The sequence below is a fragment of the Aegilops tauschii genome, chromosome 7 (genome assembly GCF_002575655.3).
Source record: "Aegilops tauschii subsp. strangulata cultivar AL8/78 chromosome 7, Aet v6.0, whole genome shotgun sequence".
Taxonomy (NCBI): Eukaryota; Viridiplantae; Streptophyta; class Magnoliopsida; order Poales; family Poaceae; genus Aegilops; species Aegilops tauschii.
Window position 1 is genome coordinate 447,914,821 of NC_053041.3, and position 72,089 is coordinate 447,986,909.

General features: G+C 46.0%; 2 protein-coding genes across 5 annotated transcripts; both read left to right on the top strand.

Annotated features, from left to right (window-relative positions):
- Positions 1–4,394: 4,394 nt before the first annotated feature.
- Positions 4,395–34,280, top strand: LOC109740400 (1,4-alpha-glucan-branching enzyme 3, chloroplastic/amyloplastic). 4 transcript variants are annotated; one of them, XM_073504359.1, is made up of 23 exons: positions 4,421–4,880; positions 5,121–5,192; positions 5,284–5,348; positions 6,448–7,125; positions 7,831–8,003; positions 8,460–8,549; positions 9,335–9,410; positions 10,159–10,266; positions 10,484–10,574; positions 10,662–10,763; positions 12,007–12,109; positions 12,669–12,806; positions 12,911–12,973; positions 16,103–16,210; positions 18,991–19,130; positions 23,606–23,683; positions 23,796–23,903; positions 24,880–24,960; positions 25,100–25,204; positions 32,497–32,582; positions 32,684–32,738; positions 32,812–32,947; positions 33,509–33,921. In XM_073504359.1, exons 1-15 carry the CDS (start codon positions 4,549–4,551, stop codon positions 19,000–19,002), a joined length of 2,211 nt encoding a protein of 736 aa, XP_073360460.1. In that variant the 5' UTR covers positions 4,421–4,548; the 3' UTR covers positions 19,003–19,130; positions 23,606–23,683; positions 23,796–23,903; positions 24,880–24,960; positions 25,100–25,204; positions 32,497–32,582; positions 32,684–32,738; positions 32,812–32,947; positions 33,509–33,921. The 4 variants fall into 4 exon arrangements, with proteins under 4 accessions (XP_020155042.1, XP_073360460.1, XP_073360458.1 ...); XM_073504357.1 differs by having other exon boundaries at positions 18,984–19,130; positions 33,509–33,785; XM_020299453.4 differs by lacking the exon at positions 18,991–19,130 and having other exon boundaries at positions 4,395–4,880; positions 33,509–34,280.
- Positions 34,281–38,551: 4,271 nt separating this feature from the next.
- Positions 38,552–41,115, top strand: LOC109740402 (ribonuclease 3-like protein 3). Its single transcript, XM_020299457.4, has 3 exons — positions 38,552–39,248; positions 40,388–40,534; positions 40,621–41,115. The coding sequence occupies exons 1-3, from the start codon at positions 38,805–38,807 to the stop codon at positions 40,957–40,959; spliced, it is 930 nt and encodes a 309-aa protein (XP_020155046.1). The 5' UTR covers positions 38,552–38,804; the 3' UTR covers positions 40,960–41,115.
- Positions 41,116–72,089: the final 30,974 nt, after the last annotated feature.

The window sequence follows — 72,089 nt, forward strand, 5'->3', positions numbered from 1 at the left end:
ACACCCAGATACCGGAGGAATACCTTGTGTGCTATCAAACTTCACAACATAATTGGGTGATCATAAAGATGCTCTACAGGTATCTCCGAAGGTGTTTGTTGAGTTGGCATAGATCGAGATTAGGATTTGTCACTCAGTGTATCAGAGAGGTATCTCTGGGCCCTCTCAGTAATAGACATCACAAGAAGCTTGCAAGCAAAGTAACTAAGGAGTTAGTTACGAGATGATGTATTACGGAACGAGTAAAGAGACTTGCCGGTAACGAGATTGAACTAGGTATGAAGATACCGACGATTGAATCTCGGGCAAGTAACATACCGATAGACAGAGTGAATTATGGATGTTTTCATAAGGTTCGACCGATAAAGATCTTCGTAGAAAATGTTGGAACCAATATGGGCATCCAGGTTCCGCTATTGGTTATTGACCGGAGAGGTGTCTCGGTCATGTCTACATAGTTCTCGAACCCGTAGGGTCCGCACGCTTAACGTTTGTTGATGATATAGTGTTATATGAGTTATGTGATTTGGTGACAGAATGTTGTTCGGAGTCCCGAATGAGATCATGGACATGATGAGGAGCTCCGGAATGGTCCAGAGGTAAAGATTGATATATAGGACGATGCTATTTGGACATCGGAAGAGTTTCGGGAGGTACCGGGTAGTCATCGAATCACTGGAAGGGGTTCCGGGAACCCCCGGGAGGTTAATGGGCCATATGGGCCAAAGTGGGGAACACACTAGCCCACAAGGGGCTGGCGCGCCCCTCCTAGGGCCGCAACCCTTGGGGAGAGAAGGAAAGAGGGGAGTCGGCCTCCTCCTTCCTTCCCTCTCCTCCCCTTTCCTTCCCCCCTTGTACAAACAAGGTAAGGGGGGCCACAGGGCAGGAGCCCAAAGGGGTGATGACCACCCTTGGGGCGCCTCCTGGCTACCTTCCCTTCCCCCACCTATATATATGAGGGAGGGGGCGCCACACATAGGTCACGACAATCTCTTAGCCGTGTGCGGCGCGCCTCTCCACGGTTTCGTCCCTCGGTCATATTTTCGGAGTGCTTAGGCGAAGCCGTGCGGAGATAGCTTCACCACCACCATCGCCACGCCGTCACGCTACCGGAACTAATCTACTACTTTGCCTGTCTTGCTGGATCAAGAAGGCGAGGACATCATCAAGCTGAACGTGTGCTGAACGCGGAGGTGCCGTACGTTCGGTACTTGATCGGTTGGATCGCGAAGAAGTTCGACTACATCAACCGCGTTAATAAATGCTTCCGCTTACGGTCTACGAGGGTACGTAGACACACTCTCCTCTCTCGTTGCTATGCATCTCCATGGATAGATCTTGCGTGTGCGTAGTATTTTTTGTTTCATGCAACATTCCCCAACACATAGATCGTCAATCAACAACATATATAGCTAATACTCTACCCTAATACCGTTATCCATCCCAAGACTGATATCCAACATGCATCTCAAAGTATTAATTAAAACAGAGTATTGCATTAAGTATGATGATATGATGTGGATAGTATATTGTCTTTACCGTACGTTTAAAGGAACTATGCGATTATATTTTTATTCTTAGTGGCAACAACACAATGCAAACCTTTTTCACTTTCTGTAACCACGGTAGATTACTTGCAAAATTGAACCAACTAACATACACAAGCCCCTCTTAAAGATCATTCGTCTAAACATGTCTGGTGTAAGACTAATATATTAGAGACCATATATGTCTATAAATTATGCAACAAAGAACTCATATGGATCCATAAATAGAGCATATATAGATCTGATCATAAAAATACAATTATCACACCGCAACAAACACACCATAAGATTACATCAGATGGATCATAATCATGTAAGGCAGCTCATGTAATCATTGTATTGAAGAACAAGGGAGAGGTTGCCATCCAACCACTAATATGGACTCATAGTCCAAATAAAACTACTCACGGATGATCATGGTGTGGCAGTAAGGTTGATGGCCAGTTAATTCCACCTCCGTCAGGGTACCGAAAAAGACCTCAAGATTGAATCACGACGGAACAAAGAGGAGCAATGGCCGAAAAAAATCCTCGATAATTATTTTTAGGGTTTTCAAATCAATATAAAAGGCAGCGATAGAAAAAGGATGTGAGACATAGTCCCATGGGGCCCATGCAACCACCCTCTGCCCGCATGGGGACCACATGGCTCTCCCGCCGTGGGGTCAGGTGTCCACAGAAGCTTCTAAACTAAAAAGAACTCTGAAATTTTCTAGGATTTTTCTAAGCTCCATAAAATTTATTTTCGTGGAAAGTCGAAAAACTGAAAACAACTACTAGTACTGGTCACTAAATGAATAGGTTACTCCTGAAAAATAATAAAAATTGACGCCAATATGACAAAGTGATATAATTGTGGCATGAAACAAGCAAAAATCATAGATACATTCTAGATGATTTGACACTCATCCGTTGGGAGTGATTTAAAGAGATAATAAGGTGAGCCACCTGGTGGCACCCTGGAGCTTTGGCTTTGCCACATCTCCAATGAAGATTAGCACCCCCCCAAAGAGCGTGAACTTCAGGATAAATTTCGTGTCGTGCACTCACTTGTGGTTAATCTTTTCCCTCACCTTACTTACTTTGTATGCTTGTTGCATTGTTATTTAGTTCGATGCCTAGCATACCTTGTTGTTTGCTTGCTTTCCACATAGGTTGTTCTCACCTAGTTGCATATCTAGATAACCTACTTTATGCGTAATACCCTAAATTTGACAATAAGTTAAAAAACTATAGTCGCTTAATCACCCCATCTATTCGACCGATTTGATCCTTTGAACTGTATATTCCCAAGAAACACACCTCAAATTTATATCGTATTTTTTCACCGCCACCACTTCACGCTTAGATACTATCCAGTCTGAAATCATGTGTTCGGTACTCTAGCAGAGAGGGGATTGTTGCCTTTGTCATCAACATCGATACTTGCTGCTCCCATAATGATTGGTTACCTCGATAGTATCCTTGCAATATCATGCCTTTTTACCTAGAGACCATACGTTTATCGAACCACGTGGAGTATAAAGTTGGCAATGGACGTCTAGCAAGTCCTTAGTGTCTCATTTCTTCTTTGTTTCTAGATCATGTTGGGAGTCTTAGCAACACAAAGCTACTACAAAAATGGGAGAAAGTTGTATACAATATCTAGAAAATATGGCAATGCAAAAGAGTTTCACATGCAACATTGTACACATGCGTGGGATCATAAAATAGATAACTAATAGTGGTATGATACATAAAATAAGGCACCATGCATGTGAGCCGATAAGTGGGCGATGTGTCCAAGGGGTACCATGACTGATTGCCGCCGAATCGAGAATTAAACTGTCCTACCTTGATCATATCCCGCCTCGTGGGGTTACCCTGGTGGTTAAGGAGAACCAGACCAATGCCTTAATGTTCTTTGACTACATTATTTATCCCTAAGGATTTGGCTTAAACTGCCCTACTAATCCTTATTGTCATCGGTCTTCGTTGTAGTTCTCTAAGCCTCCCTGCAATCTACCTTTCCTTTGCTTGACCTTTGGCACGTTAGTACAAGTGAGTGCTAGGATTGAGAAGAGACGAAACGACTAAATGTTGCACAAAGAAAATATAGTCATAACATGGATCCGTCTGAAGCACGTCTGTGGGCTGTGACCTGTGAGGCTACGCCTCCGCCCTTAGCCTGTGAGGCCTACTCACATATCACGACCAGATCGCAAACAAAAGATATTGTAAAAGTTTTGTAAATGAATGATTAAACTGTCTTACAAACTCGCCGACCACGAGGAAATCACGAGTACAAGATGAAACTATGGCTATGGTGGAGATGATGGTTGCGGGCGATACGATGAATAGGCGAATTTGACAAAGAGTGAAAATATGTCAAAGTGAGCCCTGGCTTAGAGTCCTCCCTCTTTATATAGTTGCAGCCTTGGACTAGGGTCTCGAAGGCGCAATATTTCAAAATGGATTAGGGGCCCTTCACGAATATGGACCGGTTTGATACCCTGAGCCTGTTGCCACTTGGTATTAGGGGGGATACAAACGGCCACACTCATACCGGTGTTTGGCTATCCTGAGCTGAAGCTGCTACCAAGTTTTTTTAATGGCAACAATCTTCTTGATTTGTAGATCTTGTACCTTATGCCCTAATTTCATTGCTAGGCCCATTTCTACAACAACTTAACAAAACAATGAGATTTATGCAAATTTACAATTACAATTATTAGTGATTATTTGACAAGTTATAAGTAATAATCATAGAGAATATATCAGAATATCAAGTGAAAAGATGGATGCAAAATGAGAAAGAAAGAAACAAGACCTTTTTAAAACAAGAAAAAAAGATTTTTTTTTTGAGAAGCTTCCCGAAGTGCCAAGCTTATCCCTCTCCAAAACCCCCCATTCCGCCTCGCTTCCTCCCCCACGCTCCACCGGCCGGCGCGGCTCCCCCCTGTTCACCGTCGCCGGCGCACCATACCATACCACACACCTACACCAGCACCAAGCCCACCGGAATGGCGTCTTGCCCTCTGTTCCTCCTAGCCCCACAACCTCCTCCTCCGCTCGTCGCCGCCCGCCACTGCCGCTCGCCTCTCGCTGGCAGCGCACACCCCCTAACCAGCTGCCGTGCCCCCCGCCTCCGCCGCCGGCAGAGCTGCCGCTGCTCCTCCTCCCCCTCTTCCTCGTCTTCATCCTCCTCCGGGCCTCGCGAGCGCTCGCCGAGGCCTCGGCAGCGGAAGCAACGAACGGAGCAGCGGCCCGGCAGCGGCAGCGCCGTGGACCCCGTGGGCTTCCTCGTCAAGACTGGCGTCTCCGACCGCGCATTCGCCCAGTTCCTTCGCGACCGGTACGTTCGCCCACCGTCTGGTACTCTGGTATGGTAGGGGGAATGGGCACCCGAATCTTCTTCCTGCAAACCCCGGCTCAGCCTCGTTATCGAACTTTGTTCTCTCATTGTGGGACACCAGAGGCGGGAATTGATTGAGGTTTTTGATGGATATGATACGCAAATAGTATGGTTTTGGCTTAGTGTTCACTAGTAGGTAGGGAGCAATCGCTTGTTTGCTTATTGCATTGTTGTTGTCAGGCACAAGGCTTTGAAGGACCGCAGATGGGAGCTGTACTCTCGGTTTATTGATCTAAAAGAGGGGTCCTCTGGGTAAGTTTGCCACCATCTTCTCGATTTAGTGTTTTTGATTCTGCTCGGGATCTTTGGGGGTGATGCTGGTCTGTTTGTGTTTTCCTGGCAGGTATGAGTTATTGGGAATGCACCGCCATCGGCAGCATCGTGTGGATTTCATGGACTGGGCACCAGGTATTGTTCATTTTTGGGTGTGACTAAGATTGAATTAGTAGGTTCTGATATGTGGTCAATTAGGTCAAATATGATAATTTAAAGTAGAATATAGATTCATAGTTTCAGGAGATGGTAAGGATAAACGGTACGCATAGCAAAGTTTGCCGCCCTTATGTTTCCAGCAGTTAGACTTAGACCTGCTCGATTAGCTTCAACACTCAAGGGCCCTCATTTATCCCATAGTATTTCGGTAATGTTACCCAGCGAACGTCAGCTGGGAGGGGGGTGGCAAGCGAACGCCATTTGATGGCAGTTTTAGTTGTCAGGCGAGATCAAACGACCGCAGTTTTTAAATGAAAATTGCCTTCTCGGGAAGAAACTGCCATGCCGCCTGAAGAAAATGCCACCCCTCACCACTTCCTCGCAACTAAAACTGCCACGAAATCGTTCGCATGTGCCACCCTCCCTGGCGAACGTTCGCCAGTTAACGCGGTCCTATTATTTTGATTTTCTACAATTCTGCAAGAATACACATCCACCATTAAATCAATGGAATAACATTTTTTCTTGTTAATGAGCAGCTGGAAATATCCTTAAAATGCCACCTTTCTGGTTTTTATATTCTTATACAGTTTGAAGTGCTCATTAAAGTAATAATTTATATAGTTTGTAATTATAGTTCTTGGCTGTTGTAACCCTGCTGTTTCAATAAGTCAGTTTTCTTTTGGTCCCTACATTTTTCTCTATGTACCTTATTTCATTTTCAGCTGAACATGTTATGTCAGCCACTTTGAACTTGTCATTTTACTTGATTATTGAGATGCTACTTTGTGATTTCTGACTACTATATACTCCCTCCGTTCCTAAATATTTGTCTTTTTAGAGATTTTAAATGGACTACCACATACGGATGTATATAGACATATTTTAAAGTGTAGATTCACTCATTTTGCTCCGTATGTAGTCACTTGTTGAAATCTCTAGAATGACAAATATTTAGGAATGGAGGGAGTATTTGGGTATTATTACTACAGCCTCTTTGATATAAGTTTCTGTGCTTAAGCATTAGATTGAACATTTGTTACATTCAATTATTGAAAGGAGGATTGTCATGTAGGTGCTCGGTATTGTTCTCTGATTGGTGATTTTAATCAGTGGTCGGCAACTGAAAACTGTGCACGAGAAGGCCATTTGGGACATGATGATTTCGGGTATTGGTTTGTGATACTTGAAGATAAGCTCAGAGAAGGGCAAGAACCAGATGAATACTTTTTTCAGGAGTACAATTATGTGGATGATTATGATAAAGGCGACAATGGTGTTGATGCTAAAGATTTAATCCGTAGAATGAATGAAGAGTATTGGGAACCTGGAGAAGTTACGTCACGCAAGTCTCGGTGGGAGACAGTTGCAAAGCTATACGAGCAGATGTTTGGCCCAAATGGTCCGCAGACAGAAGAAGAGCTAGGTGAAATACCTGATGCTGAAACCAGATATAAAAACTGGAAAGCCACACAAAAGGATGAGTCATCCAGTTCATCGCCTTCCTACGATATCATTGATACTGGGCAAGAGTTTGACATTTTCAATGTTGTAACTGATCGAGCATCGTTTGAAAAGTTTCAAGCAAAGGCAACTCCTCTTGCTTACTGGGTTGAAATGAGGAAAGGAAGAAAAGCCTGGATAGAGAAATATGTTCCAGCGATTTCTCATAAAGACAAGTACAGGATTTATTTTAATACTCCTGATGGTGCTTTAGAACGCGTGCCTGCTTGGGCAACTTATGTTCTTCCAGGTTCATTCCTACTTATCTCTGTGATGATGATGCCTCCATTGTCACTGCTTCTCATCATATTGGAACTTATTAATCTATTGCAAAAATTATTTACAGTAACAGTGCACATCAAGCTAGGTTCTGGATTGGTTGCTAGGCCATAACCTTTTGCTTCATGGTTGGTCCTGAGAGGAAAAAAGACGATGCAGTACAAGGGTGCTAGCCAGAAAGAAATAGTCTGTTTTAGTATCTTTGAGAGTGAATCTAGGTTATTATGATTTAAGGTTCTATTTTCCCTCCTTCTGTTTTCTTCTTCCCTTTCGCACTGGTGTTGGAGGAGGTGGGATAGGAGTTCAGTAAAAACTTGGACATCTGTCCAAGGACTGGTAGCGGTTGAGAGGCGGTTGAGTCCTAGCGAACATAGAACATTAAGCTCATTATTGCTTATTTTCATGGGACTCCCAGGGATAATTATGACACACTGACATTATAATGGAGCCGACATCTTCCCTATCTCTTTGCATAGGTTTCTGTTTGAGTTGTAATGTTCATGAATTCACTTCAAATAGCTGTTGTACTTTGTGTGTGCATTACTGCTATTTCCGCAATGACAATTTTGGATTATCTTGTTAACATGGTCTTACTTATCTAACATGCTGCTTTGCTTCTTTTATGCATAACTTGTTGATGCTGATTAAATCTCTTCATTTTTTTTCTTTTTTGTAGACGCAGAGGGGATGCAATCCTATGCAGTACATTGGGAGCCTCCTCCAGAAGAAATTTACAAATGGAGATTTGGACGACCGAAAGTCAAAGGTTCACTTAGGATATATGAATGTCATGTTGGAATAAGTGGATCTGAGCAAAAGATATCATCGTTTCAAGAGTTCACATCCAACGTATTTCCCACCCCTTGTTTTGTATGTTTGTGGTAACTTCACTCGGAAATCCGTTGGTGCTCCTGGGAGCGCGCGCTCCTGCATGCGAGAAAAATATGAAAAAATTCCAAACAAAAATTTGACGCATACATCTTGACATTATATGTGTGCACGTCAAGTTTCGAAGGAAACCAACATTTTTTGTGGCTTGTGTAAAATAGACAAAAGGATATCTTGTGAAAAGCATTTTTTAATACCGGATTTTGTCTTTTTCACACGTGACAAATAAGTTGTCGGATTTTCGCGAAACAACTTTGTGAGCATGTACAATATCGAGATGTGCGCGCCGAATTTTTGTTTGGAATTTTTTGACATTTCAAAATATGTTTAAAATGCATTTAAGAAACTAGGAGCGCACGCTCCCATGTGCCAAAACGCCACTCTCTAACTTCACTTCTCTAACTTCATCTCCATTAGGTACTACCTCACATAAAAAATGCTGGATATAATGCTGTTCAAATAATTGGAGTCCTGGAGCACAAGGATTACTCCTCCGTTGGCTATAAGGTGACACTATGATGATATAGTTAGTATCGATCAATAAGAATTTTGTTTTTTTGAGTTAAACTGCTCATTATTAATGTTAGATTGCCATGCAGAATAAAAATGACAGTGATTTGTAGTTTTAACATCTGAAGCCTTTCTGATTCATCCAGAATTGACCATGATAGTGTCGTTTTAGAATTGTGAAGAAGTACTTGACGAACCTCCAATTTTGAACTTACAGTATGTTTAGACAGCCCATTGTCAACCGCAATGAATTTCAGTATTGGTTGATCATCGTCAAAACTCACAACCTCCAAAGTGAACCTTTTCTCCTTGCTTGCTTAATCTTTATGGCTGCATGCATCTATGATGCAGAGGCCGGGAGTAATAAAAGCTTCCATTTCTAAGAAAAAACTTATATTGTCCCACATTGTTTCAAGTCACAAGTGTGCACATATGGAATGTTTTATATTAGACTTAAGCTGAGATACCAGATGGTTTCATTGTAATTTTTAGCAGTTTAAAGAAGCTACTATAAAAACTAGAAGATTGCCTAATGTTCAAGTATGCAGCTAGCTTTCCTTTGAGTTTGATGATATATGAAGTAATGAATATTTTGTTGATGCTGGAGTAATTGATATTGTTAAACTAATTGCAAATGGCATTATTTTCTTCATTTGTAGAGTTATTACCAGATGTTCTAATTTTAATGATTGCTCCATTTGTTATAGATGATAGCAGTGGTCACTGCATTGTGTTAATTTTCTCTCTCTGTCTGTGTGTGATCAAGTGCATTGTAACTGCAGGTCACAAATTATTTTGCAGTCAGTAGCAGATTTGGCACCCCAGATGACTTCAAGAAACTAGTGGACGAGGCACACGGTCTGCTTCTCAAGATCATTATTATTCTCTTACTCCCGTAACCATCAAAATCTATTCTAATCGCACATGTGAAATACAGACACATAAGAAGCCGAGTTTAATATACCTAGACATTTATAGAGTGTTCATTTGTTCAATTATGAGGTATAAAATGATAAAATAGGTAGGTGCATGTTGATCACATAATTATAGAGGAGGCCAAAAAGTGAAAACACAATGTGCACATTAGCTCAACATGCAGTACCACTTGTGTTATTTGTGACAGGCACACTTTTTTCCTATAAAACATGGCAGAATTTATTCTGACAACAACACTAAGCATAGGAGAGGAGTATACACAGAACAGAGTACTCCTCTTATAACACATTCTCTTTTCTTTTTATTTGTCTCTGTAGATCATATTCTGGCCCAGATGGCGAATATGGGATACATTTAAGTCGAAGTCCTGTAATATTGCCTCTTAGTAGAACGTTTTTGTTGTCCATTTGCCATTCTCCATTTTCCTTGCTTTTAATATAAGATGTCATTTACGCGTGGTAGTTGAGAAGTGTTTTTACAATAGAAGTTTTTTTTATACTGCTGGTCGGCCATCTTCCTAGTGTTTTTCCTCCATCATGTTTCCTTGTGCATGTAAGTTTGGAACTTAAGTGATATCTCTAGCAAGTTTTGAGATTGCATACATTATTTTACCATTCAATGTTAAGAATGAGTGAAACACCGATTAACATATCATCTTTTCTTTGCTCAGGTCTTGGTTTACTGGTTCTTATTGATATTGTCCACTCCTATGCATCAGCGGACGAAATGGTTGGCTTATCCCTTTTTGATGGCTCTAACGATTGTTACTTCCACAGCGGTAATAGAACTTTTTTTTTACTTCTTAAAGTTTTGTTGGTGTTCACGTGGAATCATGCTAATAATAGATTTGGAAGACGTTAATAACAACATCTTTTTTTTTTCAGTTGTGCACTTTGAATATTTTACATACTCTATTTCATTTCTTTGTCCGAGGTACTTGTGTGCTTCTTTGGCTCTGCTACTTCAAAATGTTTGTTGTAATGTATCCTTGTCAGGGAAAAGAGGGCATCACAAATACTGGGGCACTAGAATGTTCAAATATGATGATGTTGATGTTCTGCACTTCCTGTTGTCTAATTTAAGTTGGTAAAATAGTGAAAGCTCTGTTCATACTCTATTCTTTGTCTTCGGTTTCCTATCTACCCAGGCACTTATGGATCTCTTACTTGTTAGGTGGGTCACTGAATACAAGATCGATGGATTCCAGTTTCACTCACTCTCTTCTATGTTATATACTCACAATGGTTTTTCTACATTTACTGGTGCCATAGAAGAGTAAGCGTTAACTACTGTTTACAGTCAACATTATTTGGCCGTCTTGTATTATATTTTACTGAATTGTTCTCAATTGGACGGAAATGGGACACACTCATTTATCCATCAAATATAGATCTGGCACTGGGAGGATCTACACTCCGTACTAGCATGTTTTGGGGACAGTTCAACTGCCAACTAACATTGCATTTTCTGTTCTCACTCTGCTACTATTTCTCTATTCTACTCGTTTGCTTGTATCAACATCTGTAATTGTATTTGTGTGGTAAGACAATGTTGTGAGAACATTGTTCTCTGGCCTACAATGACATGTGGTCGTTCTGACCCTGGTCGTACATAGCATCAAAGTTAAGCAGAACACTATAAAACAAGGTTCTAGATATTTAATTTATTCTGAGTCATGGATATCTACGAGGATCTAGCTATATGCTCTTCAAAGAAGAAGAATGGGGCTGTAATTCGAGGATCCAAACCTCATGATAAGGGGTGTACAGTCACACCTCCCACCAACGCCTCAGAACCGAGATTATGGTGATCTTAGCATTAATCCTATGATCTTGATCCTGTCAACATGAGGACAACCTTGTCAAGCCGTGGATCCTGATGCTGACAACTATTGGATAACATATAACTGTATCCAGAATTATGTCTAGGTTAAATATAATCTGATTTAGGTTAACTCTCAGCATGTCAAACCTGTAAAACTGAATTGGAGAACATTGATGATACCTTCTTTTTGGTGTGGTTCCCCTGTTCCCATCTACATTTCCTACTTCGCTGGAGTTATCTGCTTGCTTGAAACCAATGATAGCCACATAGCAAGATCACAAAACAGGAAAGTGCCCCGTTGTGTGTGGGAGAAGCTGGAGCATATTTATAGGCAGTTACTGTTTGCTAAGGATCAGCTGCATCCATTTGTCATTGACAAATCCCCATCCAGGAGCTGCTGGTACTACGGCTAAACATTCTAAACAAATCAAGCCACATATCAATGTTCTACTGACTTACAACATAGATGGAAGTCAAAGGGAAGGCCTTCTATTGGTCCTTGAATGCATATCCTTGTGATCAATTTGGTGTCATCCTGTGTGCAGTGAGGAACTGCCAGTGCTATTCAATGTTCCAATTTTCATGCTCTTTTGAACGTCTCCTCCATGTCTTCATTCAGTACTCATTGCTGTTTATGTAATATACTTGTCGCCTTTCCCCAGTCTCTTTATGCTCATTCCAATGTTGATTATAGGTATTGCAATCAATACGTTGACAAGGATGCGTTGATATACCTAATTCTAGCAAATGAGATGTTACATGAACTCCATCCAGATATTATAACAATAGCAGAGGATGTAAGTTGCTGCTGTACTAGCTGTCCCTTTCATGTAATTTTTTGTTCATGTGAAATAGTTAGTGGCTTTAGGCATGCAATTTGGTATGGACATATACCACATCCGTTGCAAAATGTAAGGCCTCACACATCCCATGAATTAAGTTTGATCAACAATCTGACTTATAAAGTGTGAGTTATGTGATACAAAAATGAAAAATCACATGATTGGGCTGGTATTAAAAAGCATTTTCTAATGATATGTCACTTTTGTGTCACATGACCCACATTTTAAATCTTGAAATGCATGGCCCCCTTATATTTTGCAATGCAGGGAGTAGTTTACCCATGTTGAACGTGGTGCTAACCTGTTAGATAGTAACTACTAAGTAGTAAGTGATTCTCATATCGAGTCTTGTCTAACAGAGCTAAACAGAATACAAGGCATATATAGTTTTGTTCAGTGTCTAGGGATAACTGTTCTCACCAACTATTCAGTGGATGATATTTGCAAATTCCAGCAACTGATATACGTTGAGACAACCAGCGGTTCTGTTTCATTTCTTAATTTTATTTTATAGGCAACATATTATCCTGGGTTGTGTGAACCAACCACCCAAGGCGGATTAGGATTTGACTACTGGGCCAATCTTTCTATTCCAGAAATGTGGTTGTGGCATCTTGAAAATGTTCCAGAGAGAGAGTGGAGCATGAACAAGGTTTGCATGCTATCTAGCCTTTCGCATGGCATCATCTTATTGGCACCATGTAGACTAGAAGTATCATATTTCATGTCTAATAACTATCTTGGATCATTTTGCAGATTATGAAAGTATTGATAAGCAGCAACCATCATATGCTATCTTACGTTGAAAATCACAACCAGGTTTGCGTATATCTTTTTCTGGGCGCCAATTGTATCATCGTGCTTAGAAAGAAAAGAGCATATTATATTTTATACAGACCAAATCTTGTTTTTAAGATCGAGTCACTTCCTCAGACACTTAGCCCATAAACAACTTCTAGTTTCTTTTGTTCTTTATATTGTGTTTCACCCTATTTCCGTCTCAGACTTGCTCAAATGCTCTCTTGTGCATCTTCACCAGAACCTATCATACATGATATCTGTAGGTGTTATGCCTTAGGATTTAGGCCTTAGACCTTGATTTGCACAGCTGCATACCACGTGCTTAGGAGGCCTGCAATCCTGGGGATAGAGAGACTATATTATAATCCTGGCTTGCTTTTTATTGATAATTTGATCCTCTTGCAATCAAACTTTGGCTATATGCGTCTATGATGAGGCTAATAAAATTTTCCATTATCTAAAAAAAATAGCCCAGTAACTCAGTCTACTCTTTCCTAACTTGCCTTGAACATTTAAATTCCTAACTTTATAGACAAAAAGGACAGACCCAGTGCATAGAAGCTCCCACACAAGGTGGGGTCTGGGGAGGGATTATAGGAACCTAGTCTTACCCCTGCAAAGTGCAATGCAGAGAGGCTGGTTCGAACCCAGGACCTCTTGGCACAAGTGGGGAGGACTTCACCACTGCGCCAGGCCCTTCTAATCCTGAGCAACTGGCTATGGATGATCGCCTATTGATCCTGTGGCCATGTGGAAGGTCTTCCAAGGCATTCCTCCCTCCTTCAAAAGCGGCTCATCTCGAGCTGGAACAAGGGATAATGATGCTTGAGCTCCGCAACATCCTCCCAAGTAGCTATGAGATCAGCCTGGTGAACGAGCACCTACCATACATCTTCAGCGTGACTGCCACAAAACATGCCCAAGGGAGTAGGTGAATCAAGCTGTTATGTGGCTACTAGAAGGAGGGCGCGAGAGGGCCGGCCGGGGGCCTTTTTGCCACGGCCGGGGAAGAGGGAAGGGATTTCCTTCTTAATTCTTGCTTGATTAGATTGATACATCTCCTCCCCTTATATAGAGAGGTATACTTGACTCCCCAGCAAGGCTTTCTTGACCCCTAAGCAAGCGATCCTTATCTCTAATTAACCCTAAGACTAACGGGCTATACCACCAGCCCAGGCCCATTAGGCCCATTACGTACTCAAACACTACACCCCACCTAGACATGCAGCTTGTCCTCGAGCTGCAACCTAACCAACTTATAACCATGACTCGACGCAACACAAACGAACACCTAAAAACAAGCCTTTTACATCTCAGCTTGTTTTATTACTCTCAACCTGAAATGGACTGGGACGCTTTATTTTAGACCCCTGAACATAAAGTGGACACCATCCGCACGTCGGACGTGCACGAGTACAGCCACCTGGATCCCATGGACACCATCTGGACAAAAGGAGTGCATGTGTATGGCCACCTGGAAGTGGTCGCAAGAGCGACCAGCAGAGGCGCCCTCGTGGCGGTTGGCGGCGGAATGCAGCAGTGGTGCTACACGGTGCGCTCCTGTCGGTGACACCATGCCTTCTCCCCGCCGGACGGCTGTTGGTCTGCACCACACAGAGAAGAGTGGAGGGCTTGCGATGGAGAATGGCGAGGAGGGGTGCGCTCCCCAACCGCCGATGTCGCAGACTTTGAGGTTGCCGTCCGTGGGGAAAACAGCATGCCCGCCGCCCGTGGGGAAAACTGCATGCCCAAGATCCCTGACGCAGCGGACGAGATCGAGGTCCTTTGCGCAGCGAAGCGCAACTGGGAGGAGCGGCAGCTGCAGACCACGCATCTCCCGCATACGCCGACGCGCTAGGAAGCCGCGCGCAGCAGTCTGCAGCCTCACCGCTGCTGACACGTGGTGGGTAGCGATCCAAGCCGGAAGCGGTGACGGTGACGGGGGAACTTGATCTGCTAGATGAGGACGCCCTGGGACGGCGGCGGTGCTGATGGGAACGAGGTTGTCGCAGTCCCGTCGTAGGGCATCCCATACTGGTACGAGATGACCGGCGCCGTGGTCGCGTCCGAGGGCGGGGGCGGCGGCGGCGGGGGTAGCTGCTGTTGGTGTGGCGGCGGCGGAGGTGGCTGCTGGGGATGCGGCTGGGGCACATAGGGCCTGCCGTAATTCCAGGATTGCGGCTGTCATCTGCTCGAGGGTGAGGACGAGGGCAGACGGTGCCGGGGCAGAGGGTGCAATCGCCCCTGAGGACGCCAGCACGCCCAATGCCGGCGCGCCTGCTGTGTGGGGCAGCACCGCCGATGAAGACGCTGGTGGCAGCGGGTAGGTGTGAGGCGGCGGCGGGTGGGAAGAACTCGGTGGAGGGCTGGACATGATCGAATCCGGGAAAGCTGATACCAGATGTTATGTGGCTACTAGAAGGAGGGTGCGAGAGGGCCGGCCGGGGGCCTTTTTGCCCACGGCCGGGCAAGAGGGAAGGGATTTCCTTCTTAATTCTTGCTTGATTAGATTGATACATCTCCTCCCCTTATATAGAGAGGTTTACTTGACTCCCCAGCAAGGCTTTCTTGACCCCTAAGCAAGCGACCCTTATCTCTAATTAACCCTAAGACTAACGGGCTATACGGCCAGCCCAGGCCCATTAGGCCCATTACGTACTCTAACACAAGCCCATGGTGCATCAACAGAAGTGTTGATGTTGCATCTAGAAGCATCGTGTTGAACTAAAGATGGCTGGCTGAGACTTGCAGCTTGTATGCCACCTCACCCAAACGAGTTAGCATTTTTGGAAGGGCGGTAAAAGCGTGGCGTCTACTTGTTTTGGTGGAGCTTATCAAAATGATAGCTACATCAAGAAGTATTTGGGACATGTTGGAGTTGTAGCTGTTTTTCTACCTTACCTGTACAACGAAAGGTAGCCTTGACAATGCATGGCCCAATAGGCCCTGATGTACCAATTGGTCTTTCCTGTTGGGAGTCGATGCCATTTAATGGAAATAAATTAACGTGGGGTTTTGGAAATGATATGTAGTATTGTGAAACGCAAGCTGCAGTGTGTAGTTTCCTTTTTGTAAAAAATAAAATTATAATTTTTATTCTTCTTGATTGACTTTGTGATAGAATTGTTACATCTGATATTTTGACAGTCAATATCAGGGCGGAAGTCTTTTGCCGAGATAATTCTTAATACAGGAATGTGCTCTAGTGGGTCAGTGGATGATGATTTGATTTTCAAGGCTTCCTCATTGCTCAAGGTATGAGTTTGTTCCTAGCTTGTGACTGTATATCCATTTACCCATCCATGATTGCATCACCCCTTTAATTAGACTTATTAGCTACCGATACAGTGAATTTCCATGGATCATGCTTGTCATTTCCTTCAATTTATTTGTTTTCAACAATGCTTACATTCATAAATTAGGGTAACCAGTGACAGATGATGAAAAATTAGGAAATGGGCCTACCTTGCTAGTATTCTTTAGTAGATCATACTACTGTGAGTCTGCACAGACAACGCAAAACTTGTAGTTTGGATCGTGCACTACTTTCAACATTTATCAGGCGAATCTGCCTGGTCTTAATGTCACTGCTGTCCGAGATAGCTGATTGTCTTACACTCAAATTTATACATTTAGGATTTAACTATGACATTAACATTGATGTGATCTCTAAACCCATCCAGAATGCCGTCAATGAGTGCAATTTTTTTGTGATATATATGATGAATCAGTGTGAATCAGATGATAGAAAACATATACTGGCTCAGGAGAACAGGAACAGCCAGGACCCTGTAGAGTGTGGATATAACCATTGTTGAGAATAGCAACTTGTATTATTTAGGAGGCCAAAGCCAACATATATACACATACATGAGGATGCCAAAAGGCTACAGGAGAATGCCAAGAGACTGAATGCAAAAGGTCAAAAGACATCACTAACACCCCCCCTCAAACTCATGGTGGATCCACAACACTGAGTTTGGAAAGGTGAAATTCATGTTGCACTCTAGTCTGGGCCTTCGTGAAGAAGTCTGCTAGCTGTAACTCAGAAGGCACATACTGAAGAGCAACAACATGATCCTGCACAGCAGCGCGCACATAAGAAGCATCAACGCCAATATGCTTGGTAAGCTCATGCTTCACGGGATCCCGTGCAATACTGATAGCACCGGTACTATCTGACAAGATGGTGGTAGGTGTAGTAACAGAAACACCAAAATCCTCTAGTAACCATCTTAACCAAGTCACCCTTTGCCGTCAGAAGAAACATAGCTCGCAACTCAGCCTCTGCACTCGAACGGGAAACTGCAGTCTGTTTCTTTGTCTTCCAGGCAATGAGAGAACCACCAAGAAAAACATAGTAAGCAGAAAGTGAACGGCGATCCGTAGGATCACTAGCCCACGTAGCATCCGAATAGGCCTGGAGCTGTAACGAGCTGGAGCGGGGAAAGAAGAGATGGTGAGATATCGTGCCACGAAGATAACGTAGAACACGAAGAAGGTGACTAGTGTACCGAAGTGGGAGAAGAAACAAACTGACTCAAGATATGGACATGATAGGAGATATCTGGACGAGTGACGGCGAGATAGACAAGACTCCCAACAAGATGACGATAACATGTCGGATCAGACAAGGGCTCACCATCAGAAGCGCGAAGGTGAACATTGAGCTCCATAGGAGTCTCAACAATGCGCTCATCACTAAGAGCCGCACGAGTAAGAAGATCCTGGACTTACTTTTCTTGGGAAATAAAAAAGCCATTAGAGGTGGAGGAAACCTCAATCCCAAGAAAGTAACGCAGAGGACCAAGATCGAACATAAGAAACTGCTCACTGAGACGGGCCTTGACAAAGGCAATGTACTCAGGGTCATCGCCAGTGATGATCATGTCATCAACATATAGAAGAAGAAGAGTTCGACCACGAGTTGAAAGGTGAACAAACAACGCTGGATCATGAGCACTCGCTGAAAAACCAGCGGCGGTCACCACAGAGGCAAAACGCTCAAACCAGGCACGAGGGGCTTGCTTAAGGCCATAGAGAGAGCGTCGAAGACGGCATACCATGCCATCAGGAACAGAATACCCGGGTGGTGGCTGCATATAAACCTCCTCACGCAACTCACCATTAAGAAAGGCATTCTTAACATCAAGCTGAGAGACAGACCAATGGCGAATAGAAGCCACAGCGAGAAGTGTGCAGATAGTGGTCATATGGGCTACAGGAGCAAAAGTCTCATCGTAATCACGACCATGCTCCTGCTGAAAGGCACGAGCCACAAGACGAGCTTTGTAACGCTCAAGAGAACCATCGGAGCGAGTCTTAACTTTGTAGACCCACTTACAAGCTATGTTGCAGGGATACGGCTGGGAGGTGCCGTATCGGTGCAAAAAACGTGGCCAGAACAGGGATACGCATGGATACGTAGGGGATACATGTATCCCGAAGTATCCTCTTTTTCTGAATTAAAAAAAAGGAAAAAAAATTGCAAAACGGCTGGGATACGAAGGGATACCTCAAGGATATGTATAGGGATGTAACGATTTGAACCACGGCCCATCAGGAGGCCGACGTGGGCTGCCTCATATGGCCATATGATCGCTAAAACAAACCCTCACGCACGACTCATTCGTATCGCCGCCGTCATCTGGCAGTTGCCACATCGCATCTGCGATTTGTCCGCGCCGCCGGCAGCGAGCAGCGTCTCGCGGATCTCTCCTGCCGGATGCCGGCAGTGACGCAGCGCCGGGCTGATCTCTCTTTTGGGCCGCCGGCAGCGCCACAGCATTAGGGAATGGCGTCTATGTCGAACTGTCCATACTCTATTTGTCGTTTTGGGAGTAACGCCGCTGAGGAACCAGCATATGCTGCATACCAATCCTAAATATATCCCCTGTGGGTTCATGTTACAAGATACAACACTGCTGGTGGTGACTCTGGTCGTGGAGGAATTTCAAGATTTAAATGCCACTTTTGTGATGAGGTTTTCCTAGGGAGTTATTCAAGAGTGGGAGCACATCTTTTGAAGATTTCAGGTTCTGGTGTGAAGATATGTAACAAGATTGCTCATCCTGTCCTCGAGCAACTTCACGAGGAAGATCATGAAGCCGCAGCCAATATTTGAGCAAGAGATGGTAGGAGATGAATCATCTGAAGCTGACGCCTTGGCCTTCAAGTTAGCACATTTACTTCATATTTCTATTCCATGTTTCATTTATTTATTCAGTACTGAACTATTGTTGTCTGCTGCTGCGTGAACCACTGAATTATTTGCGCATTTGTACATATACTCGCCGTATCCCCGTAAGTCTATTTTTAGAAAATGCCGTTTTCCCGTCTCGTCGTACCCGTATCCCCGTACCATGTAACATAGCTTACAAGTGATGGGACGAACACTGGAAGGAAGAGAAACAAGATCCCACGTGCCGGTGCGCTCAAGAGCAGCAAGCTCCTCTGCCATCATAAACTGTCATTCAGGATGAACAATAGCATCGCGATAAGAGGTAGGCTCAAGTACAGCCGAAAGACCATATCGACTAGAAGAATAGCGGTCAGGGGGAGGGCGAGGCCGAGCCCGAAGACCATAAGTTGGCTGGGATGAGGAGGACGACGCACCAGAAGTAGATGGCACGTCAGTAGATTTATCCACAACATGTGGACGACGAGTATAATGGAAAGGAAAGGAGGGAAGAGGTGGAATCACTGGAGGTTGAGACGAGGAATGTATCAATGATGAAGGTGGAGAAGGGGAAGGTATCGGTGATGAAGGTGGAGAAGGAGAAGATATCGGTGATGAAGGTGGAGAGTCATGCGATGAGGGAGGAGAGGAAACCGTAGGAGAGGATGGCGTAGGATCTGCAACAGTAGGACGATGAATAGGAATACTAGGCACAGAGGGAGGTTTTTCAGGAAACGCGAGAAAAGAGATATCCTCTACTGAAAAAGTCGAGGAGGATGGTCGTGGGTAGAATGGACGAGACTCATCAAAAGTCACGTCTTGAGAAATACGCATCCGACGACCAACTGGATCCCAACAGCGATAACCCTTATGCTCATCACTGTAGCCTAGAAAAACACACTCGATTGACTGAGCGGTCAGTTTGGTGCATTCTCGTGGGGCCAGGAGAACATAGCAAACACAACCAAACAACCTAAGCGCCGAATAATCGGGAGAATGATCAAAAAGATGCTCAAAAGGAATACCACCCTGCAGAGCAGATGAAGGTTGAATGTTTATGAGATATGTGGCAGTAGAGACAGCCTCAGCCCAAAAGTGAGGCGGAAGAGAGGCGGCAATCATCATCGCACGAGCTGTCTCAAGAAGGTGACGATGTTTGCGCTCAGCCATGCCATTCTGAGCGTGAGCACCAGGACAAGAGAACTGAGCAATAGTACTCTGCTCGGCAAGAAAACCACGCAACATTTTAGAGATATACTCGCCAGCAGAATCAGCACGGAACACACTGATAGGTGCAGAGAACTGAGTGTGAACCATGGCAGCAAAACGCTTATAAATAGTGAGAACCTCACTATGAGAAGACATAAAGTAAAGCCAAGTGTAGCGAGAGAAATCATCTATAAAAATAATATAGTATCGATGACCCCCTTTGGAAGCGAAGGGAGCCGGGCCCCATACATCTGAATGTACTAAATCAAAAGGGCGCTAAGACACCGACTCACTAGTAGGATAAGGTAACTGAATCTGTTTACCCAACCTACAACCCTGGTAGTGTAAGGAGACATCTCCTGAGACAGGCCCCAGAAGACCACGACGAACTAAAGATGATAGTCGAGAACCACAAAGGTGACCAAGTCGATGATGCCACTGCTGGAAGGAGCTGATAGCTAAAACGGCGAAAGCAGATGGACTAGCGGGTGTGGTGGCAGCGGAAGGAACATGAAGCCAGTCTAACTCCCAAAGTTCCCGAGAATCACGGCGGCGAGGGCCAGCTCCAACCAGAGCCTTCGTGTGATGATCCTGGATTGTGCAAGAATCAATGTCAAGAATGACACGACAACCAGAATCAGTAAGCTGACTCGTGGAAAATAGATTCATGGTAAGGCGAGGAACATGAGAAACATTTGGAACATAGAAGGAAGAAGTGGAAAGAGTGCCTCGACTAGCCACAGTAAGAGAAGTACCATCTGCTGTAAGAACATTAATAGGAAGATCGAGAGATCTAAGAGAGGACAAGATAGAAGAATCGGAAGACATATGAAATTAAGCTCCAGAATCCAAAACCCATTGGGATGTACCTGACTGTGTAGATGGTGGCCGCTCAGCACTAGAAGCACCAGTCACAGAGCCTGCAGTACCCGTCGAAGAACCTGAAGCGGCAAGTAGACGCTTAAGCTTCACAATATCCTGCTCAGTCAAGGAGACAGTAGATGACGTCGATGAAGAAGCACGAGTCCCAAAGGAAGAATTGCGCTCCCTGTTACGCATATCACGCTTCTTGAAGCAATCAGACTCGGGGTGACCATCCTTGTTGCAGTAGCCGCAATGAGTACGAGAACGAGAGCGACCCTCACTACTAGGAGTGGGTAGTAGCGGTGGGGCATTGGAGCGAGAAATCACTGGTGGAGCAGCAGTTCGAGCAGCAAGCACAGAGGGGACCTGATGCAACCCAGCACCACGGAGGCGAGTCTCCTCAGCACGAAGCTCAACAAGTACCTTAGAAATAGGAACACGACCGCGAGCAAACAACTGAGCACGTCGAGGCTCAAACTCTCCACGGAGCCGCGACAGAAACTCATAGACACGCTGAAACTCCAAGTCGAACCTCAGAGTCTGGCAACACGCGCAAGTGCCACAAACAGCAGTGCGAAGGTTGTCAAGCTGGCGCCAGATAGCAGAACTTTGAGTGTAGAATTCATCAATAGTGGAGTCTCCCTACTGAAGAGCATGCTCTTGACGTACCACAGACAAGTAGAGAGCATCACCAGAGGGCTGATAGCGCTGACGAAGACGAGTCCACATCTCAAACACAGTACTGAGGCCCATAAACTCAGATGCAAACTGTGGTAAAACAGTGGAAGTGAGGACAGCCGCAACACGAGCATCATCATCACACCACTGAGTATAAGCAGTCAGATCATCACGATAAATGGAAAGAGCATCCGAATAAACCGCGACCTGCTGGTCATAAGCAGCGACCACATCATTGGCAGCAACCCGGGCTGCAGCCCTATCATCATCAGAAGCATCTGCGCCAAGATCCGGTGGAGGTGGCGGTGGGATAGGAGCCACAGGAGGAACTGGACGCTGAGGACAAGGAACCTCGCCGGAAAGAACTCCCCATAAACGAAGGCCACACATGTGAATGCGCATAAAGGCAGCAAACTCAGCATAGTTAGCACCATCAAAAATCACCGGACAGCGTGGAACGGCGACATAGCCCAATGATGTCGAAGACATGATGCTCCTCTTCTGTCTTTTTCTTCTCTTTTTTTTTAGTATGTAATCAATCCATGCAGACGAAAGTCAGTCAGGCAGAAAACAGTGGCAGCGAACCGACCAGGGAGACAAAAGGCCCACGGTAGAGGTCGAACCTCGAGCAGCAGGGGACCTCGATCAGCCGGACTTCGCGACTGGTGGGTGGAGACGACGACCCGCGTCAGGACCACCAGCTCGGCAGGGAGCCACGATCGAGGCAGGACGGGCCGCCGGCAGCGACGAGCGGAAGGGGCCGGTGGTGGTAGCAGCCGGAGTCGGAGGGGCGCCGGGCGGCCGAAAGAGCAGCGGCGCGGATGGGGCGAGCAACAGGAGACGACCTTGGAGGAGGAATGAGCGGCTGGATCGATCGGGACCAAGTCCGATGGGATCCAACACACAGTGCTGAAACACTGGATTCCACACAGCAGCTGGATGTGAAGCTCCTGTAGCTGGAGATGAACGCAGGCAACAGCAGAATCATGGGCCGGCAGAAAACAAAGCAACGGCGGGCGTGTAGGAGATTGGATCGGGAGAGCACGAGTTGCGCGTGCGGAAAAAAATACCTAGAGCTCTAATACCATGTTGAGAATAGCAACTTGTATTATAGGAGGCCAAAGCCAACATATATACACATACATGAGGATGCCAAAAGGCTACAGGAGAATGCCAAGAGACTGAATGCAAAAGGTCAAAAGACATCACTAACAACCATATGGGGTATCCAAACACCCCAACTTTAAGCACATTTCCACAGATTCAACCTGTTCGACCTGCTTCTTTTTACTGGTCGACAACTTGGTCACCTGTACCACTGGGAGTTCAGTTGCCAGTCAGGGAGATGCCTAGAGTGGGCGACTTGATAAACATAGAACCAGCAAGCCTTAATATGATCTTCTCGTAAGGAAGCTCTTTATTTTCTGGAGTAGTGGTTACGGTAAGCAGCTCGGCTGGATATCCAACCATGTTCACTGGTACATGGGCGTATGCTGCTGGGGCTTGTCCTATTTTGATCAACAGGAAGGGCCCTCTGCTATATTATCATCTTTATGTCAAAGACTTAAAACTAGTAACTGTGAAAGCTAAGTGACTTTAGTAAGTGGTGAACTGAGGGGTCTTTATATTCATGGTATTTCTAGTAACAACCTTTACTGGCAAATAGTTGAAGTGCTAACAATTACTTCCTGCCACTTTCAATCTTTTTCAACGTGTTTCAGATAATCAAGTTAATTACTTTTACAACGAGTGGAGGTGCATATCTCAATTTCATGGGTAATGAATTTGCTCATCCAAAGGTGAGCTACTTACATGGTTTCTAGAATTTAACAGTCTTTATTTCTTCCCAGAATTTTGGATTCGTACTCAATTTGTACAAGAGCGTTTAAGTTCTTTGTTGAATGATTGCAGAGGGTTGAGTTTCCTATGTCAAGCAATGAGTATTCCTTCCACCTAGCTTGTCGGCAGTGGGAACTATTGGACAAGGGTGTTCACAAGCATATTTTCAATTTTGACAAGGTATGTAACTATTTTCTTGGAAGGGATTTAAAATTACTTGTCAGTTTACTTGTCACTGCAAACTAAAACTCTTATGCCAGATCATGGAGCTTTGATTGTCTGCTATACAGCGCATATGTTTTGCATGTTTCTTTTTTATCAAAATCATGTCAGTAAGATCAGCTTAGACTTAGTCGCAGAAGTTATCCCTGTCCTGTGTTGGTTGAAAACAATGATCTTCCATTCTTTCGCTCAATACTACTATATGGGTTGACTACGGTGAACCTGGGGACCCACTGGAGGGCATTTATATGGGTTGACCCATGTATAGGTGGCCCTGTTGCCCGTATGTGGTTAACCATATTTAAAGTAAGTTAAAAGTGTATGGTAGCATATAAGGGCATATTGCTTGAGGTTTATAATGTAGTTACTCTATGTTAACTCTTCATGTGAAGCAAGCATGAAACACAAAAGAGATGCTAGTTTGTTTACCAGTCAAGCATGGGGGCTGGGCTTTGGAGATTTTCAAAGTTGCAGTATTATAGTTCTTATAGAGTGGTCATGTAGCTTGAATTTGTTCTTATTCGTGTTAATAATTCTAATTAATTATTACATTGTGGATGTTCCGTACCAGCTTATTCATTGACCAAAAATAATAATTGTGTATTTGTAATATTGGCTCTTCTATTGAGGGTAATTTTCTGTTGCCAATCTTAAATATTTTGTCTGTATGTGTAGCTAAAGTTAAGTTGAGGGATATATGTCAGACATTGCATGAGTTAGAAATGTGAAGTGTCACATTTTTTACTACACTGTGCTAGTCACAATATATTCAACCCAAAAGTGTTATTATTTAGAATACTGGATCTGCAAGGAACTTTTGATGTTTCGTCAAAAGTTATTTTTTTTCCTCAACTATTATAGGCTTCAGATCATTCAAGTGTTGATTTTATACCTTGAGGAGATTAATCCTACTAACTCAGCAATTTTACCCCAGGATATAATGAGCTTGGATGAAAATGAAAGGGTAACTTCGAGAGGTTCACTCAATGTTCATCACTGTGACGATACAAACATGGTATGGAAGTTTTTCAGTTATTAATAGCTCAAACCTACTTATAACTTAATAGAAAACATACAGTTGTTTTTATTCTGAAACCAATTATGCTTTATCAGGAACTTATACTGTTGCTAATCATTTTTACTCACTTTGGCAGGTGATATCTTTCACCAGGGGGCCTTTCCTTTTTGTATTTAATTTCAATCCAGAAGTCCCCTATCAACTGTATCGTGTTGGTGTGGATGAAGCTGGGGAATACCAAGTAACTTATTTATACCAAGCATTATTTCTGTTAGCTATGCACAAAATTGTCATCATTTAATTTGAATATTTAACAAATTCTCAACATAAATTATTCAACTCAATACATTATATCATAAAATTCTACAACACTTGAAATTATAATATTCTCATAGACTTTTGACTTATAAATATGTTTGGTCAGTTGTTATGACCGGCATACACTATAGGCGGAGGAGGCCTCATGGCGCAGGCAGTTAGGGGCCCAGCCCAAGTTATCTTATCGTGTTAGGGGCTCAGCCCAATTTTCTTATTACGAGGATTATATAAGCTCATGTACGGACCCGTTTTGAGATTAAGCAGAAGTAATCATATTTGCTCGGCTTCCTGAAGGGAGCTGGGAGACCTAACCCTAGCCGCCGCCCCCTGCGCCCTCTCTCCCTCTCGCGCGCGCGACGACGACGCCCCAGCGCCGGCGGCCTCGCCTTCCCCCACGCCAACCCCCCTTCCACCCCTATAACCTAAGAGCTCGTCCTGGTAGGGACCTGGTTCCTATCAATTTGGTATCAGTTGTCTCAGGCTCGATCATGTCCCCTCCTCCGCCCACCACCACCGTTCCGTTGCGGATCGCCTCCTCATCACCGATGACCACCGCGGGCAGCACCCGGCTCCTGACCGGACCGGTCTCTTCCGCCGCCGGGACGGCCCCTGCGGTCGCCCCCGCCGTCCTCACTCCGGAGGAGATGTCCGCGGTGCTCCGGGACCTCACCTAGGCGGTCCAGGGCATCCGCCTATTCCTGGCGGGATCCTATGGGCCGCAGCCCGCAGCTCCTATCGCCACCATCACCTGGCCGCTGTAGCTGCCGTGGCAGCCGCCACCCCCGACGCCCTCCGTCGCCCCCGCCTTGCCGCTGCTGCAGCAGCTGCAGCCGCCGCCGCCACCAGCCACCTCCGGACCGGCCCTTCCGACAATGGCGGCCGGGGTACCCATCCACCAGGTGCGGTTTCCCCCGTCGTCGTCCCCGTTACCGGCCTGGTTGGTCGGATCGTCGCCGCCGGTCTACACGATGGCCCCGGGTCAGCCGCACGTCCCGTCTATGCCGGCGTCGCCTCTGCAGTTCGGCGGCCCCTCCAGTTCCGCTGGTCCCTACGACGGCGTCGACGGGCCTCTGTTCCAGGGGGGCCCTTGATGCCCACCTACTCGGCGCCGTCCTCCTCACAGCTCCGCGCCGACGAGGCGTACCCCCCCCCCCCCCATCGGCCACAGCCACACGCCGCCGTGCTTTGCCAAGCTCGAGTTCGCCACCTACGACGGCACCGAGGACCCCCTGAATTGGCTAACCAGTGTGACCAGTTTTTCAGGGGGCAGCACACGCTAGCGTCCAACCGCACCTGGCTCACCTCCTATCACCTCCGGGGCGCAGCGCAGACGTGGTATTACGCCCTCGAACAGGACGAGTGCGGCATGCCCCCATATGGGAGTGTTTCCGTGAGCTATGCCTCTTACGGTTCGGGCCGCCGATCCGCGGGAGCCGCCTGGTGGAGCTTGGGCGTTTGCCTTTCACTTCCACGGTGCAAGACTTCGCCGACCGCTTTCAGGCCCTGGCTTGCCACGCGCCTGGCGTTACGGCTCGCCAGCGGGCCGAGCTGTTTGTTGGCGGGCTGCCAGATCATATCCTCGTGGACATGGAGATGCGCGGGCCACAGGACCTCCAGACGGCCATGTATTACGCCCGGGCCTTCAAGCGACGCACGGTGGCCATGTAGCAGGCACTACCGTCCCTGGGCGCCCGCCAGCCTCCCCGGCCGCCGCCACCACCAGCGGAGCGGCGCCCTGCCCCGGCTCCAGCGGCGCGCAACGCCCCGGCTGCGCCTCGCCCGTCCCGTCGGCTCACACCGACCGAACAGCTCGAGCGTCGTCGTCAGGGGCTATGCTACAACTGCGACGAGCCCTACGTGCCGGGCCACGTCTGCCTGCGGCTCTTCTACTTGGAGGCTGCGGACTATGTCGAGGAGGACACCATCGAGGGGCTCGACGCCCTGCCCGCCCCCAAGGCCGCGGATGTCGCGCCGGGCCCCGCTCCTGCGACTGCACTCGTCGTCTCCCTCCATGCCCTAGCGGGTATACGAGCGGAGAAGACTATGCTGCTGCCGGTGATGATCCACGGCGAGCGCCTCCTGGCTCTGCTGGATACGGGTAGGGATGGCAATGGGTAGGGTATGGGCAGGTACAACCTCCTTCTACCCAAACCCATACCCATAGAAACTTTTTATACCCACCCACTTCAATACCCATGGGTACAAACTAACACCCATGCCCATACCCATCGGGTATCCTATACCCAATGGGTATCCATTGGGTACAATATATAGCATTCAAATTCTCAAGAGGTAGAGAAATGAGTTCAAAATTCAAGTGATCATGGTAGAGTAGTATAGAACGTATGTGGCCTCCTCTGGTGGGTGGCCTCTTGGAGGCATCAGGGGAGTATGAGCAGCGGTTGGTGGAATACTGATGTAGTGGAAGGCGGTGGTGGGAATTGGGGATCGCTGGATCGAGTTTTCGACAAGAGTCTGGTAGCGAAGAGTCGATATTTCATCTTTTTGAGGAGTCACATAGGACGTATGAGGAGTGGCGAGCAGGTGATTATGAGCCTATGAGCTATGACTTGTTTAAGGAATATGAGATTTAGGGTGGAACCATATGAGTTGGATGTTAACCCCACATGTTATAGGAGTTATTTTCATTTATTAAATTTTTCTGGGTATCCATTGGGTTACCCATGGGCACAATTTCTTACCCATGCCCTACCCATATATTTTGTGGGTATGGGTACCCATTACCCGTGGGTAGAAAATCTCTTCAAATCTTGCCCATACCCATTGTTTTCGGGTAGGGTACCCGCGGGTACCCATACCCATGGGCAAAACTGCCATCCCTAGATACGGGCTCCACCCATAACTTTCTGCCCGCGTCGACCATGCGTCGCCTGGCATTCCAGCCGACGGGCGGGGAGCAACTCCGGGTCACCGTCTCTAACAGTGATCGCCTCCACTGTCACAGGATTGCGTGGCTATGTCCCCATCAGTGTCGGCGACGAGCACTTCACCATCACGTGCGTCGGCATCGACTTGGGCTGCTTCGACTTCATCCTCGGCGTCGACTTTTTGCGGACTCTGGGTCCCATCCTCTGGGACTTCGATGCCATGACGATGGTCTTCTGGCGCCTGGGTCGCCGCGTCCGGTGGGAGGCCATGGGTGGCCCTTCCTCACCAGCGCCCCACCCACAGCTGACGGCGGCCGCCGCCGAGCCCGAGCAGCCCCTGTTGGCTCGTCTCTTGCAGCAGCACAGCGACCTCTTCGACGAGCCCTAGGGTCTCCTGCCAGCCCGGGTCTACGACCACCGCATCCACCTGCTCCCTGGCACAGCTCCCGCGGCGGTCCGTCCATACCGCTACCCCCAGCTGCAGAAGGACGAGCTGGAGCGGCAGTGCATGGTCATGCTTGCCCTGGGCATCATCTGGATCTCGACCTCACCGTTCTCGGCGCGGTTCTCCTCGTTCGTAAGGCGGACGGCACGCGGCGCTTCTGCATCGACTATTGTGCTCTTAACGCAAGGACGCTCAAGGACAAATTTCCCATTCCGGTCGTGGATGAACTCCTGGACGAGCTACATGGGGCACGCTTCTTCACCAAGCTCAACCTCCGTTCGGGATATCACCAGGTGCGGATGCACTCGGATGATGTCGTGAAGACGGCCTTCCGCTCCCATCACAGCCACTTCGAGTTCTTGGTGATGCCCTTTGGCCTCTCCAATGCCCCGGCGACATTTCAGGCTTTGATGAATGATGTCCTCCGCCCCTACTTGCGCCGGTTTGTGCTTGTTTTCTTTGATGACATTCTTATTTACAGCTCGTCCTGGGCGGAGCACCTACAACACGTGGCCATTGTCTTCAATGAGCTTCGAGCGCACCATCTGCACCTCAAGCGCTCGAAGTGCTTGTTTGGTACGACATCGGTCGCCTACCTCGGCCACGTCATCTCGGCGGAGGGTGTCGCCATGGATGCCGACAAGGTGGCGGCCGTCGTGGCGTGGCCAACGCCATAGTCGCCGCGGGCCCTACGCGGCTTCCTCGGCCTCGCGGGCTACTACCGGAAGTTCATCCGGGAGTTCGGCCACATCGCGGCTCCACTTACGCGCCTGCTCCGCCGCGATGCCTTCTCATGGGATACGGAGGCAACCGAGGCGTTCGCGACTCTCAAGCAGGCCCTCACTATGGGGCCGGTCCTCCATATGCCTGACTTCGACAAGCTCTTCGTGGTGGACTGCGACGCCTCGGGCATGGGGTTTGACGCCGTCCTACATCAGGGCGACGGGCCACTCGAGTTCTTCAGCAGGCCCTTTGCCGCGCGCCACCACAAGCTCGCGGCTTACGAGCGGGAGCTCATCGGCTTGGTGCAGGCGGTGCGCCACTGGTGGCCGTATCTATAGGGGCGGTTGTTCCGTATCCGCACGGACCACTACAGCCTCAAGTTTCTGCTGGACCAGCGCCTCTCCACCATGCTGCAACATCAGTGGATCAGCAAGCTCTTCGGCTTCGACTTCACCGTTGAGTACCGTTCGGGTCGTCTCAACACCGTGGCGGACGCGTTGTCCCGCCGCGACACTGACCTTGACACGGACGCCGTCGACTCCGCGGGGGTGGTCCTCTGCATTCGCTCTGGACCCTCTTTTGCCTTCATCGACGACATCCGCCGAGCTACCGCTAGCGCCACGGACGCGCAGCTCCTCCGTCAGCGCCTCGCGGATGGCGACCTGGAGGAGCCATGGCGGTTGGCCGACGGTCTGCTTTTGCACGGGCGCCGGCTCTTCGTGCTAGATCACGGCGACCTCTGTCACCAGGCCCTGCTGCTGGCCCACTCGGCCGGCCACGAGGGCGTGCAGAAGACCCTACACCGTCTCCGGGCAGATTTCTACATCCCCGGCGATCCTGCGCTGATGCGGGACTGGGTGCGGTCTTGCGTGACGTGCCAGCGCAACAAGACGGAGACACTGCAGCCGGCGGGGCTGCTACAGCCCCTTGAGGTGCCCTCTCAGGTCTGGGCCGACATCCCCATGAACTTCATCGAGGGCCTCCCCAAGGTGGGCGGCAAGTCCGTCATCCTTACGGTGGTCGACCACTTCTTCAAGTATGCGCACTTCATCGCGCTCGGTCATCCCTACACCGCCACCTCCGTCGCGCTGGCCTTCTTCGACGGCATCGTCCGCCTCCACGGGTTTCCGTCCTCGATCGTCAGCGACCGCGACCCGGTGTTCACGGGACATGTCTGGCGCGATCTGTTTCGGATGACAGGCGTGAAGTTGCGCCTCAGTACGGCATTCCACCCCCCGACGGACGGCCAATCCGAGGTGGTCAACAAGGTGATTGCTATGTACTTACGTTGTGTTACAGGTGATCGCCCACGTGCGTGGGTCGACTGGCTCTCTTGGGCGGAGTACTGCTACAACACCTCCTACCACTCCGCCCTGCGTGCCACGCCCTTCGAGGTGGTCTACGGTCGTCCTCCGCCACCCATCTTGCCGTTCCAGCCTGAGACGGCCCGAACCGAGGCGGCGGCCGAGCTTCTCCGCGGCAGGGATGAGATCCTTGCTGAGGTGCACCAGCGTCTCCTCCAGGCCCAGCAGCTGTCCAAGAAGTACTACGACGCCCACCACCGTGAGGCGGAGTTCGCGGTGGGTGACTGGGTGTGGCTGCGCCTACTTCACCGCTCTATGCAGTCACTGGACCCGCGCGCAAAGCACAACCTGGGTCCCCGCTATGCGGGGCCGTTTTCGGTGTTGGAGCACATCGGCAACGTCACCTACCGCCTTCAGCTACCTTCGGGCGCTCGCATCCACGATGTTTTCCATGTGGGCTTGTTGAAGCCTTTCCGCGGCGAGCCACCGGCGGCCATGCCGGATCTTCCTCCAACCTCCAAGGGCCGTCTACTTCCCAGTCCAGCGAAGGTTTTGAAGGCCCAGCAGAGCCGGGGTGCGTGGCGCTTGTTGATTCAGTGGCAGGGACTTCCGGAGGAGGACGCCACTTGGGAGCACCTCGACGAGTTCCGCAAGCATTTTCCCGACTTTCTGCTCGAGGACGAGCTGTTTGCGCAGGCGGGGAGAGATGTTATGACCGGCATACACTATAGCCGGAGGAGGCCTCATGGCGCAGGCAGTTAGGGGCCCAGCCCAAGTTATCTTACCGTGTTAGGGGCTTAGCCCAATTATCTTATTAGGAGGATTATATAAACTCATGTACGGACCCGTTTTGAGATTAAGCAGAAGCAATGATATTTGCTCGGCTTCCTGAAGAGAGCCGGGAGACCTAACCCTAGCCGCCGCCCCCTGCGCCCTCTCTCCCTCTCGCGCGCGCGGCGACGGCGCCCCAGCGCCGGCCGGCGGCCTCGCCTTCCCCCACACCAACCTCCCTTCCACCCCTATAACCTAAGAGCTCGTCCTGGTAGGGATCTTGTTCCTATCAATCTTAAATCTCTGCATCATGTCTATCTTAATTGAAAATAACTCATTTTTTTTTCTAAACATAGTCTTATACCACAAAGTGAGGGAAACTGGGAGAACATTTTATCATGTACTCCCTCCGTCCCAAAATGTAAGATGTAGTGTCAAAAAACGTCTTACATTATGGGACGGAGGGAGTAGCATGGTACGAGCTATTACATCTACAAAGCTGTAGTGCTAACAACATATTATGTCACAGCCCTAGATAAGTTGATACTTCTATTTTGGGTAAGAAAGTGTTGCTTTTGTGGTCATAAAAAGTATAGCATGGATATAGTGGAGCTACCACTATATTATTATTATGGTGAGAATAATAATTTTAAATGCCTTACAAATAAATTAAACAATTTAATGCTCAGAATGAACTCCATTTGCTTTGCAGATGAAATGCATAGAATCTCAGTTTGATGCAAATACTTGCTAACATCAGATTTAGTTCTGTTACTATCTCATACTCCCTCTTTGCCAAATTATAGTGCGTATACTTCAGATTTATAAAAATGTATAGACATTTTTTCTATAAACTTCGTCAAAGTTCACAAAGTTTGAATAGAAGAATACAGTATATGCACTATATAATTTGGAAAGGAGGGAGTATGTCTGTATAGATGTTACCATATCTCTCATCTTTTGTCTAGAATAACACCATTTATTCAGTTCAGGAAGCAATTCATTCCGAAACAATGAACTCATATGCTTCAAGGACTAGTATTATTATGTTAATATGTATTCATCTTTTTTTACATTTAACCAGCTTATTTTAAACACGGATGAAACTAAATACGGTGGCCGTGGGGAACTCAAGAGTAGTCAGTATATGAAAAAGACTAGTGACAGAAGGTATTATTGGCAGCAACTGGATAATCTATGCTTTTGTTTGCTGTTCTTTCTGGTTGTATTAGTACTGTGCATCTAACCTAAGCAGGGTAACTTTCTTCTAGAGCTGATGGCTGTCGCAACTCCTTGGAATTGGCATTAGCATCTAGAAGTGCTCAGGTATGTAGATTACAAGGACTATTAGCCTGTATGACAGATACGCATATCTTAAAAAAAGAACACATATTTTCAGGTATACAAGTTGGTCCGAATCTTGAGAATATAGGCTGTCGACAATAATTACTGTGACATACCAAATGATCAATGTCCTCCGAAGATGGACTATCATTGCCAATGTTCAAGTTGAAAACATGGGTGACGAAAATGAGGTATGTGCAGTGCGTTGCTACAAATTTTAACATTATAGTTTTTTTTTAAGTAAGAAATATTTTCACTAGCTAAGTACTCCGTGCGTAGCTACAAATTTTAACATTATAGTTATGCCTAAATAAGAAATATTTTCACTTAGACTAACATTTATCTGTTCATACCATGTTTTATAGTTCAATATTGTGAATAGTCGCAACACCTATGTTCTTGTACTGAATATTGCTAGTTAGTCGAGCGGATCATTTTTGGCTTTCAATATAAGCCGGGCTTAGACCTACTTTCTAATGAAATAATGTCGATGGTCTAGCAGAAATAAATAACACATACGACGTGCACACATGCACACACAGAGTCTGGTGCAGACCCTTAATTGTTTGCAATTATGGAAATCACTTCTGTTTAACATATGCAGACTTCAATTAAATGCATGGCTGATCTTTGTTTCACCTTCAAGTACAAAATAGAAATATGTGTGCACAACTTATTTTTGTACACACATGTCAATATAGTACGTAATTTGGTATTACACATTTAACAGCTTTAATTTATCACCTTCACAGATTGGAGGCAGCATACAAGTCAAGCTCCCCCAACGCGGCAAGCTCAGTGAAAAGCTTTGACTGTGCTATAAATTCTGGCCATGAGCAAGTTCTCACAAATAAAACATGCCATTTCAGCTACAGTAGACCTGGTGCTTGCCCGGATCTTGAAAGGACCCCGCTAGTCCCTGATGGCATTTGCTAACCCCCTGATGGCATTTTATGTGTACTGGGTGAGACAGGGGGTGGCATTTTATGTGTACAGTTTGTTTGAATTCCGGGAGATTTTGGCAGAAAACTGCCACCGTCAGATCTAGATCTGATGGCTCTGGGGGCGTTCGCCAGGATAGATCTGACGGCTCTGGGGGTGTTCGCCAGGATTTTGGTCCCTTGGATAACATTTCCCTCATGAAATCACCTCATTCCAGATATAATGGTTAACTCCCCATAGGTAGAGCATGGATGCGCGTGGGCTGCCCGATTGACGATATACGGTTCAGATCGAGCATAGTGGAGCAATGTGTTGGATTTGTTACAACGGTGGTTTAATTTTAACTATAAGCTTCACAGTCGGTCGATCGATTGGAAACGAATGGAGCAGATGATCTGCAGCAACTATTGTTGACGTTAGTATTCGGAAAGCTAATAATTCACTTAGCTAGTCTCATCTTTGTGCGAAGAGAACTTGAACATCAAGAGTAGGTTCGATGTTTGCAGGAGCGCTACATGTTGTTTCTCTGTAGAGCTTACCAGCAGTTTAATAAAAGCGATGTTTGTTCATTTATGACTTAAATTTCCGGTGCTCATATTTTTGGTTGGAAGACTCAATGCAGCAAAGTCATTTTGTGTGGTTGCGTCACTTACGGTACTAGTAAATTGTACGTGCAATAAAAGCATGGAAAAATACATTTGAATATGTATTTCCTTCCATAGAATTGTATTGGACAAGAATTAACTTAGTTCTTATCTCTCTAGAATCCAGATTGTTCTGGTCTCTTTATTATTGGAGTATCAAATAAGCATGTGATAAGATGTTTCTAGAACACATGAGATGGTAGAGTTGGGGTTCAATTAGAAGGCCACGTGGCAGAATCCTGTAACTTGAAAACTTTATCCGAAGGATGGTAATGCTCGGATTTGCCATCTCTCGACCATTGGGTGGAGCATATCCAACGGCTAATATTTGAAGCTATTGGTATACTATATAGTGGTATAGACATCTGAGACCACTAATTTATTCTGAGATTTGTAAGAATGTATGACCCACCTAGATTCATAGCACAAATATTTTTTTAATCTTTCTTTTAGTCAAATTAGTGTCAGCTTAATGGGCCCAAAGTACACCTTTTGTCATAGAAGATACACATGCAGGTCTCTCCTCTCAGTCTACCTGCAGAACAAATTCATAGACTTCTTTCATCTTAGACAATTTAAAACAATCATATCTTCTAAATTATACACTCATTTATGAAACTTTTTATATATTTGGACTCCTCACTTCAAGAACTTTAAAACTAGATGGGGATACATATAAAGGCATACAATCGCCACATGAATACAACGAACATCATACAGAAGAGCAGCATCCGACTACGGATGAAAACAAATGAGAAACACGAACGATATCTACCTTGTTAGTCCAGGCTGCCGACCAGGAACCTAACCCTTGACCGAGGAAGAAGAAGCAACAAGAACTTCGAAACAAGCAAGCATCGCTCTTGCGTCAAATCATCGCATTACATGTACCTGCAACTGTTGTTGTGGTAATCTGTGAGCCACGAGGACTCAGCAATCTCATTATCGTGGGTATCAAGACTAACAAAGTTTAATGGGTATGGAATGGATAAGTGATGAGGTTGCAGCAAGCACTAAGCATTGTATGGTAGCAAACTTAGGCCCCTCCCAATGCTCCATCTTGTACAGGTGCTAAGCCTTTCACGTAGGCAAAAAATCTGATGTGGCAAGTTATTTAAGAGGAGAGAGATGAGTGTGGTGATCCGAGAAAGAAATAATGCTAAGCGCGTGAACCTAGACAAAACATTTAAAGGAAGGAAGCCCACCAATACATGAAGAGCTTTAGTTGCTAAATCATTAAATGAAGCAAGCTTAGCAACCATAAGCTAAGCGCCTATGCATTGGGGAGTATAGTTGCTAAGCTATTTAATGTGCTTAGCACCTCATCTAAGCACCCATGCATTGGCAGCAGCCTTACGAGTACAAGAACAGGAAGAGTAAACTACGCATAACGGTCGCAACTAGTAATGATCAATAAGTGATCCTGTACTACTTACGAGTCAAACATAACCCCATCGCTTTCTCTTCCCAAACTCCCTCGAAAAGAGATGTGATCACGGTTACGCACGCGGTTGGTGTATTTTATTCGAAGTTTAGTGTCAAGTTCTCTACAAATCGGATATTATAAATTTCCAGGTCGCCACATAATGCGGGCACGGCTTTCGAAAAGATTTAACCCTGCAGGGGTGCTCCAAGTGGTCCATTATAAATTACCACGCGCATCCGATGGATCATCCTCACACCATGAAGAACATGATGCTTATGATAAGGAATTCTGGTGGATCCGCCTCTCATCAAAGGTAAAACTAAACCAGCAAGACCGCCCGATGTGCCAACAATCCCGATAGGAGCCGCGTATCTTGTTCTCAGGGGATGACCGGATGAGCACAGCGTACAGCAACTGAGACCTGAGTTGCCCCGGGGGAAGCCACAAATGACTCTGTTTTGGACATCGGCATTGGCCCACCTATATTATGTGGAATAAAGAATCCTCGGGTTCATGACGCCCTATGAGTTAATTAATTAATTCAATATTATTATGTTGGCAAATTTTAAAAGCAATGTTGGGCCTTGCTGGAAGAGTTCTTTCCTAAGCGATTGGTTAGGGGGTCCCCATATACCCACATGTGTTAGGAGTGCCCATCAAGGAACATAACACCGGTATGACGGAAATTAGGGCGGCAAGAGTGGAACAAAACACCAAGCAAAAGGCTGAGCCTTCCACCCTTTACCAAGTATATAGATGCATTAATTAAATAAGAGATATTGTGATATCCCATGATATCTATGTCCCAACATGGAACAACCTGCACTACACCTGCAACTAGCAACGCTATAAGAGGGGCTGAGCAAAGCGGTAACATAGCCAAACAACGGTTTGCTGGGAGGTGGAAAAGGTTAGATGTTGTATCATGGCAATTTGGGAGGCTTGACAAATAGCGCGACATAGCGATAGCATCGAGACAACTAGCAAGCAAAGATAGTAGTGATATCCAAGGTAATGGTCATCTTGCCTGAAATCCCATTAGGAAGAAGATCGAATCCATGAAGTAGCTGAACGGGCGTAGTCGAACGAATCCTCACACTCCGAAACGCTATTGGAACTATCAGGAAGAAGCACAACCGGAAAGAAGCAAACAACATGATAAACACACAAACATAAACATGGCATGATACACAATCAAGTATGATGCATGTCCATTTTAATGAGGCATGACATGGCAAAGTGCAACAGACGATACTACAAATTAAGTGAAGCTCAATATGCAACTAGTTGCGGACGAAACCCCATATTCCAATTATTTAGTTCACTCTCGTTTATGCTACTCATCAACTTTAAATGTTGGTTAACATGGCAAGAGGTGAAGCATAATCAATCTACCTATCTAAGCAATTTAAATAAGCCGAAAACAACAAACAACAATTCCGGAAAATCCCCATGTGTAATTTTTGAATTTGCTACTGTTCTGCCTAAAACCATATTTTAGAGTTGTTAAGCATGCAAAATAAGTGTGCCATGTTAAACTATGCATTTTTCTAGGCATTTACATATAGAGTTTATTTAATTCGGAGCTACGGTTAGTTAGTTACGAAATAAACCATTTTAGCATGCCATTTATGCAAATTAATTCAAACAACACGTTTAACCATTTTAAACATGGATGAAAGTTGGATGTTGTGAAACTATACAAAATTCTAAGCATTTTGCATATATGGTTTGTTTAATTTGGATGCATGCATATTTAATTATTAACAATACAAAATAGGGGGCATTTTCTGTAAGTATGCATGCACTGGAAAATGATAGATCAACAGAGCAGAGAAAAAAATATGCTTGGGCCAGAAGCAGCATAGTGCAACGGCCCAGCAACGAATGAGGCCCAAGTGTGTGCATATGGAATAACAAAAAACAACAACAAAAGAAAGAAAAGGAGAAAAAGGAACTTGGGGGTCCCATCAAGGACAGAGTCGCATATTGAAGACGTGACACATACGCTTGCCCTCTCTGGCTATAGCTTGGCGTGTTCGGTGCGTCGGTGTTTGGTGGTTTCCTAAGGCGGCACACTTCATAGTCTAGGTAGCCTCGTGTTAGGTTTTATTCCTCTTTGTTTTCGTGCTCGGCTTCGGGTTGGTGGCGTTCTCGCCACCCACTCGCGTTTGTTTTCCTTTTGGCTTGTTTGTTTGGGGATTTCTCCACCACCACCAAGTATTGGTTCGGTCATTCAGACTTTATATATAAAGTTGATACAGGTAGTCTAGGACGGCATTATATGGGAGCTACCCATCACTTTGTAACGTTCGGCCTTGTACTCTGTTCGGTGTTTGCTTTATATATAAAGTGAAGCAAAGCCTGTTTCGAGAAGCTGTTTGTGGATTTATCCATCATGTTGTATCGGTTCGGCCGTTCAGGCTTTATATATGAAGCTGGGCAAATGCTTGTTTCGTGTAAGGTGTTTCTCGAAGAAAAAAATTAAAAGTATCCTGGACGTACATGATTCTCTTAGCTACCGCCGCATCTTCTCTTGTCCAAGATCCAAGACGCACAAAACAATGTTAGAACCAGTGGGCGTGTGAGATCTCATACATCATCGACGGCGTTGATTCGTGGCGAATTCGGAGGCCCCAACGGGGCGAGCACGTCACCGCTTGACCCTTTCCCCTCGAGGCGCTGCCGCCGCGGTCACGCCTCCGAGCCATCACCAGGACCCAAACCCGAGACACAGCCAGCATTAAACAAAAAGCAGACCAGTCCAGAGGCCGTTTTTCTCCGCACGGCAAGCCACCCCCCCTCGCCTCAGGTCGTCGTCATCCATCAGACCCAGCTTCCAACCATCCGACTCCCTCACTCCGTCCGCTCAATTAAGAGATTTCCCTTCTCCCCGCCCCTTCTCGCGCGCGCTCCCCGTGCTCCATCGCCCCCTTTTCCGTCCGTTTCCGACCGCCCCCCGGAAAGCTCCAGAAAACCCGTGCGCCGGCGCGCCGGCCCTCGCCTCTCTATAACCCCCTGCCGCGCGATCGCGCGATGGACCCGCAGTCACACTCGCAGTCGCCACCGCCAGCAGCTGAGGACGACCCCGACGCGATGCCGAGGGAGCAGCAGCAGCGGGAGGAGGCGCCGCCGGGCTACGTGCCGCCGATGAGCCCCGAGGAGGTGGCGGCCGTCGAGGCGCTCCTCGGGTACGAGTTCAAGGACAAGTCCCTGGTCGGCGAGGCCCTCACGCACGGCTCCTTCTACTTGCCCTACCGCTCCGGCGACTCCACCTACGAGCGGCTCGAGTACCTGGGCGACGGCGTGCTCACCTGCCTCGTGTCACGGGAGGTCTTCCTCACCTACCCGGACCTCCCGCCAGGCCCGCTCACGCGCCTCCGCGCCGCCAACGTCGACAAGGAGAAGCTCGCGCGCGTCGCCGTCGACCACGGCATCCACCGCTTCCTCCGCCACAAGGCGCCCAAGCTCGAGGAACAGGTTATACTAACTACCTACTACTAATACTACTAATTTTAGTACTCGTGCCCACCTTTCCCGTGCGCTGCGCCATTTTCCCTGTTCATGAGAGGGACATGTCAAAACTGACCTTTTCATTTGTGGTGTGTCATTTTGGTGAAATATTTTGTTTGCATGCCTGCTCATTCTTGGATATACATCTTGCCTAGTCTTGTTGTAAATAGTTAAAGTCTCGACCAAACTTGATCCTTATATGTACATATAGTGGTGCTAGGCTGTACGGGGTAGTAGGCTAGTAGCATACATGTTCATGGAGTGGTCACTCAAGAGTGTGCCCACCATGGATCTCAGATTGAAAAAGTGTGCCACCTTTTTATTATTCTCCTCCTGTAATTCAAACGGCATTTGTAATTTTCTGCCGTGTTCAAGGGTATGATCCCTTTTATATGCGTATGCTGAAATTTTGGGTGAGAGGGAACCATCTCTTTCTGTTCCCCTGCCCTATCTTACTATCTTACCAAAGCACCAGTCCGCGGTCCAAAGGTTCTACCAAGGTGATACTTTTCCAAAAGATTCAATTGGCATGAACAATTCTAGGTTACCCAACTGTCCATTTGGATCAAGGCGGGAAAACCTTGAACTCATGATATTTATACATTTTAAAATGGTTGTTTTTTAAGGAAAGTAGTCAGAAATATAAGTATGCGGATTAAATTCCATGGTAATGGTAGAGAAAACTCGCTATCTTGTTGTTTAGTTTCTAATAAAATGGTTGTTGTTCTTAGGGAAAGACATAAAAGCACAAATGTGGCGTTTCGACTCCACCTTATTATGTCCATTTACGTTTTCTTTTCATGGGATTTCATGCAGGTTGCATGAAAGAAAAATAGTTTTTCCTTATGTCGGCTAATCAAGTTGTTTATGCACCAGAGTCAATACTAAACAATTGACGTGTAACCACACCCACTTCTATGGTATTGTATTAGTTTTGTTGTTGTTGTTGTTGTAGCCTTTCTTATGCTTGTGTCTGCGACTAATACCTATTAGTTGTTGCACGAAGAGAAGAACAATGAAAAGGACTTTCTTTGTAATTAAGGCGTTGACATGCTGCAAAGCCACGTAAGATTGATGTGATGCCTTTTGTGCTTTGGCATTTGCAGATTGCTGATTTTGTGAAAGAATTGGGCCAGTATGAATACCACTCGAATGGGCTATTGGATGCTCCAAAAGTGCTATCTGACATTGTGGAATCTCTTATTGGTGCCATATATGTTGACTCCAAGTACAATCAAGAACAAGTTTGGCAGGTAAATGTCTTTCTCAGAACTGTGAAATCTTGGCTTTTGTTCCTCACTGTAGTTTGGTAATGTAATGTTTCTTTCTCTGATAATAGGTTTTTCGAAATTTGGCTGATCCACTTATTAGCCTTGAGACATTAGGGAAGCATCCCGTAAGCGAGCTATTAGAGTTTGGCCAAAAGACCGGTCGAATAGTGGATATCTCTAAAGATGGGTGGGTTAAGGATACGAAGGTTGATGTATTTGTTGACGGTGTGCTGGTTGCCAGCGCTACTTATGCTCAAAAGAAGGAGATAGCTTCGAACCGCGCCGCGAAGGCTGCTCTAGACAAATTAAAGGAGATGTCGGGGCAATCTGATGTTCAATCAGCCCCAGCAGAAGCTCCTGAGCCGTTGGACGAATTGGATCATTATGGAGCTCTAGAGCTCCAGTGAAATGTTGAGACATTGTCGGCGCAACAAATGTTTTTGCCCGTTTGTAGTTCCATTGAATTTTTCCATTACATGTGTGTTGTTAAGCTGCTTTATGAGCCTGTAAATATTATATGCAAATCATATGATTATTGTGCCCCTGTGGGCGAGCAGACTGAATGTTTAGCTTTTGCCTTTTTTTTTTGCGAGAACTAGCTTTGTGTGTGTATAGCGTCTCAATACCCACCATCCCTGCCTTCTTCATGGTTGCCTAAGTCTTGATCGTGTTGAGTACGCATACCCTATCCCTATGAGCACCTTCGAAAGACTGAGGAATGCGCATCGCCGGAATCCTAGAATAAATACGAGCACCAGGATTTGAATCTTGATGGGTTGGGGATACCATAGTCTCTCTAACCATCCAACCACAATTTGGTTCGCAGAGAGTAGGCTGAACTTACAACATGAAAGTGCGGCTACCGAAAAGACCGTCCCGCTGGTGCATATTGCAGCGCCACGTAAAAACAGAGGACCACGTGAATAATGGCCGTTTAGGATCCTTTATATGCAAAAAACGTTGGTGGTGTACTGTACCAAAATATAAGATGTTTCTGGGTTTTATATGAGGGTTCATGCTTCAATTTTAGGTGTCATTTCCTGTCTATTTAGGGTTTATATCCTGCTTAGAAAGTCGAGGCAGCGGCAACTCCCTAATGATGGAATAAGGTTCTCCCAGCCTTGTCCTCGTCTTGAAAGTGTGTCTTCTGTCATTAGAAGGCGTACAGAGGTGTGTCTCCGGTGGATCCGGCGATATTCGGCCGGTGTTTATCTTCGATGGGTCCGTGTGGAGTCGGTCTTTGTTCGTCTATTTTTTTTTGTGGGATAAACTTCTGATCTATTCATTTTCAATCATGGTAGTACAACGAACACTAGAAATAATAAAAATTACATCCAGATTCGTAGACCACCTAGCGACGACTACAAGCACTTAAGCGAGCCGAAGGCGCGCCACTGTCATCGCCTGAGCCGGGCAAACCTTGTTGTAGTAGACAGCCGGGAAGTCGTCGTGCTAAGGCCCAATAGAACCAACGCACCAAAACAGCAACTGCCGCTGATGAAGAGTTTAGATAAGAAGGATCCAACCTGAAGACACACGAACAAAGACGAACGACGAACAGATCCGAGCAAATCCACCAAAGGCAGATCCACCGGAGACACAACTCCACACGCCCACCGACGATACTAGACGCATCACTTGTGTCTACAGATTGGATCCTTCCGACCTATACTTTTATTCATCGGCGGCGTTTGCTGTTCTGGTGTGCTGGTCTTTTGGGGTCTTAGCACGACAACTTTCCGACTGTCTACTACAATAAGGTTTGCCCAGCTCCAGGCATGGAGGAGCAATGACGCCGGCACACCTTCGACTCCTTTCAGTGCTAGTCGTCGTCGCTAGGTAATCTACATACATTTATATATTTTTTGTTACTTCCAATGTTCTCTATATTGTCATGGTGTTTGATGAATATATCAGAAGTTGTTTTTCGCAAAAAGAATAGGCGATGTACAATCTCTGTACTAGAAATGTAAGACATTTTTCGATTTCGCATAGGGCATAAAAACATCTTATATTTTGTTACAGAGGGAGTATATGCCAAAACGCAGCCTAGATGAAATTGTTTAAAGCACCACTTTTGCATCATCTATTGGAGGAGCGGCAGTCGTGCTGATGTAATTTTTTCTCTCTCCTACCTTATAATGATTTTTTATGTCGTTAACTTTTTCATCATCTATTGGAGATGCCTCCGTTTGGGTTTCATTATAGTGGATTGCTTTCTCGCCTATTCATGTTTGTCTTTAATCCTAATGGAGACACTCACTCTCCTGCTTTTGTTAAATTTAAAGATATTTAAAGTGAACACAAATTACAAGAATGTGTGTTTACAAGCTAAAATATTAGCAACAACTTAGCCTTCTCGTCTTCGCGAAGAGGACACAAATCTTGTATAGAAATATCTAAGAAAGGGATCTTATTTTAAATAGTTTGAATTGGTTACCACATGTGCCATGTGGTGAAAGTGATCCAATATGAATGTACATGCAAGCTATACACATTCTCAAGCGCATGCGACCTTTTTTTATTTTTCACTTCCCATCACATGCAAGTCATCCACATCATCACATGCATGCAACCTTTTCAAAAAAAAAAAAATCTACTTCCCACCACAAGCAAGCCCTCTGCATACATGTCAAGCTTTAGTATTAATCAATATTAGATAATGCAAGTTACCGTATAGGTTTATATAAAGTTCTAGGATTAGACCGAATTTATTAGTACTTTTAGTTTTAGTTTGCGCTTTCCCACACTATAATGTTCCCTTTGTGGGCCAACCCGCACTAGCAATATCTTTTTATGGGCTTAGCGAGCATATCCATAAGCATAAAAAACACAGTGGAGCATGTTTCCTTCAAGGGAGCCCATGGATTTGCTCATCTTTTCAAGCAAAGGATCATTTATACCATTTTCATCATGATTATCTTCCGCATCAAGAAACTCATCACTAGAAGGACTAGGGATGAAAAGAGGAGGATTTACTCTTGGGGTTACCTTTACTTTGCCTGAAGAAGCTTGTTGCTCCTCGTCATCTACCGCTGCCTTGGCCATTAGGCACTTGTGAGCATTTCCCTTATAGTCCTTCATGTAGTTGTAGGTGACAACGTCACCACTCTTGTTGACTAGCCTCAAGGTGTTTCGAGAATCTTGGGCTACACCGGCAACACCACCAACATCATTGGGATCAGACTCTTCTTGAGCAATCATGGCCTTCCCATCTCTCTTCTTGAGCTTGGAGTTCAAGGGGTTTGGTAATTTCTTCTTCACAAAGGTCTTCTTGGGGAACCATGGTCTATCTTCTCTCTTATCATAAGGGCAAGCATCGGAGAAATGGCTTGTCTCTTCACAATTGTACCAACTTCTAACTTTCTTCTTTGGGACCTTCCCTTGAAAGCTCCTGAGCTAAACTTATTCACAAAGAGTGTCATATCTTCATATGAAGGGCACTCATCTAAGTCAATTTCACCACCTTCTTCATATTCTTCTTCTTCATCACTTAGTTCCTCAACATACACTTGTTTGGCCATCAAGGCATGTTTGGCTTTGAGGAACCACCTTGCATGGCTAGATGTCTTCTCCCATTGTTATTGTGTTCTTCATATTGTTGGAATGTAGTAATAACAACATCAAGAGCCATGTTTTTGAAATGGTACTCATGCCTTACATCCCACACCATCTTCTCATGATATGGAGATAGAGTGGTCGAAAACTTGTCCACAAGATACCACTTTGTCATGTTGATGAAACCATCTTTAGTCTTGTCACAACCAAATCACTCAATATCGATGGTGAGAGTCTTGAGTCGCTCATGAAGATGTTTGGGAGTTCATCTTTCTCCATGCAAAAGTAATGCAATGCACTTTTGGCTATCTCATATTGGTTTGTTGAAGAGAGGTGGTACTTGTCTTGGTTATCACAATGTCATCACATAGCTCCTTAGCACTTGAGTGATGAAAGTGTGTCCTTCTTTGATCATACGATAGGCCCTTCCATATAATTCCACATGCAGATGCGTTGATGTGCTTATCGTAGCCTCCGATGGAGTGATATCATTTGGGTTGACGCCATAGAAGCCAGTCTCCATGACATTCAACATCTCGTCAGAGGTGAACCTAAGATGATCCTGCATCGAAATCTTCCAAAGAGAAGTTTGCCTTCTCATCAACTAGGGGGTATACCATAGAATTTATACTTAGGTTTCTCAATTTTAGCTTTTGGGTAAATCCTTTGGATACCGGTGGAGTTGGTTTCAAGGGAGGTTGTTGGATCTAATGAGGCATGGAAACATTTGTCGCTGAAGGCATACCTCTTCTGTTACCAATAGGTATAGTATTCGGAACCAATGTGGCCAACCTCGCTTGAACGAACGCCTCAATAGATGCATCATGCTTGTTTTTGTTTATCAAGCACTCTAGCCAAAATCTCACAAGGGAACATCTTATCCTCTTCCGGGGATTCATCTGCTCGCGGGGAGCATCAAGCGCCGGAAGTACTATGGTCCCATTTTGGGTCATCTCGCTCTAGGGCGGTTAAGCCACACAAATAGAGCACGAGGCTCTGAGACCAATTGAAAGGATCGAGGAGGGTGGGTGAATAGGTGCAGATACAAATTTTAATTTTTACTTAGCAATTTTAGGCTAATATGCGGAATATGAAAGTGATCCTAACAATTGCAAGGGTGAATATAGTGCTAGCAATATATTCAACAAAAAAAAGTAGCAATGTAAACAAGCACAATAAGATATAAGTAAAGACTAAGAGGCAAGTAACTACAAGTAGAGAGTTAGGGTTAGGGATAACCGAAACTCTAGAGACAAGGATGTATCCCGATGTTCAATTCCTTGGAGGGAAGCTAGTCATCGTTGGAGGAGAGGATGTTACCACGAAGGCACACCAACACCACGAAGGCTCACTCTATTCTCCCCTTGAGATATCATCGCGAAGGTGATTCTCGACCACTGGTGGTAGACCTTAAGGTACTCTCCAAACCTTGACAAACTTTTTGAGGGTAATCACAATGAACAGTTCCTCTCCGAAAAACTCCTACCACCTAGGAGTCTCCAACCTCTGAGAGTAACAATATCCAAGGGGAAATACTGAAGACTCTCAAATCATGATTTTGTTTGGTTAAACAAGGAGAGGGAGAGGATCTATTACTTGGTGGAATTTCTCTCAATAACTCTCACAAACAAATCCGGGATCTAAGATTTGGTTAGGAGAGTGAGAGTGAGCACTTTAGAGTTCTTGGTGTGTTTGAATGAAGTGGCCTCTCTGGGAGAGGGGTATATATAGCGACACCTCAAATAGTGTGATGTAGGGTGGAACCCTAATTGCCAATCTTTCACGAATTGGACGGTGTTCCTCGAAGAACACGGGGAAGAACGGGGAGAAATCACAAGATTACACTCAAGAACAAGTCCAATCACACATCCATTAGATTATCAAACACATGGCTCCACAACGTACATGAACAACAAAGGGAAATCGGTACAAGATAGAGTTCATCCCAAATCCAAGAGTAGATGAGGTCTTGATGATCTAGATAGATCCTTCCCACGAAGGGGGTCTTGAATCCCTCGGGATCTTCTCACATGCAGGCCTTGAACTCCATGGGAGTCTTTCTCTCTCTCTCTCTCTCTCTCTCTCTCTCAAGAGGAGTAGAGATAAGGAGCAAAGCTCAACTAGAATGAGCTATCAGTTTGCTAACCCTAAAAATGAGGTGGAGGTGGTCTATTTATAGTACAAGCCATGAAGTGGGGGTGGGGAAGAGAGATACATGGGCCTCTGGCCCGACTCTACGCGCAGGCAGGATGTCCAGGGCACTGGCCGGATGTCCGGCCTGACAGTGGTTGTTCTTCTGCTGCCTTCAGGTGTCCCTCGCCAGATTTCTAGGGCGATGCCGGATGTGCGGCCTGTTGATAGGCGCCAGATGTCCGAGGGTCGGCCGGATGTCTGGCTGCTGAAGCTCTTCTACGCATGCGTCGGATGTTCGGCCTCTGGCCCGGATGTCTGGCCGTTGTAGCTTCCAGAACCTATGTTTCTTTCATCTTTGCTTCCCTCGCGGATGGTCTAGGCCTTCCTTGGCGCTTGCATTCCTCCTTGTCATCAGTGAAGCTCTGGCAATACCTATGCATGCACACGGGAGAAGTGTCAAGTAGTATACCACTACTGCAGGATGGTCCAAACGCGACACTACGATCAGAGACCCATCGACGAAACTGTGTGCGATGCCATAATCGCAAACGGCGGTGTAAAAAAACCGTCAAAAAAGTTGCAAAACATTTGCGATGACCGATGCATCAAACACGGTTCAGATTTTAGTTGCGTGTGCGATGTAGGGCATACGATTCAGTTCAATTAACTGTTTGGAATGAGGAGGAACAAAAGAAACGGGCAGCCAGATGAAGGCGTGTGCGATATATAGCATACGGTTCACTAGGATGAACTGTGTGTGATTAGGAAACACAATGGAAACGGTTCAACTGAACAAGATGTGTGTGATACGCGGCAAACAGGTCCGTAATCAGAAATGTGTGCGGAGACCAATAATAACACAGACGATTGCTGCTAATGAGCCGTGTGATTTGCTCTGTCTACAGTAGAATAACATGTATATATATATATATATAACTGAAATAAACATCCAATTACATAAGTGACTATACAGATCATTCGCACACACCTCAATAAACAATTGCATGCATTCTAAAGTAGGAGAAATGATCGTCTAGTCATCTACTTCTTGTGACGCTCCCGCCATTGCTATGTGGCTCGATCCCTCGTCTGGGTCAGGAAGAAGACAGTTCCTCATGTCAACGATCCGCCTGTACATCTCGTAGCTTGTGTACGCGTCCATGGCCGCGTACTTGACATGTTGTTCATCCATTCTCTCATGCCACACACTGTGCCAGGCGTTCCTGTCCTTATTGCTCTCATTCTTCATCTTCATGTAGTAGGGGTCGATGATGACTGATGCGAGGTCAACCAGGGAGTTCTGTTTGTTTTTGTCGCTGCCCCAGACCTTGTAGTCGCGTTGGATGTTGACAAGATTCGGGCATTTCAAGCCCGAAACCTTGAGCGCTTTTAGATCGTTGGTGGTGTCCACCGCAGCAAAACTGTAGTCGGAGCTGTTGATAAACCTGGAGAAACGCTCGCAAGGCATTATGGCCAGGTGGTAGTGGTAGACGAGGACGTCATGTCGCACGCACAACTGGGCGACGACAACCTTCTGATCGTGCCCGGCACAACCCAACGTCGAAGCCGACCACTTGGTACTTGTCCTCGGCAAGGAGCTGCTCCATAGTTTGGATGGAGCTCTCCACCCAGACCGGATCGTTCATGTACACCACCGAGAGAGCCTTCCCCCTCACGTGGGTGTCCACGACGTGTTGCGTGGTGAACTGCCCGCCGTTGTCGTCGTCGGCCGCTGGGAGCGCCATTGGAACCGTTGGATGTCCTCTCTGTATGTGTCCTCGTGGGTGTGCTTATTGTGTCGTGTGAGACGAGAGATGAAGGTAAATGGCCGCAGGAATAAAAGGGGGCCGGGCGGCGTGAATTCTCGATGCGTCTGCATGACAGTTTTTGCAGCGGGTAACTGCATTGTCGCGCCGCGCCCGGCGCAACCGCATGCACACGAACGTGCGTGATCGTGCGCCGGCCCCAAACACTGGCAGCGCGCGTGGAGGGACGAGGGCAGAGCACCCGGAGGGACGGGAGAGTAGAGCGCGCGCGGTGGGACGCGAGCAGAGCGCGCCGCGGCCTCCTAAACCGCAAGCAACCACACACATAGAGCAGTTGAACACGCAGGAAATGGTCGCCTACAAGCCGGCCGACAGTTGCGTCGCTGCGTAGAGAGCGGCCCTGTGCTACCACCTCCGTCTAGTCTATAGTCCCCTTTATATTCTGTGCCATACTTTTCCCTCAAATTTAACCAACAAAATGTTAATGCATGTTATAAAAATTATATAATTGGAAACTATGTTCAAATACGAATCCAACTATATAATCTTTGGCGACATGCATTCGTATTTTATTAGTTAAATCATACTTATAAACCAGGACGGGGGTATAGTAGGTAATTAAATCGCAAACATTTTTTTTATTAACCGTATGTGTACGTGGCCTTTCGTCCTCCTCTCGCACGTCTTGTCACCCCGCTGCCGCAGATGGCTTACAGCACAAGCTTGCGCAGCGCGCGGGGGCGTTCTTTTGGCCAAACGGTGGTGCTAATGAATCGTCGGTGAGCCCGTTCCCGCGCAACCTCGCAGGTTCCCACGCAAGCTTCCCGACCGAATTGGTGAAATCCCCCAAAATCCCAATGCTTACCGGCCTGCTATAAAAACCCTCACGGCCGGCGAGTCCTGCGTCGCATTTTCCCCTCCCTCCATGTAGCTTATCTCGTCTGCTTCTCCCACAATCGCCAATGGCACCGGTCCGTCGTCGTCGCTCAGCCACTCCGCCGTCATCAGAGGATAGCTCCAGCTGGGAGGCTACACCACGGCGGCGGCGCTGTCCCCGGCGTAGTGTAGTGCGCGTGGCTTCCCTGTTGGGTGTGCGCGGAACACCCACCACACGCTCCGCCGCCGGTGCCCGCCGGCAACTGTTGCTGGCCGCAGTTGCCGCCGCACCATTGTCGAAAGCCAAGGCCATCGCCCGCTCCGCCGCCGCGGCCTGAAGGCGGGAGGTGGCCGTCGTGGCCGCCAACCCACTACCCGCCACCGTGGCCATCACCCGCTCCGCCAACGCGGGCCGAAGGCAGGAGGTGATGGTCGTGGCCGCCACCCCGTCATCGACCGCCGTGGCCGCTAGCCCATCATCGAACGCTGGGGTCATCACCCGCTCCGCCACCGCCGCCCGAAGGTGGGAGGCGGAGGTGGATGCCCGCACGTGCGTCAGCGACCTTACGCACTACACCGAGTTCCTACGGGAGGAGGAGCGCCTCGTCGAGCACGCAAAGAGCCTTACCGCCGCCATGGCCGCGGCACACGCCGCCTCAGAGGTGAGGAATCAGGAGATCTACGAGGAGAATCACCGCTTCGAGAGGGGTCGTCTGGAGCGGCAGAGGGCGTTCGAGGTGAGCGTCGCTGAAGCTGCAACATCGGTAGGCACCGTATTGCGGTTGCCCAGCTCATCGGTAGGTTCCTCCTCCTCCGCCTCTTACTGAGCGCGCTCGGCAGAGGAGAGGCAGCCGGAAGTAGTACAAAGCCCCTCTGCAGTAGTAGTATTTTGGGGCTATTTTGTTCAGTTCATCTGACTATAGATGTGGTGGAACTGTACAACGTACTTAAAATTAGCTAGTATATATAGTTGAACTAGCTATTTTAGTACATGGTTGGCAACAATTGGGGAAAAGTTTGGTCGGTTCAGCTGTCGAGTTGAACTGTTTGTATAAATTAAGAACGACTGCTTAATCTATGAATGAAATCTATGCTTAATTACTGAATTTTAGTTGCAAAAATTAGATACCGCTAGTGATTTTTAGCTTCATAATTTGACAAATCGCAGTGTTACAAGGTTGACAAATGGCAATGTTACTAGATCAACAAATGTCAATCTTTCCAGTTTGACAAATGGTAACATACCCAATACGATAGATGCAAATCGCACCAAATTATTTGTAAGTGGTTGCACTCGGGTCATCCAAAAGAACTGTTTGTGTTGAAGAGATGCACAAATCCTGCTCTCACTTTGCATCATGTCGTCCCGGGGTCGACGGGCGGGGGACGGGAGGACGGCAGCTGGCGGCGCTGAGAGGCAACGTTCGACAGCGGTGTCCCATGCCGTTGAGGAGGGCGCGCGCACGGAGAGGAAGGTGGGTGGCCATGGAAGTCAAAGGGCTCGCTTCCCAGTGAGCCTGCGCAGCGTATAGCTAGCACGCTTCCCGGTGAGCCTGCACATTCGAGGACAGGTTGCACGCCTCTCGGCCAGCCTACGCACCGGACTGTGCTCGCACGCCTCCCGTTCAGTCAAGGTCAAGCAGCTGTCCGCACAACACCTCCTACAACCATTAAAACCAAGACACGTGGCGTCACGTGAATGGTTAACAGAACGCACACAATTTGAATTATACAAACGTTTGAGATATTAAAGTGGCAGCTATTGTTTCAAAATGCCTTCGTTGGCTGTCATTATTCGAGTGCGCCTTCTCTCAAAATGGACACGAAAAATACCACAGCATGTCAGGTGCCATTCCATGATAGCATGCCAAGTTTCATGAATTTCAGACGAGTTTTGGATTTACTAGAATTTAAAAATAAAGTATCTCAAAGTTTTGCCGGCAATCAACGGTGCCCTGGTGTTTGAAATTCATTCCCATTTCTTGCATGGGACCTAATTTATATGCACCCAAGGACACATATTTGATTTTCAACCAATTTATATGCACTGGAGCATGTGCATGTAGTTCAAATTTGAATTATGCACATAAATGCATTGAAAACTCAGTTATTGCATAAAAATGTCCAAAGAACCCCGAAAAATCACAAAAAATTGACACAACACTCCTGTTGTTCTATGTTGACACGAGAAAAAATTCGAAAACAATAAGAGGAAATTGATATCGTTTCGTCCCCAAAGATGGGACGTTCCCTACCGAAACCATCATGCTTGTTGTGAGAAGCTCTGGTTTGTGAGAAGCATATACCCAAACCTGCCCCAAATGGGACAAAAAATTTACCACAGTATGTTGATGCCGCTCCATGATAGCATGCCAAGTTTCATGAATTTCAGACGAGTTTTGGATTTACTAGAATTTAAAAACCAGGCATCTCAATGTTTTGCCGGCAATCAACAGTGCCCTGGTGTTTGAAATTCATTCCCATTTCTTGCATGGGACCTAAGCATGCACCCAAGGACACATATTTCATTTTCAACCAATTTATTTGCACTGGAGCATGTGCATGTAGTTCAAATTTGAATTATGCACATAAATGCATTGAAAACTCAGTTAATGCATAAAAATGTCCAAATGAACCCCGAAAAATCACAAAAATTGACACAACACTCCTGTTGTTCTATGTTGACACGAGAATTTTTTTGGAAGCAATAAGAGGCAATGTATATCGTTTCGTCCCCAAAGTTGGGACGTTCCCTACCGAAACCATCATGATTGTTGTGAGAAGCTTTGATTTGTGAGAAGCATATACCCAAACCTGCCCCAAATGGGACAAAATTTTTACCACGACATATTGATGCTGCTCCATGATAGCATGCCAAATTTCATGAATTTCTGATGAGTTTTGGATTTACTATAATTTAAAAATAAAGTATCTCAATATTTTGCCGGCAATCAACGGTGCCCTGGTGTTTGAAATTCATTCCCATTTCTTGCATGGGACCTAAGCATGCACCCAAGGACACATATTTGATTTTTCGACCAATTTATATGCACTAGAGCAAGTGCATGTAGTTCAAATTTGAATTATGCACATAAATGCATTGAAAACTCAGTTTATGCATATAAATGTCCAAACGAACCCCGAAAAATCACAAAAATTGACACAACACTCCTGTTGTTCTATGTTGACACGAGAAAAAATTTTGAAAGCAATAAGAGGCAATGGATATCGTTTCGTCCCCAAAGGTGGGACGTTCCCTACCGAAACCATCATGCTTGTTGTGAGAAGCTCTGGTTTGTGAGAAGCATATACCCAAACCTGCCCCAAACGGGACAAAATTTTACCACGACATGTTGATGCCGCTCCATGATAGCATGCCAAGTTTCATGAATTTCAGACAAGTTTTGGATTTACTAGAATTTAGAAACTAGGCATCTCAATGTTTTGCCAGCAATCAATAGTGCCCTGGTGTTTGAAATTCATTCCCATTTCTTGCATGGGACCTAAGCATGCACCCAAGGACACATATTTGATTTTCCAACCAATTTATATGCACTGGAGCATGTGCATGTAGTTCAAATTTGAATTATGCACATAAATGCATTGAAAACTCAGTTATTGCATAAAAATGTCCAAACGAACCCCAAAAAATCACAAAAATTGACACAAAACTCCTGTTGTTCTATGTTGACACGAGAATTTTTTTTGGAAGCAATAAGAGGCAATGGATATCGTTTCATCTCCAAACGTGGGATGTTCCCTACCGAAATCATCATGCTTGTTATGAGAAGCTCTGGTTTGTGAGAAGCATATACCCAAACCTGCCCCAAATGGGACAAAATTTTTACCACGGCATGTTGATGCCGCTCCATGATAGCATGCCAAGTTTCATGAATTTCAACGAGTTTTGGATTTACTAGAATTTAAAAACCAGGTATCTCAATGTTTGCGGCCGAGTGACGGTGGCAGGGTGTTTGACATTCATTCCCATTTCTTGCATGGGACCTAATGTAACGCCCACGATGCGGCTATATCTCCCACGTGTCGAGGCACGACTTAGAGGCATAACCGCATTGTGGTATTGTCGCAAGAAGGGTTATCTTCACACAATCCCATGTAATGAACAAGAATGGGATAACGAGAGTTGGCTTACAATCGCCACTTCACACAATACATAAATTAATTCATACATCATCCAAAATCCACACATAGACCGACTACGGTCAAATCCAAAAGAAAATAAGATAACCCCAAATGCTAGATCCCCGATCGTCCCAACTGGGCTCCACTACTGATCATCAGGAAAAGAAACATAGTAACGACCACGTTCCTCGTCGAACTCCCACTTGAGCTCGGTTGCGTCATCTGCACTGGCATCGTCGGCACCTGCAATTGTTTTGGTAGAATCTGTGAGTCACGAGGACTCAGCAATCTCACACCCGCGAGATCAAGACTATTTAAGCTTATAGGAAAGGATGGTGTAATGAGGTGGAGCTGCAGCAAGCACTAAGCATATGGTGGCTAACATACGCAAGTGAGAGCGAGAAGAGAAGCAACGCAACGGTCGCGAAGCTAGAAATGATCAAGAAGTGATCCTGAAACTACTTACGTTCATGCAACCCTGGCTATCAGAACAAGTCTCAGAATCAAGCTCCAAAGTCCAATGCTCCTTATCATCGTCCACTCTCGGAGGTGACTTGCAACAAGTGTCAGCAGAAAGGTCACTATGCTAACAAGTGCTTCAACCAAAGGCGCCTTCCGCCTCCTCCTCCTGTGAGATCTTCCAGCAATGCAGTGCTCAAGCATAATCCCAAGTCTGCAAAGGTGAACATGATGAACGCAGCTCAAGCGGAGGAATCTACTGATGTGATAATGGGTAATCTCTCAGTTAATGATATTCCTGCAAAAGTTTTATTTGATACTGGTGCATCGCATTCTTTCATGTCATACCCATTTGCATCGAAGCACAATGTTGACACAGAGATTTTATCCAAAGTTATGCAAGTTGTTTCTCCGGGAAAGCTCATGACTTCTAGTTTGGTTGCTCCCGATGTTTCCATCAAGATGGGAAACTATAAATTTCTGTCTTCTCCAATTGTTCTTGGTGACTCGGATATTGATCTAATTCTCGGGATGGACTGGCTTTCTAAGCACAAGGCTCAACTTGATTGTGCTGCCGGGGAAATTCAATTGACACACTCTTCTGAGGATGTGATTATCTATGCCGCTCGTGATGAAACCATTCGGTTATTTTCTCTCAATGAGAAGGGCGAATTGAATGCCATCTCTCAGATTCCAGTCGTTTGTGAGTATCAAGATGTTTTTCCAGAAGAGCTTCCGGGTATGCCTCCTCACCGGCCAGTTGAGTTCGTTATCGATCTTGAGCCGGGCACTGAACCCGTTTGCAAGCGTCCTTACAAGCTTGGACCAAAGGAGCTGAAGGAATTGAAGAAACAACTCGATGAACAAGAGCGTCTGGGTTTGATCAGACCGAGTTCATCTCCATGGGGTTGTGGTGTTCTTTTTGTCCAGAAGAAGGATGGCACGGACCGACTTTGTGTCGACTACCGTCCATTGAACAAGAAGACAATCAAGAACAAGTATCCACTTCCCAACATCAATGAGCTATTCGAGCAACTTAAAGGTGCTAAAGTTTTCTCCAAGCTTGACCTTCGTATGGGTTATCATCAGATTCGCATCCGTGAAGAAGATATTCCCAAGACAGAATTCAGAACAAGCTTTGGTTCTTACGAATATACTGTCATGTCTTTCGGCCTTGTCAATGCTCCTCCAACATTCTCTCGAATGATGAATTTCATCTTCAACCCCTATACCAATGAATTCGTGTTGGTGTATCTCGATGATATCTTGGCCTTCTCCAAGAATAAGAAGGATCATGCCAAACATTTGCGATTGGTGCTCGACAAGCTCAGAGAGTATCAATTCTATGCGAAGTTTTCCAAATGTGAGTTTTGGCTTGATGAAGTTCTTTACCTTGGTCATATCATCTCTGCCAAGGGCATCGCTGTTAATCCCGAGAAGGTGTCTGCAATGTGAATTGGGAACCTCCTCAGAATGTCAAGCAGCTTCGCAGTTTTCTTGGTCTTGCAAGCTATTGCCGAAGATTCATTGAGAATTTCTCTAAGATTGCAAAGCCTCTTTCCAACCTCCTCCAGAAGCATGTGAAGTATGTCTGGTCTCCTGAGTGTGATGTTTCTTTCAACACTCTCAAAGAGAAACTCGTCACAGCTCCTGTCTTAACTCCTCCTGACGAATCCAAGCCATTCGAAGTTTTCTGTGATGCTTCTCTTCAAGGTCTCGGTGCTGTGTTAATGCAAGAGAAGAAATTTGTGGCCTATACCTCTCGTCAGTTGAAGCCCAATGAAAAGAACTACCCCACTCACGATCCTGAGTTGGCGGCAGTTGTCCATGCGTTAATAACATGGAGACATCTCTTGTTGGGAAGAAAAGTGGACATTTTCACCGATCACAAGAGTCTCAAGTACATTTTCACTCAGCCCAACCTCAACCTCAGGCAAACTCGATGGGTCGAAATGATTCAAGAGTACAATCCGAGTATTGAATATACTCCAGGCAAAGCCAATGTCATTGCAGATGCTTTGAGCAGGAAGGCTTATTGCAACAGCTTAATCCTCAAGCCATTCCAACCGGATCTTTGTGAAGCTTTCCGCAAGCTGAATCTCCAAGTTGTTCCTCAAGGCTTTCTTGCCAACCTCATAGTCTCTCCTACTTTGGAAGATCAAATTCGTGAGTCACAACTCCTGGATACCATGGTGAAGAAGGTGAAACGTGGTATCGACAAGGGTCTTTCCAAATACAAGTGCTATCGCATTGATGACAGAGACACTTTATTCTTCGAGGACCGGATTGTGGTTCCTAAAGGTGATCTAAGGAAAGTCATTATGAACGAGGCGCACAATTCTCTTCTTTCCATTCATCCTGGAAGTACGAAGATGTACCATGACCTCAAGCAGTCGTATTGGTGGACTCGAATGAAACGAGAAATCGCTCAATTCGTGAACGAATGTGATGTCTGTCGAAGGGTGAAAGCAGAACATCAACGACCAGCTGGTCTCCTCCAACCTCTTGCTATCCCAGAATGGAAGTTTGATCATATCGAAATGGATTTCGTGACTGGATTTCCCAAGTCCAAGCGCGGAAATGATGCTATATTCGTTGTCATCGACAAGCTTTCTAAAGTGGCTCATTTCCTTCCTATCAAAGAATCTATCACAGCAGCTCAGTTGGCAGAGCTATACACCTCCAGGATTGTCTCCTTGCACGGCATTCCATAATTGATATCTTCAGATCGTGGAAGCATCTTTACTTCTAAGTTCTGGGACTCCTTCCAGAAGGCCATGGGCACCAACATTCGCTTTAGCACAGCTTTCCATCCTCAAACTAGTGGCCAAGTCGAGCGAGTCAATCAAATCCTTGAAGACATGCTCAGGTCTTGTGTCATTTCCTTTGGCATGAAATGGGAAGATTGTCTTCCATATGCCGAATTCTCCTACAACAACAGCTTCCAAGCGAGTTCGGGCAAGGCCCCATTCGAGATTCTATATGGCAGAAAGTGCCGTACTCCTCTCAATTGGTCAGAGACTGGTGAACGCCAACTTCTTGGCAATGACTTAATCACAGAGGCTGAAGAAATGTGTAAAGTCATCCGTGAAAATCTCAAAGCCGCGCAATCGCGCCAGAAGAGTTACTATGATAGCAAGCACCGTGACTTGGCTTTCGAGATCGGAGACCATGTCTACCTCCGCGTCTCTCCAATGAAAGGCACTCGTCGCTTCGGTATCAAAGGGAAGCTTGCCCCTAGATACGTGGGTCCTTTCAAGATCATTGGTAAAAGAGGCGACCTTGCCTATCAACTTGAGCTTCCCTCCAACTTCGCGAACGTGCACGATGTGTTCCACGTGTCACAGCTTCGCAAGTGCTTCAAGACTCCTGAGCGCACCATCAATTTCGAAGAGATTGACCTCCAAGAAGATCTGTCTTATCATGAGCACCCCATTGCTATTCTTGAAGAAACTGAACGCAAGACTCGCAACAAGTCTATCAAATTCCTGAAAGTGAAGTGGTCGCACCATTCCGACCGAGAAGCCACCTGGGAGCGCGAGGACCACCTCCGTTTCGAATATCCGGAGTTCTTTCAGTCCTAGATCTCGGGACGAGATCCTCTCGTAGTGGTGGAGTGTTGTAACACCCCGGATGTAACTTTCCATATTTGTAACTCCGACTCTTGCCATTTTCGGCTATGTGCTATGATATTCCCTCCGTGGTTGGGTTTTGTCTTTCGTTTTGCATTTTGGTCATGTCATGCATCTCATATCATGTCATCATGCGCATCTCATTTGCATACGTGTTCGTCTCATGCATCCGAGCATTTTCCCCGTTGTCCGTTTTGCGATCCGACACTCCCACGTGCACCGGCGCACCCCTCTTGTTTCTTTTCGTGAGCGGGTGTTAAACGTTCTCGGAATGGACCGAGGTTTTCCAAGTGGCCTTGGTACACCACCGCTAGACCACCTGTCAAGTTTCGTTCCATTTGGAGGTCGTTTGATACTCCAACGGTTAACCGGGTAACCGCAAAGTCCTTTTGTGTGTTGCAGCAAACCCCCCTCCAAAGAGCCCAAAACCCATCTAAGTCACTTCCATACTCTAGGTCGTTCGATCACGATCGTGTGGGCGAAAACCGCGCTCCATTTGGAGTCTCCTAGCTCCCTCTACCTATAAAAACACCCTCCCCGTCCAAAATCCCGGATCAAACCCTAGCAAAATCACCCCGCCGCCCCCGCGGCCCGCGCCTCGCCCGCAGCGCCCGCGCGCCCGCGCCTCCTCCCATGGCTCCCCGTGCCGCCGCCGGATCCCGTCGCCCCGCCGCCTCGCCGCCGTCCTCCGCTGCCCTCCCGCACTGGCCGGCGAGCCGCCGCCGCGCGCCCCGTCGCCGGCGCCGCCTGCGCCCGCACCCGAGCCGGCGAGCTCCCGTGCTCCGTCGCCCGTGGACGCCGGCGCCTCCGGCCGCTCCTCCCGCGCCTCGCCTCACTCTCCCGAGCTCACTCGGGCGAGCTCGCGCAGCCACCGACGAACCGCGCCAGATCCAGATCGAGACGGTTGACCTCTTCCCCCTCTGATTTTTCTCCAAGTCCCGTGATTTTTACATTCTGTTGCATACTTCATCGCATCATAACTCTCTGCACGTAGCTCCATTTCATGCGTGTAATATATCTTAATGTTCATTACGAGATGCTCTTCATTTTGTTCCATTATGCCATGTTCATTTGAGTCCATCTTGATGCCCAAATCTCTGGTGCAAGAGTGCTATATGCTGTTACCTGCTGTTACTTATCAGAACTTGAGGATTTGTTATATTTGTTGCATTTTATGTGTGCATCTTATGGGCATGAGCTCTACATGTGTTTTGATGTATGCCATGCCATCTTTACATAGGTGTATGCTATATACTTTTTTGATCGCTGTGGTGACTAGCACAAGCATGCAAACTAGGCTTCGTGATGTTTCTGATTCCAGGGGCTTAGTAATTTTGCCAAGTCTGTGACTGCTGCTATTTTGTTGCTATGTATCCATGTGTCTACAGAGAGATCCATGCTCCTTTTGGAGATGTTTAGTAAGGATGTTTTGTAGATATAGTTGTGCTCTATCCATCCATTCCCCTGGTTGCTATTATGGAGTGCCATAGCATATCTTAATATTGCTCTACGTTTGCTATAAAATATTTCTGGCAGATTGTTAACATGATATTCAATTTTGCCAAGGTTGTTGTAGTTGATCCATTCATGCTATGTATTTGCTCTTACCATGGATAGCTTCATAAACATTCCATCTTGCTGTAGGTATGCTTGTTTTGTCAGGCATTGCTTTGTGGTGAGTGCATCAAGCTCACCAAGATGCCTTCGTAATGTCTGTTTCTGCCATGCTCTGTTTTCTGCCAAGTCTGAAACCTGTTAACGAAACTTGCTATGTTTACATGGTTGCCATCATATCTTCTGGTCCTTTTTGGCTCATGGTCAGTAAGGGACTTTTGTTCTATGCATTTATTAGATTTATTCCATGCCTTGTTTTGCTATGTTAAGTTCCTGTAGCATGTGTTTTGCTTGCTCTGAACATTGCTACCTGATGCTGTTTCAGCCATGTCCAGTAATTTCACTAAGTCTGTGAACCTGATATATTTTGCACTTTTGCCATGCTTGCTTGAACCTGCTGTGGTGTGATCTAGCCGTAGCTTAGTGTTCATCTTTTGTCAAGCATCTCCTGTAGATTACTGCCATATGCGTTGTTACTATGTTGGAGTGCTGTAGCATAGTTTCTTGATGTATTCTAAGTGCTATCCTGCCGTTAATCGCAGATTTATGTCATTCTTGTTTTGCTTGCCATTTGCAAACCGTGCATCCGTTTCCGGTGATCTTTATATCGATTTCGACCGAAATCATCTCATCTTTCCAGTGGCATGCTTGGTTTGCCAAGTTACTGCCTTGTTCATCATTTTTCTTCTGGAGCACGCATATGCATCGCATACCGCATCTCGCATATCATACATGTTTTGCATCATGTTGCTTGTGCATTTCCCGTGATTGATTATGGTTTCGTTGCTTGTGTTCTTGTTTTGGGTAGAGCCGGGAGACGAGTTCGTGAACGAGGAACCTGTTGAGTACGCTTACGAGGATCAAGCTTTCAACAACTCTGAGAACCTTGCAGGCAAGATGACCATACCCTCGAAATCACTTCTATCTTTGCTTTGCTAGTTGTTCGTTCTATTGCTATGCTGCGCTACCTACCACTTGCTATATCATGCCTCCCATATTTGCCATGTCAAGCCTCTAACCATCCTTTCCTAGCAAACCGTTGTTTGGCTAAGTTACCGCTTTTGCTCAGCCCTTCTTATAGCGTTGTTAGTTGCAGGTGAAATTGAAGTTGGTTCCATGTTGGAACATGGATATTTTTTTGGAATATCACAATATCTCTTATTTAATTAATGCATCCATATATTTTGGTAAAGGGTGGAAGGCTCGGCCTTATGCCTGGTGTTTTGTTCCACTCTTGCCGCCCTAGTTTCCGTCATACCGGTATTATGTTCCTTGAGTTTGCGTTCCTTACGCGGTTGGGTGATTTATGGGACCCCCTTGACAGTTCGCCTTGAATAAAACTCCTCCAGCAAGGCCCAACCTTGGTTTTACCATTTGCCACCTAAGCCTTTTCCCTTCGGTTTTCGCGAGCCCGAGGGTCATCTTTATTTTGACCCCCCCGGGCCAGTGCTCCTTCGAGTGTTGGTCCGAATCGAGTAGACTGTGGGGCCACCTCGGGGAAACTTGAGGCCTGGTTTTACTCGTAGGATGTCTCATCCGTTGTGCCCTGAGAACGAGATATGTGCAGCTCCTATCGGGATTTGTCGGCACATCGGGCGGCTTTGCTGGTCTTGTTTTACCATTGTCGAAATGTCTTGTAAACCGGGATTCCGAGACTGATCGGGTCTTTCCGGGAGAAGGTTTATCCTTCGTTGACCGTGAGAGCTTATCATGGGCTAAGTTGGGACACCCCTGCAGGGTATTATCTTTCGAAAGCCGTGCCCGCGGTTATGAGGCAGATGGGAATTTTTTAATGTCCGGTTGTAGAGAACTTGTCACTTGACTTAATTAAAACGCATCAACCGTGTGTGTAGCCGTGATGGTCTCTTCTCGGCGGGATCCGGGAAGTGAACACGGTTTGAGTTATGCATGAACGTAAGTAGTTTCAGGATCACTTCTTGATCATTTCTAGCTTCGCGACCGTTGCATTGCTTCTCTTCTCGCTCTCACTTGCGTATGTTAGCCACCATATGCTTAGTGCTTGCTGCAGCTCCACCTCATTACACCATCCTTTCCTATAAGCTTAAATAGTCTTGATCTCGCGGGTGTGAGATTGCTGAGTCCTCGTGACTCACAGATTCTACCAAAACAGTTGCAGGTGCCGACGATGCCAGTGCAGATGACGCAACCGAGCTCAAGTGGGAGTTCGACGAGGAACATGGTCGTTAATATGTTTCTTTTCCTGATGATCAGTAGTGGAGCCCAGTTGGGACGATCGGGGATCTAGCATTTGGGGTTATCTTATTTTCATTTGGATTTGACCGTAGTCGGTCTATGTGTGGATTTTGGATGATGTATGAATTAATTTATGTATTGTGTGAAGTGGCGATTGTAAGCCAACTCTCGTTATCCCATTCTTGTTCATTACATGGGATTGTGTGAAGATAACCCTTCTTGCGACAATACCACAATGCGGTTATGCCTCTAAGTCGTGCCTCGACACGTGGGAGATATAGCCGCATCGTGGGCGTTACACCTAAGCAGGCAACCAAGGACATAGATTTGTATTTTCAACTAATTTATATGCATTAGAGCATGTGCCTGTAGTTCAAATTCGAATTATGCACATGAATGCACAAAAAACTCAGTTAATATATAAAAATGTCCAAGCGAACCCCAAAAAATCCCAAAAATTGACACAACACTCTTGTTGTTTTATGTTGACACTAGAAAAAATTTGAAATCGAGAAGAGGCAACGGATATCGTTTCGTCCAGAAAGGTGAAACGTTCCCTACCGAAACCATCACAGTTGTTGTGAGAAGCTCTGGTTTATGAGAAGCTTATACCCAAACCTTCCCCAAATGGGACAAAATTTTTACCATGACGTGTTGATGCCGCTCCATGATAGCATACCAAGTTTCATGAATTTCGGACGAATTTCGGATTTACCACAATTACAAAAGCAAGTACGTCGACGTTTGCCGGAGAGCTACGATGCCGTGGTGTTTGAATTTCATCCCCATTTCTTGCATGGGAGATAAGCATAAACCCATGGACACATATATGATTTTACAACCCATGTTGGTGCACCGGAGCATGTGCATGTAGTTTAATTTTGAATTGTGCACCTGAAATGGCTAGAAAACCAATTTAATGTATAAAATGTTCAAACGAACCCTGAATAATTCCAATTCTTTTACGACACACATATAGTTGCATGTTCACTCCAGATAAAAGGTCTAGCAATTCAAACACCGTCCGTTGCCGCTGTGACCCCATTATGTAATTCAAATCAAGGTCAAAAATCAAGTAGATCGCACACAGTTTATTATCACCAACCGTGTGAGATGCAGCATAAAATATCCTGGAGCACCGTCGGTGTATAGTACACCTATGGCTTACGCGAGAAGGTGCGTCGGCTACAGTCCACAACCGGCGTCTCAAGCACACTAGCTCGCTCCCCAAATATCATTTCACTGTTCAATCGTCGCCGGTGAAAGATGGGCACGTGGACCCGCGTCGTGAGGGCAACTTCGGTGGCCCACTCCGGCGAGAGCGCGGCCGTAGCCGCCATGCGCGTGCTAACAAGGTGCATGAGCGCGGCCGGAATCTGTGATCGGGCGGCCATGGCAGCCCAAACGGCCGCTGTTGCTTCTCAGGTGGCGGCAGCAACATCTGGCTCGGGGAAACAACTGGCAAGAGCGGCACATCAGCTGTCCATTCCGCAGCGGCGGCCTTAGCCCTGATGGAGGCCGCCCACGACCATGTCGAGGCCGCCCATGCCCAGCTCCTGGCGGTCACCACACAAATCGAACGAAGCTTCTCTGATAACGATCGGCAACCCACAGCCGAAGACCTGGCAATCGCCGAGAATGTTCGAGCAGCCGTCCATTCCTCCGCCGCATACCTTGCGATGACGGAGCCCGTCCAAGCCCTGATCGCTTCCGCCCACGGCCAGCTCGTGGTGGCCTTTTCCAAAGAGATGGCGGACACGGATGGTGAGATGCTTGCCGAGTATGGTGCCATGGATGCCATGGAGCCCCTTCCCCAGGAGACCATCGGACGGGAGCTGGACATGGAGGCGGCGGCGGAGATCGACGAGCACCAGCCGTAGTAGTACTCTTTGTTTTGTTTAATTAAGAGCGCCGGTCTTTAATTTGTTAGAGTAATGTTTAGGTCAGCTAGCTCTGTTTAATTGCTGAACTTGCTCGATTAAGAAGTGTGGGTGTGCTGTAGTCTCCTTTGTGTACCCAAATTATGCAATGACATGGATGGCCACTATAACCATGGAAATTCGAACCAAAATTTTTGACGTTCAAACTCATTACACACGAGTTAAGCTATCTGAATCGTTTGTGATGTTCACATATCGTACACAGTTCTGAATAAGGGACCGTGTCTGATGACACTTTGCGCGCCAGTTTTTTCGCTGAAGCGATTCCAAATTTTTGGCTTCTGCAGAAATATCTACCTTCCCGCCCCCTCCCCCTTACCAAAAGCCACATTTCCCCTGTTTCCGCCTTCCTTTCCAAGTTGGAATCTTCACTCCTTGCTTGCAGTGCCGCCTCCTCGTCGGCAACCCTCCTTCACGCTGCCCGGCCTTGTCTATCCAGGCAGGTAATCCACACCTGACCCCCATCCTCTTCCTCCTTCCACATCCCACATGCCCCGACCGCCGGCATGAGCGCGACACCTTCCAACCAAATCACCGACCCCTCCACCAAATAAGCGCCGCCCTAAGCCATGGTGCACGCAGTATAGCCAGAATCTCAAGGAGCATTTGGCAGCGGAGAAGCAAATCGCGGCCGCACGCGCGGATGAGGTCGCGATGGCTGCCATTCGTGCCGACCCCCGGATCTTGGAGGAGCACCTTGCCATTTGCTAGCTACACCGGTTAAGCATGCTCGGTTTACCCATGGCGTGTGGTGCTTCTGCCTTTCCTTCACAAACTCTAGTGAATTGTGCTATCTAATTTTACCATGCAATTTGTTGCTCTAGTGTATATGTTCTATATGTTGTGCAGTGTGGTGCTCACTTATTAACTGTTTTGTTAATTAGTTGTCGTCTTCAGTTAACTGTTTGGTTCAATTCTGCAAATGTGATGTTCAATTCTTCAGGCTGCAATTTTGTATTGTCTTCCATGTGAGAAATAAATCGAATTTATCTTTACAAAATACATGAGAAACAAATACAATTGCTATATTTCCAAGTTGTCAAGCATGCTTGGTTTGGTTATACATTGCGAAATGTGGTGCTCAGTTAACATTTGGTTCATTTGTGTTGTGGTGTTTAGTTAACTGTTTGGTTCAATTCTGCAATGCGATGTTCAATAGTTGTGGGTGCATTCTGTTATTGTATATCATGTGAGGAATAAATTGAATTTGGCTGTAGTAAATACATGATAAACAAATACAATTACTACAATTGGCTGTAGTTAACTGTTTGGTTAACTGTCTGATCTTTTATTAGGAGTATGTTATATTGTGCAATGTGCTGCTCAGTTAATGTTTGGTTCATTTGTTGTGGTGTTTAGTTAACTGCTTGGTTCAATTCTGCAATGCGATGTCCAATTGTCGTGGGTAGAATTTTGTATTGTTGTGCATGTGAGGAATATATTGAATTTGGCTGCACTTAATACATGAGAAACATATACAAGTGCTATATTTCCTAGTTCTTAATCATGCTTGGTTTGGATAAATGGGTTTTCCATGTGGCTTGAATTAATCTGATGAATCTGCAATGTGCTTATTTTTCATCAACATATTTTACTGATAGCATGCAAATCCTCACTTAACCTGATGACTAACTACCTTATATGTGTTGCAGAGAAACAATGGGAAGCACCGAGGTTTACAATCGAGGTTAGCACGTGCATGGTCCGTTGTCTAATAGCACATTACTGTGCAATTGCAGGAACCATTCTAATATTTTGGTTTTTAACAATTTGGTCTTGCACATGTAGGTCCTGCTGTCAGAGGTTTTGACCCACTGTTCGACCCTTTTTGCATATGGGGAAAGTTGTCCATGAATATCAATCAAATCAAGAAACTCAGAAAGATTGTTAGGATAATGAAATTAGCGACAAAAAACAACAAGATCTTTGTCTGCACAATGAAGAAGACATTAGTTCACTACAAGATGGTACTAACTATTATACCTTGCCTTTTTTATTCCTTTGCTCCATTTCCAATATAGAGAAGATATTTATGCACATCCTTGTTTTCAGGCCTTTCCAAAGCAGTTCACTGATGATTACCTCTCAAACCACCTCTATGGTCAGGAGGCGAGGAAGGCTTTCATACAACACCCACGGTTCAATATTGAAACGTTCCTGAAGAGGACGAAGGACGGACGGTCAATCATCCGCATGCACTGGCCTAAAGTTGCAAAGACCTTCAACATGAATGAAGGCTCAATATTCGCCTTCCGCTTCAGCAGTTTTCTAGATGAGATGCATCTGTCTATATACCCTCTATGATGCTAATTTTGAAAGGTTCTGCATGTTGCATGTGAAACTTGGTGCTGGTGCAGTTGTGTAATGGGGTAGCTGAGTGCTGAAGCTATATCATGTTGTACTCTGATGTATTTCAATTATGAAATTGTGCTTCCTTATATGGAAATGAAATATATTGTGTTCTTAATATGAATGTCAATTAGATTAACAATGGATTATTAATAATAGGGCAATTAGCCTGCTAATTGGGTTTTGCTATTGCAAACGGTTACTGAAAAAATAACATGGGCGATGACCTCAGGCAACGCACACAATTTCTAGGAATAAACCATGTTGGATCAATGAACAATCACATACGACTTTCTCTTGAAAACTGTTTGCGTTAGGCCACCTTGCGCAAACGTTTACCACATAAAAACTGTGTCTGATGGATAGCCTTTGCCACAAAGTTTTTTCTACGGACTGTGTGTGATACGTTCAATAACGCAAACGATTTAACGGGAAAAATTGTGTGTGATGTACTTGTGAACGGAAACGTTTTCCTTGGAGCCACTGTGTGGGATGTACATACGAATGGAAATGTTTAGCGGGGACTGACTGTGTGGGATGTACTTGCGACCGGAAACAATTTCGCCTGTATAATTGTATTTTTTAGCTCTACTGTACGTATTTCCGTATTTGAGCACTCGCCGGTCGCACACGACCTCATTTTGCCGAGCGTGTGTGCCAGGAGGGCATATCCCCGACGGTTTCTGGGTCATGTGGGAAGGACCCCCTGTCGCCTACACTCGCTAGGCGACGGTTCCAAATGTCGTCGCGGAAAGGGGTTAAAAACCGTTTGCATAGGACCGACACGTACCAGTGTACCATCCTCAAAGGGGTCAAGTGAACACGTGTAAAGGAGATGATTCACCTTTATATATGTGAAGTAGATGTCGTAGATGTCACTTGCCGAACAATGGTGATATCTGTAGGATGCTCTACATCATAGGGTCGTTGGGGAAGAACTGGGCATTTATGTACCGGATATCGGGTGGTTCACCATGTTCGGAAACGTTGCATGGAAAACAAAAAATTTCTACGCACGCACAAGATCTATCCATGGAGATGCATATCAATGAGAGGGGAGAGTGTGTCTACGTACCCTCGTAGACTGTAAGCAGAAACATTTGACAACGCGGTTGATGTAGTCAAACTTCTTTGCGTTCCAACCGATCGAGCACCGAACGTATGGCACCTCAGCGTTCAGCACACATTCAGCTTGATGACATCCTTGAAGGAAATATGTCCTAGAGGCAATAGTAAAGTTGTTATTTATATTTCCTTATATCATGATAAATGTTTATTATTCATGCTAGAATTGTATTAACCAGAAACTTAGTACATGTGTGAATACATAGACAAACAGTGTGTCCTTAGTATGCCTCTACTTGACTAGCTCGTTACCTAGCCAAACATGTGTTGTCATTTGATGAACGGGATCACATCATTAGAGAATGATGTGATGGACAAGACCCTTCCGTTAGCTTAGCACTATGATCGTTTAGTTTATTGCTATTGCTTTCTTCATGACTTATACATGTTCCTATGACTATGAGATTATGCAACTCCCGAATACCGGAGGAACACTTAGTGTGCTATCAAATGTCAATACGTAACTAGGTGATTATAAAGATGCTCTACAGGTGTCTCTGATGGTGTTTGTTGAGTTGGCATAGATCGAGATTACGATTTGTCACTCCGTGTTTCGGAGAGGTATCTCTGGGCCCTGTCGGTAATTCACATCACTATAAGCCTTCCAAGCAATGTGGCTAATGAGTTAGTTACGAGATGATGCATTACGGAACGAGTAAAGAGACTTGCCGGTAACGAGATTGAACTAGGTATGATGATACCGACGATCGAATCTCGGGCAAGTAACATACCGATGGACAAAGGGAATTACATATGTTGTCATAACGGTTCGACTGATAAAGATCTTCATAGAATATGTAGGAGCCAATATGGGCATCCAGGTTCCGTTATTGGTTATTGACCGGAGAGGTGTCTCGGTCATGTCTACATAGTTCTCGAACCCGTAGGGTCCGCACGCTTAACGTTCAATGAGGATTTGTATTATGAGTTATGTGATTTGATGTACCGAAGTTTGTTCAGAGTCCCAGGTGAGATCACGGACATAACAAGGAGTCCCGAAATGTTCGAGACATAAAGATTGATATATTGGAAGGTTATGTTTGGACACCGGAATGGTTTCGGATAGGTTCGGGCATTTACCGGAGTACCGGGGGGTTACCGGAACCCCCAGGGGGTTAATGGGCCTTCATGGGCCCTAGTGGAAAAGCGGAGGCGGTGGCCAAGTGGAAGCGCGCGCCCCCAAGCCCAATCCGAATTGGACTAGGGTTGGGGGGCGGCCCCCCTTTCCTTCTCTCCTCCTCTTCTTTCCCCCCTTCTTCTTGTGGGAATAGGAACAGGGGGGGGGGAATCCTACATGGACCGGGAGTCCAAGTAGGACTCCCCCCTTGGCGCGCCACACCTTGGCCGGCCTCCTCCTCCCCCTCCTTTATATACGTGGGAGGGGGGCACCCCAAAGACACACAAAAGTTTCTCTTAACCGTGTGCGGTGCCCCCCTCCACAGTTACACACGTCGGTCATATCGTTGTAGTGGTTAGGCGAAGCCCTGCGTCGGTAAACTTCATCATCACCGTCACCATGCCATAGTGCTGACGGAACTCTCCCTCGGCCTCAACTGGATCGTGAGTTCGAGGGACGTCACCGAGCTGAACGTGTGCTGATCGCGGAGGTGCCGTATGTTCGGTACTTGGATCGGTTGGATCGCGAAGACGTTCGACTACATCAACCGTGTTACTAAACACTTCCACTTTCGGTCTACGAGGGTACGTGGACACACTCTCCCCGCTCGTTGCTATGCTTCTCCTTGACAGATCTTGCGTGATCATAGGCAATTTTTTTGAAATACTGCGTTCGACAACAGTGGTATCAGAGCCAGGTCTATGCGTAGATGTTATATGCACGAGTAGTACACAATGAGTTGTGGGCGATAATAGTTGGATGAACAGTGTTACCAGCAACTTCTTACTTTGATTCGGCGGTATTGTTGGATGAAGTGGCCTGGACCGACATTACATGACCGTGTTCATGAGACTGGTTCTACCGAAGTGCTTCGCACATAGGTGGCTAGCGGGTGTCTGTTTCTCCAGCTTTAGTTGAATCGAGTTTGACTACGCCCGGTCCTTGTTGAAGGTCAAAACAGCACACTGACGAAAAATCGTTGTGGTTTTGATGCGTAGGTAACAACGGCTCTTGCTAGAAGCCGGTAGTAGCCACGTAAAACTTGCAACAACAAAGTAGAGGACGTCTAACTTGTTTTTGCAGGGCTTGTTGTGATGTGATATGGTCAAGACATGATGATATATAAATTGTTGTATGAGATGATCATGTTTTGTAACAGTTATTGCCAACTGCCAGGAGGCATATGGTTGTCGCTTTATTGTATGAAATGCAATGCCATGTAATTGCTTTACTTTATCACTAAGCGGTAGCGATAGTCGTAGAAGCAATAGTTGGCGAGACGACAACGATGCTACGATGGATATCAAGGTGTCAAGCCGGTGACGATGGTGATCATGACGGTGCTTTGGAGATGGAGATCAAAGGCACAAGATGATGATGACCATATCATATCACTTATATTGATTGCATGTGATGTTTATCCATTATGCATCTTATTTTGCTTAGTACGGCGGTAGCATTATAAGATGATCTCCCACTAAATTTCAAGGTGTAAGTGTTCTCCCTGAGTATGCACCGTTGCTACAGTTCGTCGTGCCGAGACACCATGTGATGATCGGGTGTGATAAGCTCTACGTTCACATACAACGGGTGCAAGCCAGTTTTGCACACGCAGAATACTCGGGTTAAACTTGACGAGCCTAGCATATGCAGATATGGCCTCGGAACACTGAGACCGAAAGGTCGAGCGTGAATCATATAGTAGATATGATCAACATAGTGATGTTCACCATTGAAAACTACTCCATCTCACGTGATGATCGGACATGGTTTAGTTGATATGGATCATGTGATCATTTAGATGACTAGAGGGATGTCTATCTAAGTGGGAGTTCTTAAGTAATATGATTAATTGAACTTTAATTTATCATGAACTTAGTACCTCAGAGTATTTTGCATGTCTATGTTGTTCTAGATAAATGGCCTGTGCTACTGTTCCTTTGAATTTTAATGCGTTCCTAGAGAAAGCTAAGTTGAAAGATGATGGTAGCAACTACACGGACTGGGTCGGTAACTTGAGGATTATCCTCATTGTTGCACAGAAGAATTACGTCCTAGAAGCACCGCTGGGTGCCAAACCCACTGCAGGAGCAACTCCGGACGTTATGAACGTCTGACAGAGCAAAGCTGATGACTACTCGATAGTTCAGTGTGCCATGCTTTACGGCTTAGAACCGGGACTTCAACGTCGTTTTGAACATCATGGAGCATATGAGATGTTCCAGGAGTTGAAGTTAATATTTCAAGCAAATACCCGGATTGAGAGATATGAAGTCTCCAATAAGTTCTACAACTGCAAAATGGAGGAGAATAGTTCTGTTAGTGAACATATACTCAGAACGTCTGGGTACCACAATCACTTGACTCAACTGGGAGTTAATCTTCCTGTTGATAGTGTCATTGACAAAGTGCCACCAAGCTACAAAAGCTTCATGATGAACTATAATATGCAAGGGATGGATAAGACAATTCCCGAGCTCTTCGCGATGCTAAAGGATGCAGATGTAGAAATCAAGAAGGAGCATCAAGTGCTGATGGTTAACAAGACCACTAGTTTCAAGAAGAAGGGTAAAGGGAAGAAGGGGAACTTCAAGAAGAACGGCAAGCAAGTTGCTGCTCAAGTGAAGAAGCCCAAGTCTGGACCTAAGCCTGAGACTGAGTGCTTCTACTGCAAAGGGACTGGTCACTAGAAGCGGAACTGCCCCAAGTATTTGGCGGATAAGAAGGATGGCAAAGTGAAAGGTATATTTGATATACATGTTATTGATGTGTACCTTACTAATGCTCGTAGTAGCGCCTGGGTATTTGATACTGGTTCTGTTGCTCATATTTGCAACTCGAAACAGGGGCTACGGATTAAGCGAAGATTGGCTAAGGACGAGGTGACAATGCGCGTGCGAAATGGTTCCAAAGTTGATGTGATCGCGGTCGGCACGCTACCTCTACATCTACCTTCGGGATTAGTTTTATACCTGAATAATTGTTATTTGGTGCCAGCGTTAAGCATGAACATTATATCTGGATCTTGTTTGATGCGAGACGGTTATTCATTTAAATCAGAGAATAATGGTTGTTCTATTTATATGAGTAATATCTTTTATGGTCATGCACCCTTGATGACTGGTCTATTTTTATTGAATCTCGATAGTAGTGATACACATATTCATAGTATTGAAGCCAAAAGATATAAGTTTAATAATGATAGTGCAACTTATTTGTGGCACTGCCGTTTAGGTCATATTGGTGTAAAGCGCATGAAGAAACTCCATGCTGATGGGATTTTGGAATCACTTGATTATGAATCACTTGATGCTTGCGAACCATGCCTCATGGGCAAGATGACTAAGACTCCGTTCTCCGGAACAATGGAGCGAGCAACAGACTTATTGGAAATAATACATGCTGATGTATGCGGTCCAATGAGTGTTGATGCTCGCGGCGGGTATCGTTATTTTCTGACCTTCACAGATGATTTGAGCAGATATGGGTATATCTACTTGATGAAACATAAGTCTGAAACATTTGAAAAGTTCAAAGAATTTTAGAGTGAAGTGGAAAATCATCGTAACAAGAAAATAAAGTTTCTATGATCTGATCGTGGAGGTGAATATTTGAGTTATGAGTTTGGTCTTCATTTGAAACAATGCGGAATAGTTTTGCAACTGACGCCACCTGGAACACCACAGCGTAATGGCGTGTCCGAACGTCGTAACCGCACTTTATTAGATATGGTGCGATCTATGATGTCTCTTACTAATTTACCGCTATCATTTTGGGGTTATGCTTTAGAGACGGCTACATTGACGTTAAATAGGGCACCATCTAAATCCGTTGAGACGACACCATGTGAACTGTGGTTTGGCAAGAAACCCAAGTTGTCGTTTCTTAGAGTTTGGGGCTGCGATGCTTATGTGAAAAAGCTTCAACCTGATAAGCTCGAACCCAAATCGGAGAAATGTGTCTTCATAGGATACCCAAAGGAAACTGTTGGGTACACCTTCTATCACAGATCCGAAGGCAAGATATTCGTTGCTAAGAATGGATCCTTTCTAGAGAAGGAGTTTCTCTCGAAAGAAGTGAGTGGGAGGAAAGTAGAACTTGATGAGGTAATTGTACCTTCTCCCGAATTGGAAAGTAGTCCATCACATAAATTAGTTCCAGTGATTCCTACACCAATTAGTGAGGAAGCTAATGATGATGATTATGAAACTTCGGATCAAGTTACTACTAAACCTCGTAGGTCAACCAGAGTAAGATCCGCACCAGAGTGGTACGGTAATCCTGTTCTGGAAGTCATGTTACTTGACCATGACGAACCTACGAACTATGAGGAAGCGATGATGAGCTCAGATTCCGCGAATTGGCTTGAGGCCATGAAATCTGAGATGGGATCCATGTATGAGAACAAAGTATGGACTTTGGTTGACTTGCTCGATGATCGGCAAGCAATAGAGAATAAATGGATCTTCAAGAAGAAGACTAACGCTGATGGTAATGTTACTGTCTACAAAGCTCGACTTGTTGCAAAAGGTTTTCGACAAGTACAAGGAGTTTACTATGATGAGACTTTCTCAGCCGTAGCGATGCTTAAGTCTGTCCGAATCATGTTAG

Excerpts from the sequence above, each read along its gene's own strand:
- LOC109740400 (XM_020299453.4), top strand. The coding sequence starts at position 4,549 with ATGGCGTCTTGCCCTCTGTTCCTCCTAGCCCCACAACCTCCTCCTCCG. Across the intron at positions 5,193-5,283 it reads CTAAAAGAGGGGTCCTCTGG|GTATGAGTTATTGGGAATGC; the intron begins GTAAGTTTGCCA and ends TTTTCCTGGCAG. Across the intron at positions 8,550-9,334 it reads ACTCCTCCGTTGGCTATAAG|GTCACAAATTATTTTGCAGT; the intron begins GTGACACTATGA and ends TTGTAACTGCAG.
- LOC109740402 (XM_020299457.4), top strand. The coding sequence starts at position 38,805 with ATGGACCCGCAGTCACACTCGCAGTCGCCACCGCCAGCAGCTGAGGAC. Across the intron at positions 39,249-40,387 it reads CGCCCAAGCTCGAGGAACAG|ATTGCTGATTTTGTGAAAGA; the intron begins GTTATACTAACT and ends TGGCATTTGCAG. Across the intron at positions 40,535-40,620 it reads ATCAAGAACAAGTTTGGCAG|GTTTTTCGAAATTTGGCTGA; the intron begins GTAAATGTCTTT and ends CTCTGATAATAG.